The following is a 65081-nucleotide window of genomic DNA, read 5'->3' as shown; positions in this document are numbered from 1 at the left end:
TTCGAGGTGAATTTCAGGGAGGGATTAGGAAGCTGGTAACCGATGCAACTGCTCAATAAAATGGTCCACAATTGTTTGTCTCCTTGTTGCAAACTCAAATTGGCGATGGCTGCCCCGATGACAATACACCACAAAGATTTGGCAGAAAAAGACGATTTGCGTGTTAGGCACACGTTCTCCACACCACACTCACAAGGGTTGTTTTTGTAAATCTTGCACAGAAGAACTGGGCGAAGGAGTGGTCGACGTAGCTGCGTCTGTGTGAAAGGGCATGATGGTCACTTCTTTTTACAGTCGATGACTTGCGAAGCGTTGATCCAAGAATCAAAACTGGGTGGATATCCTTTCCAACGTACTTTGACTTCTTTGACACGTCGTTTGCCCACTTTACGGGTTCTGCGTTCGAGAATGCTTTCGATGTCGTACACATCGTCTTCTTTTTTGGTGACAAGTTGTAACTCGGGCAAATAAAACGTTCCTTTGAGCACTTCTCCGTTCATGTCTTCCAATTTATAGACGGCAGGATGACGGCCATGCACTCGTCCAGTGACACGAAACAATTCGGTCGTCCAGTTAGGTAAGTAACCTTTGTCGAAAGTGCGTTTGGTTTTGCCAATGCGCACCCACTCTCCTACGGTCAACTCTCCACTTTTCTTGGGGACAGCCCTCGTCGGGGACGTACCAAACAGGAGCTCAAACACCAGCACTTCGTTCTCGGGAGTCACTTCTTGCGGGGCACGTCCGATGCTTCCATGGTAAGATTGGTTGTACGCTTGCACCAGGTGCGGTAAGATGTCGATGTACTTCATAGTGTGGTGATGCGTGAAATATTTCCAAATGCGTTCTTTCAAAGTGCATTGAAAACGTTCCACGATGCTGGCTTTGGTTTCGGGATTCTCGGTGGTAAAAAAATGAATGTCACGTTTCTTTAATTCTTTTTGGAAAGCTTGGTTAAAAAATTCGGTACCTTTGTCCGTTTGCCATCGAAGAGGGTGACGACCGCTTTGTTTCAACACCCGTTGCAGGGCTCGCACTAACTCGCTGCTCGATCTGGAAGTCAAGGGCACGACCCATGCAAATTTGGAAAAGACGTCGATGACACAAAACAAATATTTGTAGCCGCGATTGTAGCTGGCCAAATGAGAGACATCGGCTAAATCGGCTTGCCATTGATGATCGATGCCTTCCACTCGGGTGCGACTTCTGGAAAACTTGCGTCGAATGGGTTTGTGTAAAGTGTAGGTAGCTTGTTCTTGTAACCATCGTTGCACTTGAGGGAAACGGAGACTTTTCAGTCGCGTTTTGGCACCACGATACAATTTTTGAACTCCTGCGTAACCTGCAGGATGGGAGGGATCGTAGTAAATGCTGGCTAACACTTTTTCCATTTTTTGTGTTTATTTGTGTGTTAATAAGACACCCACTCTTGGAGGATGCTACTCTTTTTCTCTTGGGGTATTTTCTTGGATTGCAATGCTTTGCGTGTGCGACCGGCAATAGGTGTCGAGGAGGAGGAGGAGGATGTGTGAACAGGGGATATCGGTTCTTGTTTCACTTCTGTCTTCAGTTCTGTCTTCACTTTCTTTTTCTCTTGTGATGAAAAAGGGGCGGCCATCATCTTTTTAATCCATCCAATTCTGGAGGTAGGTGGTGTTGTTAACTTGCGTACTTTTTCTGGTGCGGTTTGAAACCCTTCTTCTTCTTCTTCTCCTTTTTCTGTCTTGGTCACTGGTACTGGTACTGGTACTGGTGATGGTGCTGAACTTTTCATCAAGGTCTTAAAATCTTTCAGAGTGGGTAGAGCTGTTTCGTCTAAAGCTTTCTGGTGAAAGAGTTGCAGTCGTTGCAAGAGTTGACCGTACTTTTGCGATTTTTCTGTTTCGGACAAATCTTGGCGATCCATCAAGGACTGCAATTCGTGTTGTAACTGGGACATCTCGCTCAAATTGGGATTGGGAGGTAAATGCGGGGTGCGTTGTTCTTGCCAACGATGGTATTCCATCCATCGTTTGTAAGGCACTAAAGCTAGTTTTCGTCCTTCCATGGGGTTGTCAGGGGTCGATTCTGAAATCTTGGGACTTCGGAGGGCCTTTTTATCTTGCTCCCGCCAGTCCTCCCAACATGGTTCCCAAGACTCCTTTCAGTAAGGGGCCTAACAAGAGGGGTAAAATACCTCCACGTTGGACCAACATCTTCTTCTTTTGACGAATGGGAATTTTCTTTTGAACCATTTGGCGAAGAACGTGACGATGTTTGCCTAAGCATTGTTTCTGGTGTTTGGACAAAGGGATCGTGCCTTTCAAGACCTTCAAACAGCATTAGCACACGGTATCGATGACCTCTTTGGAGGCTGATTGAATGAGTTTTTTTCGTAGAGGTGGAGAAGCTTTGGACAGGACAGATAACATGTCCCCATGTTTGACTAAACGAGGAGGCAGTCCTTTCCTTTTCTTTCCTTGGGGTTGTTTAGAAGAGGGATGTTTTCTGGAGGGTCCTTGAGTCTTCAGCACCAAAAACACTGATACCCTACTTGGTTACAGGCCTTTTTTATACTGGAACGCGTCGCCACTGATTGTCTTTACGTCGTATCAACTTCAGGACAGGCATGACACGTCGTGCAGGGGTACGCAACGGACTAAATCGAGCCAGTTCTTGCTTGGACAAATCCAGTAAACTTTGTAACATGCACGATCTTTCTTGGACTTTGATTTTGGGAGAAGGTACTTTGTGAGCCGCAGCCACTACCACTAAATTGGAGGGTCCTGCCACTGGGGAAGTTCTTGGGGTCATCAACGGAGAAGTTCTTGGTGTGATCATTGTCTCCAAGTACTCTTCAGTTCTTGGTGTCATCAACGGACAAGTGGATGAACGTGAGGCTGCCGGAGACGCGGTCACCGCCGTTGCAGTTCGTGGTTTGCGAGTGTAAGGTTGCGTCCTGGCCGAGGTGCCTCTCTTGCGACTAGTTTTCTTTTGTGGACTTTTCTTTTTCTGGGGACTTTTTCTCTGTTTCTTTTTCTGGGGACTTCTTTTCTTTTTCCGGGGTGGTGTCTGGTAAGAGGAGGGTCCCGCCACTGGAGAAGGTCTCCTTGGGGACCTGGTCTTTTCTTCTTCTTGGGACTTCGTTGGACTTTTTTCTTGGGGAGAAGTCTGTTGGCATTAGGATCCCATGTTAAGAGAGAGCGAATGATGACCCCTCCTAGAGTACCGCTCCCTCCAGGTTTCAAAATGATTTGTTTTTTGGTTTGAGTGTCGATGCGGAGATCGGCCAGTTGGGTCAAAGCGACTTTGTTTCGATCGAAAAAGCGTTTGGTTTGATGAGGAATCTGAATGATTCCTTGGAGTAATTGACGTGCCGTCACCGTGAACCATCGTAAGACTTCTTTGAGACTAGCTTCTAAGACTCGAGCTCGTATTTGTGGATTTTTTTCTCGACTGATGCCATACAAGGCACGAATCAATTTGACGGGAAGATGCGACTGAAAGGACGTCATGTACACACTGTGTGTGAGACAGACGAAAAGGGTCTGAGGTTTTTATAGATTTTTTTGTGGAGTGAAATTAAGTCGAGGACGGAGACGTGTACAGGACAGGCCCTCTGTCTTGGCACCAGTGGTGAAACAAGTGGGTACGAAATCGCTAATCATCGGGGGTCGTAGGTTTCAAATCGACGAGTAAATAGGCGTGTGGAGTTTGAGTGGCATCGTCGTACGCCTGAGTCAGCCAAGGCGTTCCTAACTGTTTGGCTAAGACTTGCACTTGCGATTTATCTCGAGGGCTTTTAAACAAGACCACGTAATGCGCATTGAGACTGATGGTGCGATGGGCTTTACTTTGTTGAAACAAATTTTGGGTAATGTAAACGACACTGGCATTACGGTGATGCCCTTTGCGCGTGAACCACAGTTTAATTTCTTCTTCGTCTTCTCCTAACATGTCGTCAAAAATGACCAAATGGGTTTGACGGGAGTCAAAGACGATGCCGTCGTCTTCTTTAGGAATGCCTTCCACAAACACGATGGAATCGCCTTGACTTTCTCGCAAGAGGTTGTACGCCGATTGCCACTCTTTGTAACACCACACGATCCGTTGAGGTGGCCGATCGATCAAATGATGTTTATGTTCGATCAAACGTTTGACGAATTCGGTTTTGCCTGAACCGCTAGGTCCAGCAATGAGCATGTTAAAGGGATGACGAAGATACAAAGCCTCCCAACTGGCACGATCTAAGTGTTCGTCGATGACTTTGACAGTAGAGGAGGAGGGAGCAGAGACAGCAGAAGTAGCCATAGTGTCAGGAATATCACTTGTGACACGAAAACAGACAAGACGAGAGTTTATATACTTTTTTTCAGAACACGTTTATTGAATGTTTTAAACATGAATACGAAAGACAAAAATACATAAAAGCCAAAGGCTTAAGTACAAGGATAAAAGGCACATGATAACCATTAACGTGGAATAAAAACAAGTGTCTGTACAACATGTTTTTGGGTAAAGTTCTGACCAGTTCTATAGGGGGTAAGGTCACACAAGTGTCCTCCAGAAAGGGTCTTTGAGGCCTGTCCACGACAGTCCTCTCCTGGGTGACGGGTTCTTCTGGCACCGTCACTAACACAGGTTGAAAAGTAACTTTTTTCCTTGAACAACTCTCGTGCATACTGGGCCACTTCTTGGGTCCAAGCCTCAAAATCCCATTCTTTCCAGGCACGGACATCTGTCCAATAGGGGTGTAAGTCACAAGCTACACACACATCGTCATACACGTCTTGGGTAGCTAAAAGATGACGAATCTTTTTTTCCCGTAGAGGTCGAGAAGTATCCAGATGACACCGCAAGGCTTTGAGCAAAAGGAGTCTTTCGTGACCATTTAAGGCCATGGGGGTGTGGTAAGTACTGATCGTAAAGAGTCCAAAAGGAATCGGCTGGTAAACGAAATCCTAGAAAACAAGTCACTAAGACACACACCACTTGTCGACCCAAATTGAATGGATACAGTTCTTGTAATAATCGATGGTAATGATCCACGGTTTGAATATGGTCATTGAGTTCCTTCCACGGAATCTGTTGGATTACATGCGATAAAAGTCGTGGCATGGCAGCCTGTTTTTATACTCTCTTTGTTTCGGAAACAATACACGTACTTTCTAGCCAGACATCTTCGTTCTCCAGCGGGGAATTTAAATGTTGCATACTGTAACCGAAACGTCAGACTTCGTTTAGAAGTTTCCTCTTCCGCTAAGTAGATTCCACGTAAAATATGTCGGTAATCCTTTACCTTGTCTTTCTCAATGTGTTGTACTAGGTGAATCTCGTTCTAACCAAAATGATCAACACGTGGATCATCGGGGGCTTGGAAGTATTGAACAAGGTCTGACCACTGAAACAATTTCTGACGAATCAGTTCTCTTATACCATTTAGGTACCAGTGGTTAAAGATCTGGTGACGTAACGGATGCAACTGTTCTTTACGTTTCACTTGTATTTTGACCAGCTCTCGGTAAATGCGTTCTCTCAACTCCACAGGCAAAGCACGAATGTTCTCTTGTAAAGTATCCATAAACAGGTCATACTAAATCCTCTTTTGTCTGACAGAAGAAATGTACCGTTTGCACAGACATGGTTTTACTTCAGTGCCAAATTTAAATCGTTTAGTCACTAATTTACACATTACAATTCGTTCAGAAGTTTCCTCTTTCACTAAGTTGACATTGTGTAAAAGATGTCGGTAATTCGTTAACTCTTCCTCTGGAATTCGATGCAGTACGTTTACATTGTAGTAGATACTTGCTATATCTGTCAGAAGAAAGGGCATTGGTCTTCAGAGTGTCCAGACCGTCAAGAAAGAAAAACAGGGGCTAGAAAAGACAAAAGTCAAGATACCTGTTATTATTGTAAAGAAAAAGGACATTGGTCTCCAGATTGCCGAAAAAAAGAAACAAGAGGAGTCAGAAGAAAAGAGGGATTCTTCAGAAGAAGAGAGGGATTCTTCAGAAGAAGAGATGGATTCTTCAGAGGAAGAAAGCAGACAGGTGAAGAAAAAGAAACAGGAGAAGAAAAGAAGAAGGGAAGAAAGTGAGGAGGAAGAAGACGAAAAGACTGTGACGGTGAAGAAATTGAAAAAACAGAGAGAGTAAACAATGAGATAGAAGAAGTCAATGAACTTTTTAAAGTGTTATGTTGCGAATTGGATTGTAGCTATTGAGAAAAGAATACATTAATTATATAAGGTAAGTGTCTTTGAGTTTTGATTTTAAATAAGAAGCTACACTCACGCACTCATATACACGTACTATAGGGGTAAAATGGTTTTCTTTTGAGTTATTGGCAATTGAAAGTGTATCTCTTTTCGAGAGACGTGGGTGGCCCTGAAAAGGGCCTTTTTTTGGTGTAGGGGTGAGTTTAAGCAATCAACTTTAACTGCCTTAAGCCTTTGCCACGGCCAAGGCCTACTTCTGGACTGCGTAATCTTGATGATGATGATGATTTGGTTGAAATCACTAAGGGTGGTACGGTAGGCTTAGTCACAGGGTTAACGTGTTTAGCTCGGGAAGGTCGTATTCTCTTCGGTCGTAATAAAGAACTCCGCTAAAATGTCTAACAGTACCGTGACCGTTTGATTTTCACCCTCTTGTTTCTTTGCTGCTACTTCTTGTTGTTGTTGTTTTTTTCTTACCTCTTCTTCTTGCTGTTGTTGCTGTAGGAGAAAAGCTTGTTCCGCTTCCTTTTGTCGTTGTATAAATTTCTCCAATTCTTCCTTCTGTCTCTGTCTAAAATTCTCCACTTGCGGTAATGAGGAAGGTGACGAAGGTTCCGGAACAAATTCTTGCGAGGTAAGAAAATCCACAAAATCCCAATTTACCTCTTCTGAAAGTAAGTCCGGGTTCCCTTGGGCAGTCTCCACTGCTGGTGCACCCCAATGGATCGTTTTCTGAGTTTCCGTCATGTTGAATCACTGTCGCATAGATTGACTGCACACAGGCGCTAGCAAATCTATATAGACCACGTGACGTCACAGACTGCTCTCTTCGGATTGTATCGGGCTGACTGAATTTTGTAACGCGTGTTTGGATTGGTGAATGAACTCAATCCGTTTCAATCCTTCCTCTACCTATAAATAAGCGCAGTTCACTGCATTGATTCACCTGTTCTCGTCGCCTCAAGATGTGGACCACAGTTGAATCATCCACCCTTGTGTCTTCAATAATGTTTAGGACGGACATGCTAATGTATGTCCGATCCAAGTGGACCGTTGTCCACGGACAGACACCAGTCTGTGGATACGTAGGATCTACGTAGAAAGACAAGGATGCCTCAAAAGAGTGCTGATTTACGGTCCTACAGTGAGGCGCAGCCTAAAGACAAGAAGAAGACCAATGCGGTGCCCCTTATGTTAATGGATACATTAACATAAACCCAAAGGCCCTTTTCAGGGCCACTCATAGGTCTCGAAAAGAGAATGACTTTCCATTGCCTGCCCCTTTTTTTAAAAATTTTTTTAAAAAAAATAAATAAAATCCCATGTTAAATTCCCCTTGTCCCTAAACAAGCCCAAACTCTATTTCCCATGTTAATTCCCCTTGTCCCTAAACAAGCCCAAACTCTATTCTCCATGTTAAATTCCCCTTGTCCCTAGACAAGCCCAAACTCTATTCCCCATGTTCAATTCCCATTGTCCCTAGAGTGGCCCAGCAATTTTCCCCATGTTAAATTTACATAGTCCCCAGAGTGGTCCAGGGGGAGTAGTATAGGGGGCCGCTATAGCCTCAGTGGAAATTAGCATTACAAGACCCCCCTGGGCCACTATAGCCTCAATGGAAATTTAACATGGAGAAAAAGCCTGGGCCACTATAGCCTCAAGGGAAATTTAACATGGAGAAAAGTCTTGGGCCACTCTAGCCTCAAGTGGATTGAACATGGGGAAAAAAGCATGGGCAACTCTAGCGACAAGCGAAATTGAACATGGGGAATTGTAACAGGGTCCAGACCTGATGGGTCTATGGAAAGGGAACAGGGGGAGAGGGACATAACACACACACACACACACACACACACACATAAAATAATAATTCGGGGTTAGGCAATTGAAAGTCAATCTCTTTTCGAGAAATAGGAGTGGCCCTGAAAAGGGCCTTTGGATTTATCTTAATATGCCCTTAACATAAAGGGCATCTGTGGCATCTTCTTGTCCTCAAGCTGCGTCTTACAGCAGGGCCATACATCAGAGTCCTCTTGAGGCAACCTTGTCTCTCTATGTAGACTCTTCGTATCCACAGACTGCTGGTGGTCCTGTGGACAACGGTCCACTTGGATCGGACATACATGAGCATGTCCGTCCTGAACATCATTGAAGACACGAGGGTGGAAGATTCAACGTCAGTCCACATCTTGCGCCTACGAGAATAGGTGAATGAGTGATTGCACTGAACTGCGTTTATTTATAGGGAGAGGAAGGATTGAAACGGATTGAGGTCGTTGACCAATCCAAACACGCGTGACGAAATTCAGTCAGTCCGCATCCAATCGGAAGAGAGCAGTCTGTGACATCACGTGGCCTATATACATTCGCTAGCGCCTGTGCGCTGTCAATCTATGCGACAGTGATTCAACATGACGGAAACTCAGAAAACGATCCATTGGGGTGCACCGACGGTGGATACTACCCAAGGAAACCCGGACTTACTTTCAGAAGCCGTAAACTGGGATTTTGTGGATTTTCTGACCTCGCAAGAATTTGTTCCAGAACCTTCGTTACCATCTTTACCGCACGTGGAGAATTTTCGACAGAGACAGAAAGAAGAATTGGAGAAATTTATACAGAGACAAAAGGAAGCAGAACAAGCTTTTCTGCTACAGCAACAGCAGCAAGAAGAAGAGGTAAGAAGAAAAAAAACAGCAAGAAGAAGAAGAAGCAGCAAAGAAACAAGAGGGTGAAAGTCAAACCGTCACGGTACTGTTGGACATTTTAGCGGAGTTAAGAAGTCTGAAACAAATGTATCAGACTTCTTTATCACGACCGAAGAGAATACGACCTTCCCGAGCTAAACACGCCAACCCTGAGACTAAGCCTACCTTACCACCCTTAGTGATTTCAACCCAATCATCATCATCAAAAGTAGGCCTCGGACGTGGCAAAGGCTTAAGACAGTTAAAGTTAAAACTCACCCCTACACCAAGAAAATAACGGCCCTTTTCAGGGCCACCCACTTCTCTCGAAAAGAGATACCATTTCAATTGCCAATAACTCAAAATAACAACCCATTTTACCCCTATATTACGTGTCTGTGTATGAGTGCGTGAGTGTAGGTTCTTATTTTAAAATCATAACCCAAACTCACTTACCTTTTATCATTAATGTATTCTGTTATCCATAGTTACAATTCAATTCACAACATAAACACTCTTAAAAAAGTTCATTCACTTCTTTTGTGTCATTATTTACTCTCTCTGTTTTTTAGATTTCTTCACAGGCTTTCCCTCTTCTTCCTCCTCACTTTCTTCCCTTCTTCTTTTCTTCTCCTGTTTCTTTTTCTTCACCTGTCTGCTTTCTTCCTCTTCTTCTTCCTCTTCTTTCTCTGAAGAATCCCTCTCTTCTTCTGACTCCTCTTGTTTCTTTTTGGGGCAATCTGGAGACCAATGTCCATTTTCTTTACAATAATAACAGGCATCTTGACTTTTGTCTCTTTTAACCCCTGTTTTTCTTTTTTAACGGTCTGGACACTCTGAAGACCAATGCCCTTTCTTTTGACAGATATAGCAAGCATCTTCACTTTTATCTCGAAAGGAAGGAGAGTAGTCCGAAGGCTGGTCTGAAGAGAATTTTCTAATGACCCCTCGCAACGCTCTGATGAAACGTTCGATTTGGCTAGTCTCTTCCATCGTTGTGATCAGGTAGAGAGTGAAATGAATAGTGAAAGGACAAGACGCGTACACTTTTATATACGCTGGTCTGCCAGGACTATAAAGTAGCTCATGGTGCTTAAACTTGAGTCTTTGACTTTTTGCTTTCAAGATGAAACGATCTAATTCATTTGAGAAGAAAGAAGAAGAAGAAAGTAAGAGGCAGAAACGTGATCTATCGCCTCGTACGAGAGCTGAAGTCTTGGCACAAATTCATGCCAGTGATTTTGAAGACGACATGAGTGAACCAGAATCCAAGCCCTCTCAACCACGTTCACCGCCCTTAGTTAACCCTGACAAATACTATTCCATTCGAGAGACAGAAAAGCACTCCTCTAGAAAATTTAGAACCACGGCTTACACCTACACGGTGAAGTTTAAAGATTTCAAGTCCGAAGTACCCTTAGAGAAAGCAGAAGGGTTCATCACCGAGATGTGGGATTCTTTACTCACCGCACTCAAGCGACAATGTCAACCCAAAGAAGACGATCGCTTCACACTATCCATACAACACAATGGTTTGAAGTCCCCTGTTTGGATCGAGTTTAGCAGACCCACAGAACTGACCCCTTCCAAAGTCATGGACAAGACACAACAGGTGCAACAATCCAATGACCAGTTTGACATCACCGATGGAAAAGCCACACTGAAAATGGCTCACGTCTCTCTTCCTCAAGGGACTGGACGCAAAAAGATGTTATTGGTGAACGATCTTCGCAGCATTAAGCGTAGCCTCGTCCAAATTTACAACCCTCATGACCAGATGTGTTCAGCCCGGGCTATCGTGGTGGGGCGAACCTATGCCAACAAGAACGACACGGCAGAATGGAAAAGAGCCTGGAAAACTATTCGACAATCGGACCGAGCCAAACAACGAAACGAAGCAGAACTCCTGTTACAACAAGCGGACCTGTCCAAAGACACACCCTGTGGCATTCCTGAAATGCAAACATTGCAAGATGCCCTAGCTCCACGCTACACCTTGAAAGTGCACCCTCAAGAAGTGCGCGGACCTCTGTTGTTTCGAGGCCAAGATTTTAAGGATGGAAAATACATTCACCTTTATCATCACGATAACCATTTCGATACCATTACCAATATCACTGGATTCCTGGGATACAGATATTACTTTGAGAAATGTGACCGTGGTTATAATAATCGAGAGCAACACAAACATTGTGGATGGAAATGTTCAGGATGTTTGGCCTCTCCACCCTGTCTGAGCGAAGGACCAGTGCCTTGTTCAACTTGTCCGCGCACGTTTGTCAGCCCTACCTGTTACCAACAACATTTGAAGACGCAAGGTTCACAGCAGAAATGTGCTTGTCAACTGCTGAGATTGTGCCCTACGTGTGGACAAGGCATACGTACCAATAATGCCAAGGCACACGTATGTTCAGGAAAGAAAAAATGTCACATTTGTCACCACATCGTGGATCTGGAACATCAATGCTACGTGCAAAAATACCAACCAGAGAAAGAGGATGGTCACAAAAATGAAAAAGGCAATTTCATCTTTTTCGATTTCGAATGCATGCAAGAGACCGGCATTCACATTCCTAATTTCTGTGTGGCTCATCGAGCGTGCGACAAGTGCATTCAAGAACCTATCTTCAGTCATTGCCCTCACTGCAGCAAGATTCCTGGAGGGCGTGAAAAAATCTTTCGGGGACCGAACACGCTAGCCGATTTCGCCCAATGGGTCTTAGACCCCATCGACAAGGCGTGGAGCCAAGAGGACATCGAACGTTACGGAGATTGTCATCGTCATGCCACGGTGATGGCTCACAATTTCTCCGGATACGATGGACAGTTTCTTTTGAGGTATTATACGGAACAAGGCACCGGAAGACCTAAAGTGACTTTGAAGGGAGCCAAAATCATTTCCATGCAAGTGGGACAAGTACAGTTTAAAGATTCCATGAGGTACTTGGCCATGCCTTTGAGTCGAATGCCCAAAACATTTGGAATGACAGAAATGGCTAAAGGGTATTTTCCACACTTTTTCAATACGGAAGCCAATCAACACGCCGTTCTACCCCATTTGCCTGAGGCTAAAGATTACGACCCCGACAACATGGGTACCAAACAACGAGAAGCTTTCTACGCTTGGTACCAGGCTCACGCCTCGGACCCTTTCGACTTTCAGGAAGAAATGCTAAAGTATTGTCGTTCCGACGTGGACATTTTACGGCGTTGCTGTGGAAAATTTCGAGAACTGTTCATGGAACACGGAGGGGTCGATCCTTTGAAAGAAGCTTGCACCATTGCCAAAGCGTGTTCCTTAGTGTACAAAGACTCATGCTGAAAACACCGTGGCGGTCATCAGTCCTCAAACGACCAACTATGTCAAACGTCAATACTCGGTCAAAGCCCTACGTTGGTTACATTACTTGTGCGACAAGGAAGACAAATGGATTCAGCATGCCCGCAACGGAGGGGGCGAAAAGACCATTGGAACGCATTCGGTAGATGGCTGGGACTTAGAAAACCCCAAGATCGTGTACGAGTTTAACGGCTGCTTATTTCACGGATGTCCCGTCTGTTACCCTGACCGTAAAACTAAAAATCAGTTTCTACAACGAACCATGGAAGATTTGTACCAGGCCACTTGTCAGCGACGCCTAAAGTTAGAAGAGGAAGGATACCAAGTGGTGGAAATGTGGGAACACGAGTACGATCACCGTTTGAAAACCGATCCCGAGTTTAAATGTCTCGTGGAAAGTTACAAGCTGGTGGACCCCCTGAACCCGAGAGATAGTTTGTACGGAGGAAGGACCAATGCCACCTGTTTGCTGTACCAAGCCGACGAAGAGAAAGGAGAAGAAATGAAATACTTGGACGTGTGTTCGCTGTATCCCTACGTGTGCATATATTGTCGCTTTCCTGTAGGGCACCCACAATTGTTCACGGAACACATCGACCTGAAAAACATTCGACAATACGAAGGCTTGATCAAGTGCAAAGTTTTGCCTCCAACGGACTTGTACCATCCCGTCTTACCTCACCATTGTCAAGGCAAACTGATGTTTCCTTTGTGCCGAAACGTGCAACCAAGACCAGCCTTGTCAGCACACCCAGGAAGAACGGACCTTGACGGGGACCTGGGTCAGCGTAGAATTGTTCAAAGCTCTGGACATGGGATATCAACTGTTAGAAGTGTACGAAATTTGTCACTTTCCCAAGACACAACAATAACACAAGGGTGACCCCAGTCAGAAAGGCATTTTCGCAGACTACGTGGATGCTTTTTTGAAACTGAAACAAGAAGCCAGTGGCTATCCGTCCTGGTGTCACATTCCCGAAGACCAAAAGACATTCAAAGAGAAATACTATGCACAAGAAGGCATCTCTTTAGACCACATCGAGAAAAACGAAGGCAGGCGATCGTTTGCCAAAGTGATGTTAAATTGTTTGTGGGGCAAAATGGCACAACGTCCGTGTTTACCCAAGACGGAGTATTTGACTGAACCTTCCCGCTACTTCCAGATGATTCACGACAAAACCAAATACATGAAACACGTGGACGTCGTTCGCGAGGATTTGATCTTGGTCAATTACGAAGAAGATCTGGACTTTGTACAAGACGACCCTTTTGGAAATGTCATCATTGCGGCATACGTGACAGCTCATGCTCGCTTAAAACTGCACGAAGCTTTAGAACTGTTAGGGGAACGCGTCCTGTACTTTGACACGGACAGTTGCATTTACATCCATCACCCGAGTCAACAGCACCCTGACATCGAAGGAGACCGTTTAGGAGCCTGGACAAACGAGCATCCCGACGACAAGATTCTAAGTTTCGCCAGTGGTGGTCCTAAAAATTACGGTTACGAATATCGGGACAAACAAGGAGAAGTGCACACAACGTGCAAAGTGAAAGGATTTACTCTGAATTATCGTACCAGTCGAGTGGTGAACTTTGGGGTATTGAAAGAAGCCTTGCAGTCTTGAGAGGACGAACACTTTAAAGTGACCACCTATCAACCGAACAAGATTGTACGTTTACCCACTCACCACATCGTCATTCGACCCTTGGAAAAAGTCTATCAAATCGTGTACCAGAAGCGAGTGCGACTTCCCAATCATTTCACCTTACCGTATGGACACGTCGGTATTGGTCTGTATATAAAACGGAACCCTAGGCAAGATCGATAGTTCATTGTGACTACCAGGACCAAGTGAACAAGATGAATACTTTCAGAGAAACACAAAACAAGTTTAGAAAGGCACAATTCAAGTGTGGGGTTTCTGAAGTGGAATGCGCTTGTGAGCCTTGCAACTTTTCAACCTGTGTTAGTGACAGTACCAGAAGAACCCGTCACCCAGGACAGGACTGTCGTGGACATTCCTGAAAGGTCATTCCGGGAGGACACTTGTGTGACCGTACCTCATGTAGAGACTGTAAGAACATTACATACTGTCCCTAGGACATCTTGTTTACCCAGAACATGTTGCACAGAGACTTGTTTATATTCCACTTTGATCGTTTTGATGTGTTTTTTTATTCTTGTACATCACTATTTGGCTTTTATGTATTTTTGTCTTTCGTGTTGTTCATATTTGAAACATTCAATAAACGTGCCCTGAAAAAAGTATATAAACTCTCGTCTTGTTTTTTTCGTGTCACAAGTGACATTCCTAACACTATGGCTACTTCTACTGTCTCTGCTCCCTCTTCCTCCACTGTCAAAGTCATCGACGAACACTTAGATCGTACCAGTTGGGAGGCTTTGTATCTTCGTCATCCCTTTAACATGCTCATTGCTGGACCTAGCGGTTCAGGCAAAACCGAATTTGTCAAACGTTTGATCGAACATAAACATCATTTGATCGATCGACCACCTCAGCGCATCGTGTGGTGTTACAAAGAGTGGCAATCGGCGTACAGCCTCTTGCGAGAAAGTCAAGGCGATTCCATCGTGTTTGTGGAAGGCATTCCTAAAGAAGACGACGGCATCGTCTCTGACTCCCGTCAAACCCATTTGGTCATTTTTGACGACATGTTAGGAGAAGACGAAGAAGAAATTAAACTGTGGTTCACGCGCAAAGGGCATCACCGTAATGCCAGTGTCGTTTACATCACTCAAAATTTGTTTCAACAAAGTAAAGCCCATCGCACCATCAGTCTCAATGCGCATTACGTGGTCTTGTTTAAAAGCCCTCGAGATAAATCGCAAGTGCAAGTCTTAGCCAAACAGTTAGGAACGCCTTGGCTGACTCAGGCGTACGACGATGCCACTCAAACTCCACACGCCTATTTACTCGTCGATTTGAAACCTACGACCCCCGATGATTTGCAATTTCGTACCCACTTGTTTCACCACTGGTGCCAAGATGGACGGCCTGTCCTGTACACGTCTCCGTCCTCGACTTAACTTCATTCCACAAAAAATCTATAAAAACCTCAGACCCTTTTCGTCTGTCTCACACACAGTGTGAACATGACGTCCTTTCAGTCGCATCTTCCCGTCAAATTGATTCGTGCCTTGTACGGCATCAGTCGAGAAAAAAATCCACAAATACGAGCTCGTGTCTTAGAAGCTAGTCTCAAAGAAGTCTTACGATGGTTCACGGTGACGGCACGTCAATTACTCCAAGGGATCATTCAGATTCCTCATCAAACCAAACGCTTTTTCGATCGAAACAAAGTCGCTTTAACCCAACTGGCCGATCCCCGCATTGACACTCAAACCAAAAAACAAATCATTTTGAAACCTGGAGGGAGCGGTACTCTAGGAGGGGTCATCATTCGCTCTCTCTTAACATGGGATCCTAATGCTCCCAAAGTTTTCCCCAAGACAAAAAAAGCAATCAAACGAAGCTCCAAGAAGAAAAAGAAAAAGACCAGGTCCCCAAAAGGACCCTTGTCCGCAAGAACTTCTCCAGTGGCGGGACCCTCCTCTTACCAGACACCACCCCGGAAAAAGAAAAGAAGCCCTCAGAAAAAGAAACAGAGAAAAAGTCCCCAGACAAAGAAAAGCCCACAGAAGAAAACTAGTCGCAAGAGAAGCACTTCGGCCAGGACGCAACCTTACACTCGCAAACCACGGCCTGCAACGGCAGTGACTGCCTCTCCGGTAGCCTCAGGTTCCATCACTTCTCCGTTGATGTCACCAAGAACCGAACAGTACTTGGAGACGTTGATCACACCAAGAACTTCTCCGTTGATGACCCCAAGAACTTCCCCAGTGGCAGGACCCTCCAGTTTCGCAACAGTGGCTGCGTCTCACAAAGTACCTGCTTCCAAAGTCAAAGTCCAAGAAAGATCGTGCATGTTACAAAGTTTACTGGATTTGTCCAAGCAAGAACTGGCTCGATTTAGTCCGTTGCGTACCCATACACGACGTGTCATGCCTGTCCTCAAGTTGATACGACGTAAAGACAATCAGTGGCGACACGTTCCAGTATAAAAAAGGTCTGTGACTAAGTAGGGGTATCAGTGTTTTTGGTTCTGAAGACTCAAAGATGTCACCCTCCAGAAAGCATCCCTCTTCTAAACCCCAAGGAAAGAAAAGGAAAGGACTGCCTCCTCGTTTAGTCAAACATGGGGACATGTTATCTGTCCTGTCCAAAGCTTCTCCACCTCTACGACAAAAACTCATTCAATCAGCCTCCAAAGAGGTCATCGATACCGTGTGCGAATGTTGTTTGAACGTCTTGAAAGGCACGATCCCTTTGTCCAAACACCAGAAACAATGCTTAGGTAAACATCGTCACGTTCTTCGCCAAATGGGTCAAAAGAAAATTCCCATTCGTCAAAAGAAGAAGATGTTGGTCCAACGTGGAGGCATTTTACCCCTCTTGTTAGGTCCCTTACTGAAAGGAGTCTTGGGAACCATGTTGGGAGGACTGGTGGGAGCAAGATAAAAAGGCCCTCGGAAGTACTAAGATCTCAGAATTGACCCCTGACAACCCCATGGAAGGACGAAAACTAGCTTTAGTGCCTTACAAACGATGGATGGAATACCATCGTTGGCAAGAACAACGCACTCCACATTTACCTCCCAATCCCCATTTGAGCGAGATGTCCCAGTTGCAACACGAATTGCAGTCCTTGATGGATCACCAAGATTTGTCCGAAACAGAAAAATCGCAAAAGTACGGTCAACTCTTGCAACGACTGCAACTCTTTCACCAGAAAGCTTTAGACGAAACAGCTCTACCCACTCTGAAAGATTTTAAGACCTTGATGAAAAGTCCAGCACCATCACCAGTATCAGTACCAGTACCACCACTACCAGTGACCAAGACAGAAAAAGGAGCAGAAGAAGAAGAAGGGTTTCAAACTCCACCAGAAAAAATACGCAAGTTAACAACACCACCTACCTCCAGAATTGGATGGATTAAAAAGATGATGGGCATCCCTTCTTCATCACAAGAGAAAAAGAAAGTGAAGACAGAACTGAAGACAGAAGTGAAACAAGAACCGATATCCCCCGCTCAGACATCCTCTTCTTCAACACCTATTGCCGGTCGCACACGCAAAGCATTGCAATCCAAGAAAGTACCCCAAGAGAAAAAGAGTAGCATCCTCCAAGAGTGGGTGTCTTATTAACACACAAACACAAAAAAATGGAAAAAGTCTTAGCCAGCATTTACTACGATCCCTCCCATCCTGCAGGTTACGCAGGAGTTCAAAAATTGTATCGTGCTGCCAAAACTCGATTGAAAAGTCTCCGTTTACCTCAAGTGCAACGATGGTTACAAGAACAAGCTACCTACACTTTACACAAACCCATTCGACGCAAGTTTGCCAGAAGTCGCACCCGAGTGGAAGGCATCGATCATCAATGGCAAGCCGATTTAGCCGATGTCTCTCATTTGGCCAGCTACAATCGTGGCTACAAATATTTGTTTTGTGTCATCGACGTCTTTTCCAAATTTGCCTGGGTCGTGCCCTTGACTTCCAAATCCAGCAGCGAGTTAGTGCGAGCCCTGCAACGAGTGTTGAAACAAAGTGGCCGTCACCCTCTTCGATGGCAAACGGACAAAGGTACCGAATTTCTGAACCGAGCTTTCCAAAAAGAATTAAAGAAACGTGACATTCATTTTTTTACCACCGAGAATCCCGAAGCCAAAGCATCCATCGTGGAACGTTTTCAACGCACTTTGAAAGAACGCATGTGGAAATATTTTACGCATCACCACACTCTGAAGTACATCGACATTTACCGCACCTGGTGCAAGCGTACAACCAATCTTACCATCGAAGCATCGGACGTGCCCCGCAAGAAGTGACTCCCGACAACGAAGTGTTGGTGTTTGAGCTCCTGTTTGGTACGTCCCCGACGAGGGCTGTCCCCAAGAAAAGTGGAGAGTTGACCGTAGGAGACTGGGTGCGCATTGGCAAAACCAAACGCACTTTCGACAAAGGTTACTTACCTAACTGGACGACCGAATTGTTTTGTGTCACTGGACGAGTGCATGGCCGTCATCCTGCCGTCTATAAATTGGAAGACATGAACGGAGAAGTGCTCAAAGGAACGTTTTATTTGCCCGAGTTACAACGTGTCACCAAAAAAGAAGACGACGTGCACGACATCGAACGCATTCTCGAACGCAGAACCCGTAAAGTAGGCAAACGACGTGTCAAAGAAGTCAAAGTACGTTGGAAAGGATATCCACCCAGTTTCGATTCTTGGATCGACGCTTCGCAAGTCATCGACTATAAAAAGAAGTGACCATCATGCCCTTTCACACAGACGCAGCTACGTCGACCACTCCTTCACCCAGTTCTTCTCTGCAAGATTTACAAAAACAACCCTTGTGGGTGTGGTGCGGAGAACGAGTGCCTAAAACGCAAATCGTCTTTTTCTGCCAAATCTTCGTGGTGTATTGTGTCATCGGGGAAGCCATTGCCAATTTGAGTTTGCAACAAGGAGACAAACAATTGTGGACCATTTTATTGAGCAGTTGCATCGGTTACCTGCTTCCTAATCCCTCCCTGAAATTCACCTCGAACGGGAACCACGGAAACCTTGCGTCCAGTGCCAATGCCAGCCACTACTCCAACAACAACCCCATTTTGAGCGGAGACGCGCCTCTGACGTCCAGCAACCCCTCGGACAGCCACAGAACTCTGGAATTATGAGTCACCAAAACCAATTTTACTTAACCTTACCCAGTGACAGTTCCATGGAGGTGTTTCCCAAGAACACGTTGTGCTGTTACACGGCCAAATTACCTCAGACCATCCCATTAGATCACGAAGCCCATTGGGAAGTGGCTTTAGTAGAAATCATTCACCCGACCCACGTCCTCAATGTCCTTCCCAATCAAAATCTTTTTGATGTAGAAGTTCATGACGAACAATTGCAACAGTACTTGGATACCTATGGCAAATATGACAAGAAAACCCCTGGCACAAAAAATCAGAAGTACACCACCTATCACTTGTTCATTCCTCCAGGCTATTATTTTAGTGGTCAACATTTGGTGAGCACCATAACCTCCAGATTTAATGTCGTGTTTCTGAAAGCTTTGGAGAGTGTCAAAAAAAGTGTCACCATGGAATACCACAAAGCAGCTCGTCGCTTCTTGATCAAATTTGACGGGAGTAAAATCCTGTCCATTTTATTTTGTCCTGAATTGTTTGACATGTTGGGCGGAGACATAGACATGAGAATGGCCATGTTCAAGAAAAACGAATTTCCAATCGTTTACGACAACGAGTCTTTTAGCAGGTTATTTCGTGCCCCGGTAGAACTGAACCAAGGACTGAATTTGATGTTTGTGTACTCCGATGTGGTGGAGACAACGTGGTGGGACACACCTCCGCACCGTTACTACGTGTCATTCCTTTCAAAGTGGATTCTGCCACGGCCACTGACGAAGAAGGTGGAAACACTTACCACGTCCACCGCGAATTTGTACATCCTCACTATTTGCCTGTCAGCAAGTCTTATTTGGACACGGTCAACATTGCTATAAAAGGAGATTTGGGACAAAATATTCCATTCACCAAAGGAAAAGTCACGGTGAAACTCCATTTTCGAAAACGGTTCTCTCACGACTCGTAAGTCATGTATCCAGTGTACCGAGGGGTTGCTCGACAGCGAGGACACGTTTTATAAGATATGTTGAAATCAGCCTTTCGTTCGTTGGCCCCGGTGTTGAAACCGATAGTGACACGCGGATTGCATGCCTTGAAAGATGCGGCACTGACACAAGGCAAAGAATTTCTCCAAAATGTCATCATCGACAAACAAAACCCTAAAGAAGCTTTCTTGAGGGCAGGCACAAATGTCTTGCTGCAAACGGGCAAAGACCTTTTGGACCGACGAGACACACCTATAAATGCCCTGCACGCTACCGAGTCAGGCATTCAGCAAGGACAAGGCAGAAAGAGACGAAGAAGAAAACACCCTTTCACCAGACTTCAAGCTAGAAAGGCAAAGAAAAGAAGAACCTTTCGAGACTTAGACGTTTTCGATTATTGAGAAACAGACAAAAAATGATGCACCGAGAGTCTTGCGCTTGTTCCAAGTCGGAACTGGATCTCTTTGCCATGATGACGATGCAAGAATCCCAATGGATGGAATTTCATCCCGTCTCCTCTTTGACGGATTCCGCTCCCATCGAGTTTGAAATCAAAGGACAACCCGAAGATTACATCGACCTGAATAGCAGTTACCTGTATTTGAAAGTGAAAGTGATCAAAACGGACAACACCAATCCAGGAGGCGATGCTAGAGTAGCTCCTGTCAACAATTTCATGCATTCCTTGTTCAGCGAAGTGGACTTGTACTTGAATAACAAACTGGTCAGCAGCAGCATGGATACTTACCCATATCGTGCCTACTTGGAAAATCTCTTGACGTACGGAAAAGAAGCCAAGAATACTCATCTGGATGCTTGCGTGGTATGGAAACCTGACACGGCAGGTGTAGGCACGTTTAGCGACACAGTCCTGACAGAAGATGACAATCCTCACAATGTGGGGTTTAACGACCGTCGTAAGAAAATTCTGCAAGGGCGAAGTTTAGAACTGATGGATCGTTTGCATTTGGACATGTGGTTACAAGAAAAGTATTTGCTGAACGGGGTGGATATCCGCTTGAGACTGAATCGCAGCATTGCCGCTTTCCATTTGATGGCTGCTGATGGTTCCACTTACAAAACCATCATCCAAGAAGCCAGACTCTACGTGCGTCGTGTGGAAGTGTTACCTAAAGTGGGAAACGACGTCAGTCAGACGTTGAGCAGAACGACCGCCAAGTATCCGATACGACGAGTAGAAGTGAAAACTTTCACCATTCCCGCTGGACAGCGATCTATGATCGAAGATCATCTGTTCCAAGAACAGTTACCCAAGCGTTTGATTGTTGGTATCGTCAGGAATTCAGCCTTCAACGGAACCCACGATCAAAATCCTTTTGAGTTTCAACATTACAATGTGTCCAAGATCGAAGTCAGTCGCGACGGCAAGACCTTGTGTACGCGACCCTTTGAGCCCAACTTTGGTGTCGCAAAGAATTATTTGAGATCGTACTTGTCCCTGTACGAAGCCACGGGACAGTTAGGAACCAACACCAGTCACGGTATTTCGTACGAAGATTATGCAGGAGGCTATGCTTTGTGGGGTTTTGATTTCACTCCAGACCAAGGCAGCGACGAGGGACATTTCCACCCTATAAAATCGGGCCAGATTCGTGTGGAACTTCAGTTTGCAAATCCACCTCCAGATCACACAGTGAACGTCCTCCTGTATGCAGAATTCGACAATACCATAGAAATCAACAGTTTGAGAGAAGTCATTCTAGACTATTAGAAGCCATCGAAGACTGTTATCCCTCTTTGCCTAGTGGAGAAACTTTAGACATAAAATGTGAGGAGACCGTGGAAGGATAATGCCAAGACAAAGACGAAAAGGACATCATGATCAAGTCGAGATGTCCAGAACAAGAACAACAATTGGTCTCCTACTGTGCTACATACCTGGCAGACACAGTTACGATATGGATGAAGCATGATTACTATGAATGTCAAAACATCAGTCAAGAAGAAAAATTCAAAGAATATCTGGACGAAGCTTGGAGTCTGTTTAAAAAAGACGTGTTACGTTGGTGGTATAAAGACTTGCGTGAACATTTCTGTCCTCTATTAACGACTCAAGAAATCCATTACATCAAAGCCCTCTTTGACAAATTCAAAGAGAAAGTCGAGATCGAAATTGATCACTTATTATCAGCAAAAGAACATTTAGTGACTTATTTTGATCGTGATTTTTCTAGAAACGATGAGAAAGTAAATCGTTGATTTTGTGACTAGTATGCTTATTTTGTTGTCTTCAGCTAGGAAACGTAGTGTCCATCCATGACTCAATGACTTGCAACAGTGGAAATCACAATTTCATTCACAACGTTGCCAACCCTGTTTAAAGTAGAGTGCAAATTGAAAAAAATGTTTGTCATTTGAAAAAAATGTTTGATGTTATATTGTTGGATTATTGTTAAAAAATGTTAGAGTTGTTGGTTAGTGTTAAGTGATTTTGAATAAAAAATGTTGTGTTTTGAAAAAAAAATGCCTTTGTCTTTTGTTTGACTATAAGAATGTTGATTCATGCACTTTGACTTCTCTCTGTCTTTCTCATGACAATCATTAAACGTTGCGGATCGAAAACCGTGGAGGGATGTTTTCCTTCACGTCCGCGCTTTTACTTTAAGAACCGGGGTGGCCTCCAGTCTAACCATCCATTGTTGACTCATCCTCCTACGAAGATGTGCTCCAAACTAGCTAAGCTAAACGAAGCCTACGTGAATTTGCATAGGGTCAGACACAGTCTGATACCGAAGCCAGAAGAAATAGAGAACGTGAGAATGCTAAAAGTCACTGAAGACCTGATCGAAGAGCTCTTCAGAGAAGAAGTGAACAGGGAGAAAGAAGAATGGACAGAGAAGTACAGACTTCAGAGACAGCAGCAACAGCAGCAGCAGCAGCAGCAACCTGAACCTGACAAAGGCTTTGTCGATTGCCGTATCGACACCAAAGAGTTCTTCTTCTCTTTCCGAATAAGCAGACCTATCGCCAGAAAGTCCATCCTGAGAGGACGTCGCATTCTTAGAAACTAAAAGATTGCCATAGCAAACAAAAAAAAAACAGCCATTTTCAGGGCTACCCAATACTCTAGAAAAGAAATAACAATCCAATTGCCAATATGTGTAGGTAGAGTAGTGTGTATATAAACACTGACTCTTTTATAGTGTGAGTGTTTGTGTTTGTGTATATGATTGTGTGCTTGTAAGTGCTCAAGTACGTTGGTGTGGATAGTATATTAAGATCAAGTTTTTTTTTTTGTTTTTTTTTTGCTACTTGACGTGTGGGGAGAGTAGATTTAGGGTTAGATTGCTTTGAGTATGTGGATAGTATATTGAAGTGATTAATGCACATTTTTTAGAATAGTGGTGGGTAGTATAAAAAAGTGAGTGAGTGTTTCTTTTAGGTCCGCGCGTTGTTGGGTTATGATCTAGGTAATATCAATTTTGTATCTTAGGGGATGTTTTCCTTCATGTCCGCGCTTTTAGTATAACTTAAAAACTAATCGTCAGTTGGGCTACCTGACGTCGACCTGTTAACAGCAAGACAATGAATACAAGGACTGTGAAACTGCTAGTACTCCAGATGCACCTGGAATATGCCAGGCGCATAGTAAATGAACTGTCCGCGGAGGCTATCGTAGAAGAAGCAAGAATAAAGAAGGAAGAGGAGGAGAGAAGAGAGAGGGAAGAGGAGGAAAAGAAAATAGGAGAGAGGATGACATACAAGATACCAGAGACAGAGGATTGGGGTGCTGAAGCGAATCATCCCGCCTCTGCACTCTCAAGACAAAAAGTAAAAAGAGGCTGGAGTCGAAGATGTGTGTGTGGTGCCAGACCAGGAAGGTGCCAGCATTAGATAGGTGCATCTGAAGTTCTAAAACAAACAGCCCTTTTCAGGGCTAAACAATACTCTAGAAAAGAAATAACCATCGATTTGCCAATGTGTGTAGGTAGAGTAGTGTGTATATAAACACTGACTCTTTGTGTGTGTGTGTGTGTGTGTGTGTGTGTGTGTGTGTGTGTGTGTGTGTGTGTGTGTTTGTTTGTAAGCGCTCAAGTACGTTTGTGGGGATAGTAAATTTGGGTTTAATTTTATTGCTTTGCGTGTGTGTGTGTGTGTGTGTGTGTGTGTGTGTGGATAGTAGATTTGGGGTTAGTTTATTGCTGATTTAACTTATGTGGATAGTATATTATATGAAATGAGAAAAGTAGGGGGATGTTTTCCTTCACGGCCGCGCGTTTTAAGTGATGATCTAGGTAATATCAATTTTAAGTCTTGGGGGATGTTTTCCATCACGTCCGCGCTTTCAGTATAAGAACCCACAGAGTTTGATGTTCGAACCATTCTACGGAATAATAAAAACGAAGATGGTGGTTGCACGTCAGTTGTTTAACAACTTGGTACATATATACTATTGGATAATGGATGGTATCCATGTAGTGGAGAGACTAGAAAAAGAATGGAAGATAGCAGAATACCTGTACTACGCTAAATGCCTAAACGTAGCAAAAGAAGTGATAGCAGGAATGATAGAAGAGGAGGAAAAGAGATTGAGAGGTATGATAAATCCCACCTATGTCAGAGTGGGAAGCCTAAAGGAAGCACTTGACAATGCAAGCAAAGTCAGGTGCTTTCTTGAAAATATGTCACATGGGACAGAGTGCTCTTTTGTGGAGAGAGGTCTGGACAGACTGAAGAAAGGAGAGGAGTTGATGAGAAAAGTGATGGAGGTAGAGGTCAAGAAGATTAAAGAGAGATGGAATAAAGAAAGAAAAGATCAGGAAAACAAAAAGAAAGAGGCAGAGTTTGAGCGGCTAAACAACAATTGGATCAAAGTCCAGGAAAAGTTCAGAGCCATGGGTCATCCTGACTGGATAACAGAGGAGGAGAAGAAGAAGAAGAAGAAGAAGAAGAAGAAGAAGAAGAAGAAGAAATGAATAATGGAAAAAGTGAGATCTTGGTGGAAGAAGTGGAGGACATAGAAGAAGAAGAAGAAACACAAAGTCCCTTTTCAGGGCCACTCCTATTTCTCAAAAAGAGAATGACTTTCAATTGCCTACCCCCGAATTATTATTTTATGTGTGTGTGTGTGTGAGTGTGTGTGTGTGTGTGTGTGTGTGTGTGTGTGTGTGTCATGTCCCTCTCCCCCTGTTCCCTTTCCATAGACCCATCAGGTCTGGACCCTGTTACAATTCCCCATGTTCAATTTCCCTTGTCGCTAGAGTTGCCCATGCTTTTTTCCCCATGTTCAATCCCCTTGAGGCTAGAGTGGCCCAAGACTTTTCTCCATGTTAAATTTCCCTTGAGGCTATAGTGGCCCAGGGTTTTTCTCCATGTTAAATTTCCATTGAGGCTATAGTGGCCCAGGGGGGTCTTGTAATGCTAATTTCCATTGAGGCTATAGTGGCCCCCTATACTACTAGGGGGGGTCTGTAATGCTAATTCCCATTGTCCCTAGGGTGGCACCATTCACTACTCACATTTATTGGTCAATTACATTTTCATTGTACCACAGTTTCTTTTCTACAGGTTTAGTCACATATATTTCTTGCGTACTGATTTTTTCTATACAATATATTTTCTGGTCAGTACATTTTATCTATACTTTCTAGCACTACATTTACGTGCTCACTCTTCGTATTGCCTCCCTACTACTTTCCGCTATCAAATACATTTTTTTTGTTGTTAACCACAATCATTTTCAATTTGCTATATTTCCTTTTGCAGTAACAACATTTTCGTATCTACAATATGTTATCATTCACAACAATTGTCTTGGCTACTACATTGAAATGTATTGATTCAGTACATTTTCCTTGCCCAAGACATTTTTCTTGCCCACTCCGTTTTCCATGCCCACAACATTTTCCTTGACCATCGTGTGCTCACTCAATATATTTTTAATTCGTTTCATATCTTTTTTCATTTTCAAATCAGTATATTTTTCCACTGGCTTTATTTACTGATCTACTATATTTTCTATGAAGAACATTTTCATTGTTACATTATATCAACATTTTCGTTCTTAAATTATATCAACATTTTCGTTGTTACATTATATCAACATGTTCGTTGTTACATTGTAACATTTTCGTTTTACATTATATCAACATTTTCGTTGTTACATAATATCAACATTTTCATTGTTACATTATAACAACATTTTTGTTGTTACATTATCACAACATTTTTGTTCTTACATTATATCATCCGATGCATTCATAGTCACCTCCTTTGTCTTTTCCACTATATTTACTAATGATTAACATATTTTCAGTTTACTACATTTCTTGTCTTAATATTTTCTAATTGCAACATTTCTAAAATTATTTTGTCCACTATATTTTTTGTTCAACTTATTGTATTTTCTTTTCTGCTACATTTATCGGCCACTACATTTTTCTTGCCCACTCCATTTTCTCATCCACTTCATTTATTTTCTGCTTTATTTCGTGGTCACTATATTTTTCTTCCCCACTACACTTTCTAATAACTACTTGTCTTTGTTCTCTTGACCGCTTCGGTGACCTAGTGGTTAGAACGTCCGCTTTGGATGCGGGAGGTCGCGGGTTCGAATCCCAGTCGAGTCATACCAAAGACTTATCATAACAAAGACTTATATAAATGGTACTAACAGCTGCCTCGCTGCGCGCTCAGCATTAAGAGGATAGTGTTAGGACTGGTCGGTCTGGTGTCAGGATAATTGACTGGACGAGACATCATGCTACGTGTCTGCGGCATGATGCCCCAGTGCTAGACATCACCATAAACTGCCACATTGCAGATATCGTAGCGATATGACTGAAATATTTGTTGTTGCTTTTATTGGGTTTAACGCCATTTTTCAGCACAAGATAGTCTATACTTGGCAGCCAGTACAAATGGTGGAGGAAGAATCCGGGAAAACCAAGCTTTCTCACAAACCTACCTAGGCCGAGCCCGAGACTCGAACCCACGCAGCCAGAGGTGAGAGGGCAATGATCCGTAACGGTGAGCGCTTTAGACCACACGGCCACCTTGGGGCCCCCTGAAAAATTGTTAAAGCTATGTTACCCCCCCCCCCTTAATTATCCAATCACAATATTTTTCTTCTACTACATTTTATTATCTTCGATAATATTTATCAGACATTACATTTTCAAATGGCCGTAATTTTGTTTCTGCTACATTTTCCAGACAGTGCTTGCTCTTTTCTTGCCCACTGCATTCATTCGTCAACTACAATTTCAGATTACTACACAATCTTGTCTGTTTTGATGTCTAATAACTACGAGTGGCCGAGTGGTCTAAAGCGCTGTCCGTTACGGATCACTGCCATCTCACCTCTGTCTGGGTGGGTTTGAGTCTCGGATTCAGCCAATGTGGGTATGTGAGAAAGCTTGCCAGGAGCTTCTCGTGGGTCGGTGGTTCTTTCCGGGGTTTTCCCGGGTTCTTCCTCCACCGTTAATTCTGCAACAACAACAACAACAACAATTTTCTCACGTAATTTTCCAGTCACAATATCTAGTACTTTCACTTAAAATATTATCCAGTCTTCTATATTTTCCAGTCACAACATTTATCTTGCTCTTTTAGGTGCAATATTGGTCTATTAACATTTTCTGCACACTATATTTATAGGTTACTGCTTTTGTATGGGGAAAATATGAACGAGTTTTTCGAATGGAAATACTGCACGACCTTGGGAATAAAGTATATCCATCCGATAAAATGAGTTCATATTTTCCCATACAAATGCATTTAACCTTTATATTATATGCTCATTTTCTATTTTACCTAATGCTTAATTATATTAACAAAATACACTGCAAGAAACAAAGCAACTGAATGTATGCCGTATTCCAAACTAAATACACAAGCGCAGATTCATCATTACACAACATTATTACTGCACACATGACTCCGCCCAGATAAATTTGAACTTAGTCGCGAGCTCGACTTAACTTTCAAAACAAAATGGCGTATCTAGTTAAAATTGAAATTTGGAGTCATATTGTGAATGAATACGCATTGCAACAACTTTAACATTTGATCTGGAATGAATAGATTTTGGTATTCTTTTCGATTCTACAAAATTTCGTGATTATGGGCTGTATTTATATGTGACAATTCCAGATGAAATACATCGGATTGAAGAAGCGAGGGAGAACCGTGTTTACATGTGCAAATGTGTTTCTGGTTCTGTCATTGAATGTTTGAAATCATTATGTGGGAAAAGTATGAAGTCTTTCAGTTGCAATTATCAAAAAGTTCGCTATGAAATTTAATGGTTATTTCATTTTGAGTGCAGTAAGGAGGATGTAATTGCACTTATATTCGAAATTACAGTACGATTTCGAAATGTGTGATCAAGATTGAGAACCTATGACGTGGCTCATGTGATTCGGATCTGCAGAACTAAGAAAGTACATTTTGAGGAAATTCAGGATGTAAAACTGTAAGTATATTTTGTTGCCATTCTTATTACCAACTAAAGAAGACAGTTTATGCCTTGTTACTTGTATGTTATTTGTAAGGACCCATTCTTGTGTCTAGTGTATAGCTAGCCTAAATCTGAAACATTGTATCAAATAAGTTAACGCGGAATTAGCCAAAGCAGCTGGTATGTGGCAGTTCACTAAACATCTGCTTTACTTCATTCAGAAACAAATTTAATCAACCGAAACGTTAAGCCATACTATGCGAGTTTACATGATTTGTTTACAAATCAAAACTGCTGGCGTTTGCATCCATTATTTGTTTATAATAGAAAGTAGTTCCTTTCTGCACGTGAATGAAATATGAAGGTGTGCAATATCGTAAAATACTGAACGATTCTGACAATGAAAGTTAACGGAGAAAAAAAATGAGCATATAAATAACTGGTTGTTATGTTGTAATAAGAGTCGTATTTTAGTCTGAAGTTCCCACATAACTGAGAGCATGTTTTGTTGTGAGTAGAAAACTACGCGTTCGACTTTTCTTCAGATAATTGTCGAAGGGACATAAATATCACTGGATGTATAGAGGACCTTTTACATTGGAGTAATTTCTTTTAGACGTGACAATAAGGGATAATTTAAAACAGATTATATAGTAAACTGGTAGAAAGTAAACGAATAATTTGAAACAGGTTATAAAGTAATTTGACCGAGACAACTATTCAAAAAATGTATTGTTTAATTAAAGAAGAAGTAGGGTACAAATAATTGGTCCGTATCGGAGAGCGCTTTAGACCACTCGGCCACTCGGGGCCCCAGGAGCGTAAGTATCTTGCTGGTGTGTACACATGGGTGAGGTCGGATAGGTATGTTGGACTAGAGTCCGTCATTGAAACGTAGCACAGAGAACAAATTTTGTGTTTGATACTGGATCGAATGGATAGCCACTGTAGGGTACAGAGCAGCGGGGAGGTGTGCTCTAATCGTGGTAATCAAAGTATGATCCGAGCAGCTGTGTTTTGAACTTTTTGAAGTTTCTGGAGTAGATATTGAGATGAGCAAGACAGAATTGAGTTACAATAGTCCAGTCTTGAAAGTACTAATGAACACACGGGTGTTTTAGTGGCATCAACTGAAAGATATTTGCGAATGGAGCTGATGCGGCTCAGCTCAAGATATGCAGCCTTGCATATGTTCATGACATGTTGGTGCAATGTGAGAGTACTGTCAAGAGTAACACCTAGGTTTCGTACTGACTGTGTGAATTTAATGTTGGTGTTGCTGATATGTATTGTTTGAGGTAAAGGATGTGAATGAGAAAGTATTTGTGTTGTGATCAGAATGGCCTCAGTTTTATCATCATTCATCTTCAGCTTGTTACATGTCATCCGTGATTTCACGTCAGAAATGCACCTCTCTACACCTTGGATGATAGCATCAACTTCAGTTGGCAGTTGGGTGGCTATATTTGCATATTTGAGTGTCATCAGCGTACAATTGGTGAGACACTGGTTGATGATCTATGGTACTTGAGAGCGGCTGAGTGTATAGAATGAAGAGAAGAGGTCCAAGAACAGACCCCTGTGGAACACCACAACATAGATTAACTGTGCTGGAGTGTATTCTATTTGCAGACACAATGTGTCCTGTTGACCAAATAGGACTCGAACCACAGTAAGTCTGTATCATGAATGCCAACTACATGCTGGAGACGGTGAAGCAATATATCAGGGTCTATTTTGTCAAATGCTGCAGACAAATCAAGGAGGGTGAGGATTGTAATCTTTCCGCTATCCAAAGCAGAGAGAATGTCATTAACCACTTTTAGAAGAGTAATTTCACTACTGTGGCAAGGACGATATGCAGATTGTACATTGCTAAAAAGACTGTTTGAATTCAGATGAGATACAAGCTGGGACAGAACAACCTTTTCTAAGATGTTTTATATGAATGGGAGATTAGAAATTGGACGGTAGTTCTTTAAATCGTTATGGTCTAGTGTTGGTTTCTTCAGCAGAGGCTTTACAATGGCAGTTTTGAAAAATGATGGAAATTCCCCGGATGAGAGAGAGGTATTAATAACATCAGTTAGTGAAGGCATCACTGGATCTAAGCACTCAAGCAGCAGTGATGTTGGAATTGGATCAAGTTCACATGATTTTGGTGCACTCTTCGTCAGGATTGTACGTACGAAATCCATAGAGACAGGTTCAAATGCTGCTAATGGTTGCCGCTGAATTCTGTACCCAAACTGTATGGTGACGACGAGTCAATTGAATTTGTGGTGTCAAGCTTATCTCTAATCATGGTTTGTACTTTGTCACGGAAGCAATTTGCAAACATGTCCGGAAGGTCGACTGGAGAGAAGGTAGTTTGAAGTGGTGTACATTCCTTGACATTAGCTTGTTAGTAATCTCGAAGAGCTCTTTGCAACTGAAACTTTCCATGATTTTATTACTGTTGTGGGCTGATTTCGCTGCATGGACTATATTTGTGACCTTCTTCTTAGCGGTTTGATAGACTTGCTTATGAATAGTGAGTCTGGTGGAAAGCCAAAGCCTCTCAGTTTTACGGCGGTCTCTTTTAGCAGTGCGAAGCTGGTCCCTAACACTGCTATACCATGGAAAACACTTTTGAATTGATACTCTGCACTTGGTAGCTGGGGCATGTTTGTCGAGCAATGAACGCAGGCAGTTATCGAGTTGTTCTGCTGTAGGAGGTAAGCAAGTCGTTAGGTTTGCTTGGATGTCGTGCATTAGTTTGGTTCTATTTATCACGCGGAGGTTTCTCTTAGTAGCAGGTAAAGGTGGAGGGTTAGGGACTGATACGTCAAGATGCTATATAATGCAGAGGTAATCTGATGCAAGTTCGTGGGATACCAGGGAGAACCGTAGAATTTTATCATCAGGTCTATAAAGAATCCAGTCTAAAATGTGACCATGTTTATGGGTGTGTTGGTTAACTGACTGAGGTTGAAAACATTAATGGAATCTATGAGCTTTGATTACTTTGGGTTTCCGGGACAGTCTAAGTGAAAGTTTAAATCTCCAAGAATAATCAGGTTGCCACCTATGGAATTTCCATATTCCAGGAGATTCGGAAACTGCTCCAAAAAGAGAGATTAAGTCAGCTTGTTTTTTTCTGCTAGGAGGAAGGTGGTATAGGCAGAAACAGTGGACTGAGCTTTGCTCCATTGTGAGTTGCTGTTGTTGTAGAGTTTAACGCCATTTTTCAGCACACGATAGGCTATACATGGCGGCCAGTATTAATGGTGGAGGAAGAACCCGGGAAAACCCCGGAAGGAACCACCGACCCACGAGAAGCTACTGGCAAGCTTTCTCACATACCCACATTGGCTGAATCCGAGACTCGAACCCACGCAGACAGAGGTGAGATGGCAGTGGTCCGTAACGGAGAGCGCTTTAGACCACTCGGCCACTCGGGGCCCCTCCATTGTGAGTGTGGTTTGGACTAGTTCAAACGACGTGTGATCGAAATTGAATGTTTTGGTGAGGTTAGAACGTTTGATCATGGGGTTCTTTGTGATGACAGCTATTCCGCCTCCGCTAGAGTGGCTGGGGAACGACTTGATGGAGTAACCAGTGGGTGTTAGATCTGCGCACTTGGGTTCATCGCCTGATATTATGCCAATATTAAATCGTTAAATTAAATATCTTCAAAACAACAAATTATCGTCAATTCCACCGAGAATACAAATTTTACAGCAATAATTAACAATTTCGCTTGAACGACGTTCGTCACAATTTCCAGCACAAGCGTACCACAAAGATTGTGGTAACACGATACAGCGGGATACTATTGAGTAAGATAGAACCTAAGTCAAATGCCAAGGACAGAGGTGCGCATACGCCATTGTGGATGCCGTCAGAATTACTTTGGTGTTCAAGATTAATGATGATGACACGAAGCAGATATACAGTAGGGCAGTGCCGTTTTAAGGCATGGGCACACCGGGCAGTTGCCCAGGGCCTCGCGCTTCTAGGGGCATCATGCTGCCCATATTGTTCATGAATATTGAAATATCTTTTGGCAATTTAATTTGCTTTAAACGTGCAGTGGGAAACACGTTTCCCAATTTTAAAAAATAGTGACATCTAGCTGAATTCCTGTGGGTGGGTAGAGCCGGTAGGGGGCCCCAGTGCATTGCTTTGCCCAGAGCCTACAATGTTGTTAAGACGGCCCTGCAGTAGGGAATGACTGAACGTTTAATATTACGGTCCAACAGCTAGAAAATGTGAGACCCATGTGTTTTTAGCTATATGAATGACATTATCGTCATGTTGATTCATATACATGTGCTGACCGCTCCGGTGGTCTAGTGGTTAGAGCGTCCGCCTCGGATGCATAGCGATAGAGAAGCTGAAGTTCATCATGGACATCAGTTGACACATCAGAATAACATCAGACAGTACTCTTTTATTTATAACATCAGACAGTATTCATTTACTTATAACATCAAATAGTACTAATATATTTATAACATCGGCTACTACTCATTTACTTGTAACATCAAATAGTACTAATATATTTATGACATCAGCTAGTACTCGTTTACTTGTAGCATCAAATAGTACTAATATGTTTATAACATCAGATAGTACTCATTTACTTGTAACATCAAATAGTACTAATATATTTATGACATCAGCTAGTACTCGTTTACTTGTAGCATCAAATAGTACTAATATGTTTATAACATCAGATAGCACTCATTTACTTGTAACATCAAATAGTACTAATATAATTATAACATCAGCTAGTACTCATTTACTTGTATCATCAAACAGTAGTAATATATTTATAACATCAGACAGTACTCATTTACTTATAACATCAAATAGTACTAATATCATTATAGCATTAGTACTCATTTACTTGTAACATCAAATAGTACAAATATATTTATAGCATCAAAATAGTACCCATTTATTTATAACATCATAGAGTATTCATTTATTTATAGCATTAAATAGTATTCATTTATTTATAAAATAGTACTGATTTAATTATAGCATCAACTAGTACTCATTTATATCAAATGGTACTCATTTATTTTTAGCATCAAATGGTACTCATTTACTTCAAATGGTACTCATTTTTATAGCCTCAAATAGTACTTATTTATATCAAATGGTACTCATTTACTTATAACATCATATAGTACTCATTTATTTATATCATTAGATAGTACTAATATATTTATTTATTTATTTTCTACTTGTATTGTTTAGATACGAATACTAATACCATTCCTCTCTCTAGTCATTATATATTGCATACAGCTTAAAGGTTTTTTGAAGTCATCAAATGATTTGATATTGTTTTGCCTGTTCATGCTCCTGACATAAATAAACTAGCAAGATACCAAACCCTTATTCTGTAGTATTTATAATGTCTTTCCTATGTCCTGTTGTTCCTTGTTTTGACAGGTCTGACAGGAATATCCAATGTTTCCTTTGTTCGTGAAAATGAGAATATGAATATCATCCAAAATTAGGTCGAAATACAAGCAAGCTCCAGCACATTGTTCCAATGAAATAATTTCAACATGGAAAATGTCACAGTATCTCTCCTGAAATATCACTGGTTTGATTTTATTTTGAGGTGGTTCTTTGAATTTTAAAAGTGAACCATTTTCTTGTTTCGTTTATTTTACCGACAAAGCATTCTGGTCTCCACTGTCGTACAGTTGGAGAGAGAGAGAGAGAGAACGGCATAACATATTCCTTTTTGACTTAGGGAGTGCCACTGTGATTTGTAACACCACCTGAAAACGATTCGTCATAAATTGCACTTGCCAGTTATATATGCCCGAGATACATGCATTTTTATCGCCATTTACCTTGCATTTTTAATTTGCAAAGTTCCTTGTATTTGTTTCTTACATAAAGCCATATCTACTGGCGATGTTGGGTATACATTATTACACGGATTCGGCTTTTCTTGCGCTGCTAATGTCTGTACGTAACTCGTAGATGAATCTCCCGCGCTTGCTTTTGCAGTGTCAATTTGTACAGTTGATGGCATGTCTTTCCTTTCATTTATTACAGCAAGCTGTCCCTTTTCATCTAAATTTCCTTGATTTTCTACATTTCGAAATCTTGTTGGTATGGACATTTTGGAGACCCCAGAGTCGTTTTTATACATTTCCCATGGCCAAATACCACGGTAATCGCAGTAGAAAGTAATATACGGTGATTTAATACTGAATACAGGGCACGCGTCATCAGAACCAACAGTCCATGCGGATTTGATTGATTCGGAGGCGGAACTTTGATACTGCACTGTTCCAGATGATGTCAGAAGAATAGCCCCTGAAAACGGCTCATCGTCCCCTTTATCGGTCCTGCTGTAGAATGGTCGACATACCCTGCCACATTTATCAAATGCTGATACGAGAGTCTCTGTGTGTTGGTACAATGGCTTCCGTACGGCTATTGAAATGGAGGACACAGCGATCTCTTGTCTGTTATCTACGATTGCAAACTCCTCGTACTGCCCAATATAGTTTAATCCAATGGAGACAACTTTGATCTTGCCAGCTACAGTGTCTTCTATTTTACAGTCTTTATAAGTAGCTTGATTCGATTCTGGTATGGAAGTCGCGGATTGTTGCCCGCTACTTTTGAGGTAGCTAAATCTTCGAAAAGACGGTGGCCGTTTGGATATAATCCTAACAGGAACATATACCCAGTTATTGACATCAACTACTCCATTGATGGCGAAGTTATTTTGAGCTGGACGGTCAGTTTCTGGTATAGGACACATTTCCCGATCCGGTCGACCCATCCCGCTTAAAATATTGACATAATTTGTGAGTCCAGGAACATCAGATATGGCTCTTGACACGCATCTTGGACGTGTGGCGTTCGTGTCACAGCGCAAGAATCTAGATCCGCACCGAGGTCTCAGCGCTGTGCACGACGGGATAGGATCATATTGGACCAAATTTGAAAACCCCGTACCAAAGCCTTGAATATTTGAAACTCTGACGAAAGAGAAACCCATGTCAGACTCGGGGGCGTGTTCGCTTGGCAAGCGTCCGTTATTCCGATCCCAGGGGTAGTCCCTGGTAGGGTCCAAGCTAGACTGAAACTGGCGTATTCGAAAGCTTTCCCAGATCAAATCGACAAAAGCATGATGTAAAAAGAAAAGTGGATCATGTGGCGCACTGACTAAGTTTCGCATTGAACCTCCAATCCACTGATGAACTGCCCCGTGCTGGTCTTCCAAACTGTCACCAAATGGTGCGGTTGGCTGGAAAATCTGTTCATTTCTCTGTTTAGATAAAACTCTCTGTAAGCCGTCGTACGAGAAAAGTTCACCGCTTGCTCCGATTTGGCGTTCGAAGTATTGAATTGGATTTATCTTAGTCCAGTTTGAGAAAGGTCCTGTGATTGGTTCGCCGAAGCCGTTACCTAGGAACTCATCTGCCCACATGACAGATTGGGTAGGGTCATGCATCTCTCTATCCAAAGCAGATGCCCAGTATGGAAGAGTTACACCTGGCACTTTTGTGCGGAGAAGTGTTTCAAACCTTTAAAATATAAAAAGTATGCTCTTATTTATTTATTATAGGAAAATGTTGGCATGATCCTGAGAGAAACATTATGCAGGCAATATTTAAAGGGAGAAAAGTCCTAATTGCAAATTACTCCGCACACAATTTTGCCACCCACTCCCTATGCCAAACAAAGTTCCACATAACATATTATGCTATTGTAATACATACAACTTACCATTGTATTATACATTTTTGTTGATTTTGTTTTTCTTCAAAATAATTAAATAAATTATTTTGCATATTCTTTGAGACAACAAATACCTCACGCTTAACTTACGGCTTTAGAGCTTTCCCTCCTGAAGTTGTATGATAGATTTTCGTTAATCCATTGCGTATTCTTTGTTTGCAGTTTCTACTTTAGCTATTTCTACATAGTTAACTCTGCAGACGAAAGCAGTAGTGTGTTAATGGGGATTTTATTCAGCATTGATTTCACGAAGAATAGGAAGCGCATCAGAGATGATCATCGTCATATACATCATTGATGTCTTTAGCGAGTTCATACATCAGCGCATGCAACATCTCCGCGTCCAAGATGTTATTGGTGAGCGATCGCTGTCAAATCAATGTGGCCTAATTGATAAATTCTGGCGCGTTGTTGCGTGTGCGAACCGACCCCCAAAAGTGTTCCAGATGATCCACAAGTTCACTGGTTTATTGATGGTCTGCCGTCGCGCAATGAACGATGTCTCTTTGTTCATGTAAACGTTGCGTCAAGCTGATACCCTGATTACTACATGTTTTCAACATGAACAGCTACATTTTTTTTTTTGGCGCACAGGTTTGGCAACAGCTTGTTACATACTCTTTACATGTGCCCGGTAACAGCGACTAATCAGCACTTTTACAGGTATAACCAATATTGTGCAACCAATACTGCCTCCACGGCCAACAATTAATCGTTGTGCGCTTGATGTAGCTCGTTGGGGGTATTTCATTCCAACCTCCAGGAAACAGCCATAGTCGCTGCCTGCTGGTGTTATATTTTTTTCATATATTTCTTTTTCATATCTTTCGGGATCAATCCATTGAAAGCAGCCAACAGGCGTAGGGGTGACTTGCTATCGATATACCGCTATAGATACCACGTTCCAAAAACAGATGTTGGTTTATGTCTATTAAAAGTTCCAGCTCAACGCAGGTTTTCAACATCATTGCATCCCAGGCCATTGCCTGGGACGAGAAGTGGTGCGCGCTGGGTCGAGCTTGTACACGACTATGGCAGTATATAGAAACACCTAAAACACATCCACGAGCAGCAACACATCCGTGCGCAGGTATGGCTCGTGATAGTCACTGTGCTTTTGACAACCGAAGGCGGAACAGAGGTTGTTCGCCTAATCATTAGCAGTTATGTCTTCGCGGGACAGCGACGAATAAAAATCATAAATCAATGGCAACTTAGTTTCATCAAACCTAATCCAGTCACTCGTGTGGGTAAATTTCTTTATGCGTGAGAAAGCCGAATTCTAACTTTCTGTTCCATTACCATCCGGGAAAGTACTATCACTTCAGCGAGTGATTATAAAACGACCGTTGCCGTTTGCCGCAATCTTTCTTACCAGTATATCAAGAATGGAATTAAGGAATTGCAAAAAGTCAATAAATCGTTGATTACCTAACCTAAACTTCAAATATATTTCCACATTATTCGTGATGAAAGATATTGTCGCGTTTGATGCAACTGAGACTGCACGCCAGATCCAGTGGTCATAGTAGCAACACAAGGTGTGAAACATTCGGAGTCTGCTTAAATCACATACGGGACCTTCATCTTCCGTTGCACCGCCGTCAATTTCGGAATAGTCTTGCTTGATCCTGGCATGATTGTACTATTCGGCTTTTCAGCTATTCTGCCACAGTAAAAGTAATGCGTATCAGGTAACTGTTGTGTGTTGAATACACGTAGACAATGTCAACACAGGTATTTTTGGTCTTGTTTTTGCTGTGCAGGTACACCATCCGGGATATACTTTTTATCTGCATGTAATGCCGCGCCATTGGGCCATCCATTTCGGTCATTAACAACAGATCAACTTCGGTTCGCTCGCGTGCACGTGTGGGTCGTCATTTCTGATATAAAGCCTTTGTTCCATGCGAACAGATTAACTGCGATACCAGGATTGAGCTCTTCAGTCTTTTTGTCAGTTATGTATATATAAGAAATTCAGTGTTACCTAACTTGGGTTCCCCTGGATTCTGTTTATATTTTCAAGGCTGATCTGTATGATCGCTCGCAGGATGCAGCGCAGATACGATCGCTTATTCGATACATCAGTTGTCATCGTTTTCCACGTTTATTACTGTGCGCGGTAGAACTGGACAGACGTAAAAACTGGTACGGGAAAATGTGAAAATGAACTTTCAAGCATCTGTAAAGCATCCATCCTGAATCTCCTCTTCAGTATTTTTCAAACCTCTCTAGGATCCTTGCAATACCTTTGTTGATTTCATAATTGATAGTCTCGTTGTATTTACGGTTCAAGATCAGAAGGGCATCACTTCGAAACGAGGTTATAAAAGGGAGAAAAGCCTTTTTTCGTTAAATGAATAGGCATGATAAATTCCATATTCATCGCGTTAGTTGCCTTGATTCCGGACGGCAGCACCGTTTCGCCCACGTGCTGAACATTGTGATGATTCCATGGCGCATCCGTGACAAACTGCTCAGGGTCTATGTTTGCTTTGTATACAGCTGGAACGCTTGCACTGTAATCTTGAAGATCTCGACAGCGCTTGTCCAGCTTGAACTTGGGGACTTGGGCTCGTCTGCGAATACACGCGGCAGCTACAGGGGCGAAAATGGCTGAGATATGAATACTGTTTTGTTTATCAGTGACCACATGTGCGATTTCGGCATATTTAACCCGTGACGCAATTTTGATATGCAACTGCGCTGCTGTTGGCGTGTAGCTGTCTCATGGTCGGCCGCGAGTCTTCTGGAGAAAGTCATAATAACATAAGTAAATCTTCTCTTCGTGTACCTCTCAGTATCTTTATTCAACCGTTTATAACGGTTAGACTAACCTGATTCATAGTTTGTCTTACAACCGTCTGATCTTGCAACTTGACCTATGTCGTAATTAATTTCAGTGCATAAAGAGCCTCAGAGTTTATTATTTAAGAACAAATCCACGCTCCTGACAACTCGTACTCTTTCAGAATACATCTCTTCCTGAAGACAGTTTTGACCCTAGGTTCAGCTATGTTTTAGCACAGTGTCTTTGCGTATGAACGCATCAGTACGCTGCCTGAATCCTATAGTTCATCTGTTATCACAGTTTGAAATCCAATATGAAAAACAAGGAATAAGCAAATAAATTATTTTGGCGGTTGATATGCGTTTTATTGTGACGTTACTGGTATATTGTGACGTCTGCCGCGTACTACCTTTCAAGGTAGCCATCCCTGTGATCCGTCTCTGTAAGTAAAGAATTCATGACACTTTCTTCGTACGTATTAGATATAATCTTCATATTCTGCACGTAAGCCATTGTAGAGAAATATCACATTAAATGCAGTTTTAATTAAGTGTTCTGCAGTTATCGAAGCGTATGTTTTCACAAGTTGGTATTTTATTACCTTACATAGTTGTGACTGTGATCTTAAGTTGCAGTTATCGAAGCGTGCGGTTTTCACCAGTGGGCATTTTACTACCATACGTCGTTGTGGCTGTGATCTTAAGTTGCAGTTATCGAAGCGTGCGGTTTTCACCAGTTGGCATTTTACATCGTTGTGGCTGTAATGTTAAGTTACAGCTATAGAAGCGTACGGTTTTCACCAGTTGGCATTTTACTACCATACATCGTTGTGGCTGTAATGTTAAGTTGCAGCTGTCGAAGCGTACGATTTTCACCAGTTGGCATTTTACTACCATACATCGTTGTGGCTGTGATCTTAAGTTGCAGTTATCGAAGCGTGCGGTTTTCACCAGTTGGCATTTTACATCGTTGTGGCTGTAATGTTAAGTTACAGCTATCGAAGCGTACGGTTTTCACCAGTTGGCATTTTACTACCATACATCGTTGTGGCTGTGACATTATCCTTCCCCAAGAGACGTAACTAGCTATGGGGAGTATGGGACAAAACCCTCAAGCTGAATAGGGGAAATAACTACGAAAATTTCACTGGAAAATGGCGAAACTCAAACTTGATCATTGTCTTCTTGAGATTATCCCCAGACCAAATATGGTTTCACTCCTTAATGTCCTTTAAAATTTATTCAACACGTGTGACGTAAAGACGGATGCACGGGAATATGACGTACTGCAAAATGAGTACGCACTTTTCCTTTTCGCTCAGATTGAATTCGATTAGATCAAAACTGAAACGACTTTCAGAGATATAATAAGGTCTTAAGCGGCTTCATTTAGTTTTCTTCATATTTCAAGAAGCATTTCAAGCAGTTTTATTATTTCACAATGTCATTACCATTCTTTCATCCACTGCTTCCAAACCATTCATACATCAACCCACACCTTCATCCTCTTGCTCTAACCCCTACCACAAGCATTACCATTTACCAGCTCTAATATGCAACGTTACTACACTTATTTCGGATGTTGCTACAATTTGCATACCTAATAAAATCACCACCACCATCGCTACCACTACTACCTATAATCACTGATCACATTGCTTCCAATACTTTTACCAAGTTGTCTACCATCATCATGTTCATCACCCCGACAATAGTTACCGCCACCACCACCAACAACACCACAACAACAACAGCTTAATCTTTTTGTTACTGCTACTACTACTACTAATGTCGCAACCAAAACCACTACCACTACTGCTACTACTTACATGTACAGGTAGACCCTATGCCAGGCTACGAAGGCAGGACCAAAGTGACTGCGGAGTATGTTTATTAAATGAAGGTCAGTGAAGTTGTCGTACACGTTAGGTTCCAGACTCTAAAAGAATCGAAATAATGGAGTCAAATTAAAACATAACAATGTCAACATCTCATCAAAGCCCCCTCCCCCCCCCACACACACACACACGCACACAAGAAAATTAATAAAATCTATGGAGACAAAAAATAAAATCAAACTAAAGCGAACCATTTAAAAAATATATTAGAAAAAAACAAGCGAACAATAAAAAAACATGTCCAATACTTCCTATCCAGTGCAGTTTTTTTATACGATCGGAGTCTCCAAGAACGGTCCAAACTTAAAACACGATTTAAGGATTAAGTTGAAACTCTGCACAATATACGGTGATGCTACTTCTAAACTTCAATTGTAAATTAAACTTCTACTAGAAATTTAGAGAGATCTCATTCTATTCTAGTAAATGGTTATTTTATGTCATGTCCATTTTTTCACCAAAGCTTTATTTCTGTTTTAATCCCAGTTTGTTTTCAAAATCATCAGAAACATGTTTGAAATACAATTTAGGTCATGTTGTGACAAGATTCAGTGTCTTTGTTGTGTGATAAATAGACTGGTTATGAAACTGTTTGTTATATGCATTGTGTCTCTCTGTTTTGTGATAAATAGATTGGTTATGGAACTATTTTTTATATGCATTGTGTCTACTGTTTTATAATAAATAGATTGGTAGTGAAACTTGTCTTTATATATATTGTCACAGATGAAATTATATGTTCGCTGTTTAAAAAAAAATATTTCCACTAGTATATGTTTCTTTGAATAAATTTAATTTTAGGTAGTTTAGGAACACAATTTAGTATAAAAAGCATAAAAAAGGAAACGAAGGTAATAATTACCTTGTCATTTTTAAGCATATTTACGGCCCGGAAGAAGTCGTTTCTCTCGCTATCTGTGAGCATGCGTATTTCTTTCCTGACCCTGGCCCCAGCTTGTCGCTTGACTCTTAATCCTTTGAATAGTAGGTCCAGCTCCGGATCTAGAAGTCCTTTAAAAAATTGTTCCGTGTTGAAATTAATCGTGTGCTGTACGTGGGGAGTTATTTTGTACGTGAAACGTTGCACGCAGCTCCAAAATATTTGTTCCCCTGAAAGATGTTGAAGAAAAAAGAAATACTTGAAACTGTGATGCTTCTAGTTAGCTAAATAAATCAGAATATACTCAACGGGTTTGGTTCTATGTTATAGTGCATTTATAGAGAAAGGACCCTACTGCAGTATAAACTCTTTCCGGTGTAATATTTTATTTGTGAACTCAGCTGAACAGATGGACAAATTTCGTATAGGATTTCGACCAAATCTAGTGTATGCATTTTGTCAACATAAGTAACATTAAACTCAGACGGGAATATTGCTGTTCATTTAGTTGTTCAGAAGCGTACAATGTGTCGCGTCATCTTATAGCTTGTTTTTTCTCTCTTTATTCCCGGAGTAAAAAGAGTCACTTACGGAGATGTGACAGTCGCTATGTACGTTTCTCCCTTTGTCTCCTACGGATTTTACTACCATTGCTAGAAAATAATAATAATAACAATAATAATAATAATAATAATAATAATAATAATAATAATAGTCACTGAGCCACTGTGTTATGTATATGCCTCCCTTTGTCTCCTACGGCTTTTACTACAGTTGCTAGAAATAATAATAATAATATAATAATAATAATAGTCACTGTGCCACCATGTGATGTATACTATTCCAAGGCTCAGATCACATCGATCATGTAATTGCTATAAAAAGCATTACCTATGCACACCTATATATTATAATAAGCATCTTTATAAACATTTGGACATACACTTACATGACACTTGTCTGTTACGCGATCCCTACCGGTTGTGTCAAACTGTGCAGTGAATAAATATGTTCTGCTGCCCGAGGCCAGCATCATTAAAATATGGGAAACACATGTAAAGAAAACAAAGCCCCCGGTCATGTAATAAATTAATATTAAAGATAATTATATCCGAATCAAAGAATAAATGAGTAGTGGATAAACCGTAATCGGTGTACATTTCCTGTACTTTGTTGGTCACGTATACCATAGTCGTTCATATACAAGACAAAGCAGACGAGATCTAAATCTTTAGAGAAGTCGAAAGATTTATTGAATGAGGAGAGAACTTGTAATTTCTTTGGCATTAATTTCTTCTATGCCGTTTATTGTTGCAAGACCAAGGAAGTCGCACATTGACATGATTATGTGACATTTTTGTTGTTGCATTTGTTGGTATAAACGACATTTTTTAACACATTATTGTGTGTCACATGGATGAAAAGAGAACATTTCTCAAAGACACAAAGAGACAGCCGATTCGCGCTGTCCTGGACGGGTGTCGAACCTGCGACTCTTGGATGACGGGTCCGATGCACTACCAACTGTGCCATTGAGGCTCCATATGAGGAGTACATGACAGTTGCATGCTATATAAGAACAAATAAAATAAAGAGGTAACCCAAGTATAAAAATATTTATATTTCACTTATAGATAGCGTACTATTTCAAATAATATATTAAATATAATTTGTTTCTCTGGTCGATTATTGTCTTTCTTGCCTTAACCTATCATTTAACGAATTCAACCTTTAATTTTGAATAATCTGTATTACATGATAATTATTCAGAGCGTCAGTGTCTTGTTAACTTGTTTGTACCACCTAAAAACAATGCAATTATTGTTATTTTTAAAAACCTTCTAAAGATCTGTAAACAACCACTCGGGGATAACTTAATTTGAAATGCGGTTCGTGCATATTTGTAAATTTTATCAATTCGTCACTGTCAAATTCTTTCCGGATGTCATAGCTGATACATGCATTTTTAAATACTAAAGAATAAAATATTTACAATTTTGGTCATGACAATAAATTATATTTCGTGACATCATTCATGACCAGGTGTTAAGCATCTATCAAAATGGCTAATGTTCAACGACCAAAGATGGGACGCCGGATGTAGTGATGCACGCAAGCAAATCATTGAATAATAATGTAAACTGTGGTATCAAAGAGAGGAAAGTTTTTAAAACAGACGCGAAAAGAATAAATATATATATATTTATATATATATATATATATATATATATATATATATATATATATATATATATATATATATATATATATATATAAGTCGGTTTTAAAATATACAAAATAAATCGCGTTATCAAATTTAAGACTTAATAAAATTGATGCAGGCACATAGTTTAGGTGTAGTCATTTGATATTTTATATCACCCAAAATAATATGTTCCGCCTTTCTTTTGAATCCGTATATGCCACTCATAACATTAATCTTCCGCTTTTCCATAAATTGCATGGTGCTTGAAGGTACCTTAGTTATGTGTTTTGGTTTCTTTGTTCAGTTAAAAAGATAACGATGCCTTCGCTAGTCTGAAACCCTAAAGAATTGTTTACTAAAATGCGGACGGTATCGATGCCTTACAAAGGTCTTTTTAAAAACCTTTGTCCAGGATAATGCCAAAGGTCTTTTTAAAACATTTATCCTTTGTTAAGTATATTTGATTTATGTCTGATTTAATTGTTTTTAAGTTTTAAAATCTTTCTAATTTTTTTAAGTTTATTATATGTCATAGTAATATAGTTCTGTTTACTAGGAACTCGTACTTTTTCCAGAAAATAGTTTGACCTTGACAGTTCATTTTTGTAAACATAAGGCTGACCTGGTTCCCGACCTAAATTAAAAAATTTAGTAACAGTCACGTCAACAAGTTCTTTTTTTGTTTGTTTATTTTTAATGTGGGAGTAATAAGAGTGAGATCGAGGCTGTATTGGATACGTGACCTTAGGCTTGTAAATAGTTTTTAGTGAAGTAAAGAACTTTTTTTTATTCTTAGAGTCAAATGATTGGTTTTTATCAAGGTCTTAATTGGGCTACGTGATTTTTTTAATATGTAAACATGATCACGTGATCCTCTATTTCGTAATTTAGGCATTTCCGAAGTTGCGCTTTAGTTAGTGTTAATAAGTGATGCTTAGAGAGAATTTAGTCAGTCTGGGCTTAAAAACGCTTGAAGTCAAGGTGTTTCCTTCTGTTGAAGCCCGTTTTCGGGTTTTATGTTAATTTTTCATCATATTATTTGGATTCAAAAGGCTTAATTCTTTTTTCCTGGAAATATACGTGTGCTCATACAGAACTCTTCAACAAAGACATATCTTAAAAATTTTATTTGGATTTCCAAAACCGGAGGATTATTTATTGTGTTTTACAAGGAACTGTAGACAACCACACTGTACCGGATATAGCATACGTCATCGCCTTCCATCTTGGATTTTTCGTCGAGACTCGAACTTGAAATCATTAGAACATTTCATTATTAGGACTTCTAAAATTTTATTCGTGGATTATTCTTGGATTATTTTTTTATTTGATTCTTAAAATCGTAAGTTCTTATTTTTTACTTTTATAATATTTTTCCAGGGAAATAAATTATTTGTTAAATTTTTCAAAGCTTGTTGTTTTCAGTCTTTCTTGTGTTGCTATTTATTCGAGCCTAAACAGGCAACATAAGACCTTGATAATGTCCAAGGTCATATTTTTGCTTTTTGTTTTAAAATTTTAACAATTCGCTGAATTCCATGCAAAGAATGAAGATTAAAGCAATGTGATTTATTACTGATGGAGAGGTTATATGAAGTTTTATATAATTCTAATATTTATAATTTTTTTAATATTGCGCACTTTAAGCTTGACTAAAACAAAAGTACATTTTAAGTTTGTTATAATCATTGAGTGGCACGTGTCAAAACTATGTGTAATACAGAAGATCCAAGCAGTTGTTGTCGAAGGCACGTGTTTGCTTTTTGTGAAAATTTAAAACTTGTCGGCAGCATATATTCTAGATGCCTCACTGTATATACCCCGATACCTACCCGGCGTCCTAGTTAGATCCGTCCTATTTTTAGCATCTTCGAAGCAAGACTGCAGTTCCGGCGGAAGTCCAGTTTTCTCTAGTTGCATCACAATATGACGTGGTAACATAAGGAACAGAAAGGTTACATAAAATACGACCATCTGAAACATTAGTAGATAGATGGATATAAATACAGGCATTAATGGGTATCTAGTGAAGTACACTGTTAGACTAAGACAGACGGACATACAATAATGCTCTAACACCAGCAGAGATATAAATGTCTAGCTAAACGAAGGTTGGATTTCTGAATTTGATGACTGATATTTTTGTCCCTTCTGAATTATTATATGCTGTATAAGCTGACGGCAATATACTGCCAATAGCCCTGAAAAAATTGATGTGTCGTGAGAGCAGAGACAAATTCTGCTTGTTAGCCTTGAAATTTATGTAAAAGTCCAAGTTTTTATAATGATAAATCTTCCATTGAAGGTAAGATAAATTCCAAATACACACTGAAATGTTCACCAAAATTGATTGACAAAATTTGAAGTTATGACTATTTGAATATCTATGTGCCCCGTGCCTGATTAAGGCCTTTCAGGGCTCTAAGCACTTAAAATATTATGGTGCCCTCTCCAATAAAATGTGAAACTAAAAACCCAACGTCCCAAATCAAAATACTCGTACATGGAGATCGAAATGGTCATATATGATTCATTTAGTTTTATTATCGGGACCCCGAGTGGCCGAGCGGTCTAAAGCGCTGTCCGTTAAGGATCACTGCCATCTCACCTCTGTCTGCGTGGGTTCGAGTCTCGGATTCAGCCAGTGTGGAAAAGCTTGCCAGTAACTTCTCGTGGGTCTTTGGTTCTTTCCGGGGTTTTCCCGGGTTCTTCCTCCACCATTAATACTGGCCGCCATGCATAGTCTATCTTGTGCTGAAAAATGGCGTTAAACCCTAAAACAACAACAGTTTTATTATCGACAATTATTGTGAATTTTTACTGGTGCTTTAAGCACTTGCATAGTCTACTTAATGGGTAATCCGCACTGTATGCGCCGATTTGTGGCTGTCATGATAAGAGATGCGCTAAGAATCCTTGCGGCATGGTTTCAGCCTTGCTGTAAATAGGCTTCATTCACACACACATAACAAGCAATAGTGGTGGCCAGTGGGCAATCGTTAGTTGCAGAGAGTGTTTCAATGACAAGTGGATGTAGTCCTCGAACGATCACAGTTGAAGTGTAGAAAAATTATGGTCCTAATAGAATAGTATAACATCTGCTGCAATCATATTTTCGGTTTCTCGACCAAACCTTCTGAGTCATTTTCCATCTATCTAGGCATGACTGATACCAAAAATGTACTCATTTTAAATTAAATATAAAATTGCTCTTTTAAAATTAAACACTTATTTTCTTTAACCAAAGTATATTCAATCCTAATTATTAAATGCTCTGCACCATAACTGCCATAAAGAAACCTCCACACGAAAATTATCAATCGCTATGGTCTTTCACAATGGTGGTTATGTACTAAACATGGGTAAAAAAAAAGAGCACGTCGAGTGGAATTCTCACAATATAGGGTATTACGAATTTGCTTATTATTATTCGTAGCTTTCATTGTGACATCACAGCGCGCGACTTTCGATCCGGATTGTACTGGATCACACCTTTATATTCATTTCGTCCAATAATGTCGTCATACTTTAACACGGATTTTGCCGTATGCATTTCTTCTGGTATCTAAATAATTACTTTCCAAAGGAATGTGTATGTACAAGAATCCAAAAGATGTGAATACTTACCCCTTAAAGGTGTGTAGAATCAAATTCTAAACACAGTACACCCATTACTTAAACAGTGGGTGCTGAATGCCTACATGACCTGTGTGACTTTTACTATAGACTATTCACATGCGCTGTAACATTTATTTTTAGAATCACTTATCTAGCAATGGTGTGGCTTCGCAGTAGCCAATTGGAAACCTTTTTTTTCTTCAGTTTTGATGATGCTATATATGAAGTGTGTCTAGGGTGCATGCCCTTACAAGGTATGACTGTTATAGCAGACAGGTCGATAACTTAGTTTCATCTTGATCATGATCTTCTTCTTCATCTTCTTTTTCTTTATCATCGTCATCATCATCATCATGTTTTTCTTCTTCTTCTTCAGAACTGCATCATTGATTTTAATATAAACGGTTTAAAGCTTACATGGGGCCATCGATGTCTGTGATCAGACCCAAAGTGATGGCGATAACCGCTTCCAGGACTTATTTCCGCAAAGCTATAGACAAGATGGCATTATCGAAGAAGATAGAATAAAGCTCATAGTTTGATTTTGCACATTTCGCAGTTAGGAGTAAGTCCTTAAACTTCGCTTTTATATTTGTGTACTTCAAAAGTGACGCTTTGGAAGTACAATCCGAAGTTAATAGTATATTTTGAATTTATTTCAAGGTCAGTTTAGAACCAAAACAAACAGTTATGCATCACATTGGCTGATCTTGGTGCACAACGACTTATGAAAAGGAAAACAAAGTTTAAAAAGGTAGATATTAAAGAATAAACGTTCAAGAAATTCACTTACTATCGTGTTATCCTTTGCCATGTTGTATCCTGTATATCAACGTAAGAAAAGGCCAATGCACTTTCTGGGGACTTCCTTATATAAGGCGAAAGCCTTTGCTGACATCGTGACATGCAATCAGTATTTCATGAAATCCTTCAAATAAATTAATAGCTCCGTTTCTAAGTTCACTTGGCGCTGCTATCAACCAAACAATTGCAGCTATCATACGGAGGTCTGTTTCCATTCATATCCTTATGTTTTTCTTTAAGTATGATGTTTAATTTTCATGCGTGTAGGTTCCAATAAATGTTTCATTTGTTGAGAAGTACTTCAATATGGAATTATAAAGGTTTCCTATACTTTTGGCATTATTAAATTACAGGAAATAAAAGAAGACACGATATCATTTAACATGCAGTAAACCACAGACAATAAATCTTTCGAAAAAGTGTTAAATTACAAGAAGGACAGGTAGTGGCAGACATACATTTTTTTTAGACCCAAGGAATATAATTATGTATGCACATGCCTTAACAAGTAATCAATCACCTCAGTTTAATGCCTTATTTTTGTATATCCGCAAGATATCACCGGAAACAATTTCATTGCAGTAACGTTATAATTTATGCATTCGTGATTTTTATGAACCAGGAGGACTAAAGACTTAGACAAATGGTTTTCCTAAGTACTGTGATGTCGCATCGCATCTAATACTAATTTTCTTGGATTTTGTGGTTGCTAAAACCATGAAATTAAAGTCCTCACAAGTGATGATTGTTCTGTGGAAACAATGTGACCACTTTCTCTATACGAAAATACAAATATAATGAAGCCGATATTATAATAATAATAATAATAATAATAATAATAATAATAATAATAATAATAATAATGATAATAATAATAAGTTCCCGAATTGTATGTGGCGTTTCAAAGGCATGTGTTGTAAACACCTGAAAACACTCGGTGCTGTAATTTATTATTATTATTATTATTATTATTATTATTATTATTATTATTATTATTATAATATTTTATTATTATTATTATTATTATTATTATTATTATTATTATTATTATTATATTTTTATTATTATTATTATTATTATTATTATTATTATAAATAACAATGTTCTAACATCTCCATACCTTTATTTCTACTAAAAACCGTAAAGAATATGCTGCTAATTATAGGCTTCTCTCAGAACTCATAACTCTTCGATGGAATTGAATATAATATTTTGGTGATATTGAATCATTCTATGCAGGAAAAGATATTCTTTTGAGTAATATCTTAGACCAACTGTCAAACTAAAATAATAATGCTATTTAATGATGCTATCTGGTAACAAATAAAATAAGCCTGGTACAACGATGAAATTGTCCAAGTCATGCATGACAGAGGTTATGCTCACCAAAAGCTATAATTATAGGTTACTGCATTTGTATGGGAAAAAATGAACGAGTTCTTCGAATGGAAATACTGCTCGACCATGGGAGTGCAGTATATCCATCCGACACAACGAGTTCATATTTTCACATACAAATGCAGTAAACTTTTTATTATATGCTAAAAAAAAATTATCCTACCTAATGCTTAATTATACTAACAAAATACACTACACGAAACAAAATAACTGAATGTATGCCGCAATCCAAACTAAATACACAAACGCATATTCATCATTACACAAGAACAACATTATTACTACGCACATAACTCCGCCCAGATAAATTTGAACTTAGTCGCGCGCTCGACATAACTTTCGAAACAAAATGGCGTGTCTAGTTAAAATTTAAATTTTGGAGTCATATTGTGAATGAATGCGCTTGCAACAACTTTTCAGTTTGATCTGGAATGAATAGATTTTGGTATTTTTTTTTTCGATTCTACGAAATTTCATGATTATAGACTGGATTTATATGTGACAATGTCACATGAAATACATGGGATTGAAGAAGCGAGTGAGAAGCGTGTTGACATTTGCAAATGTGTTTCTGTTTCTGTCATTGAATGTTTGAAATCATAATGTGGGAAAATATGAAGTCTTTCAATTGCAATTATCAAAAAGACGATATGGAATTTAATGCTTATTTCCTTTTGAGCGCAGTAAGGAGGATGTAATTGCACTTATCATCGAAATTACAGTACAAATTCGAAATGTGTATTGAAGATTGAAAATCTATGACATGGCTCATGTAATTCGGTTTTGCAGAACTAAGAAAGTACATTTTGAGTTAATTCAGGATGTAAAACTGTAAGTATATTTTTTTTAATTCTTATCACCAGTTAAAGAAGACAGTATATGACTTGTCACTTGTGTATTATTTGTAAGGATCCTTTCTTGCGTCTGTTGTATACTGAAGCTAGCCTAAATCCGAAACATTGTATCAACGCGGAATGTGCCAAAGCAGCTGGTATGTGGCAGTCCACGAAACATCTGTTTTAGTTCATTTAGAAACAAATTTAAACAACTCATAGGTAAAGATCCTCGTACGCGAGTGTACATTATTTGCTTACAAATCAAAAGTGCTGGCGTCTGCGTCCATTGTTTGTTTACAATAGAAAGTAGTTCCATTATGCACGTGAATGCAGTATGTGTATTTGCACGCGAGTTCAGTATCGAGTAATATTGAACGATTCTGACAATGTAAAGTTAACGGAGAAAAAATGAGCATATAATAAAACAGAATACCCATGGACACTGGCAGATTTGTATAATTACAAAAACAATTAATAAAATCAATCGAAATCAAAACCAACAACTTTTTTAAAACAAGCGAAAACACATTTTTATTAATTCTACCATTAAGTATTATAAAGGTTACTGCAAGTACAGCAAAAACGTACATTATATATAAAACTGTATCTATACCGTATTTGCCGGCCTATGACTCAATGCGGAGTATAAGTCGAATCAGCAAATTTGCAAACTTTCCATCCGTCTTCCTTATATAAGTCGATGCTGAGTTTAAGACGAGGCCAGATCAACACCTTGGACTGTGTTTTTCACTTCGTTCCACACAGCATCGCGAATTTTATCCTACCTGTAACTCGGTAGCCTTTCCAGTCAGGATCATTAAATGTAACTAAAAGTGCCTAATTTGTTTCACAGGAAATATTTTAAATGTAGTATGTACTTTTAGCTACATACAATGACGCTGACCCGAAATTTATTGAGTTTTGGATAGGATAAAACTCGCGATGCCGTGTGGAATTATATTATAATAACTTCCGGTTTCATAAATAATACAAGTTTCACTGTATGCTATTTCAGATTACCAGCAATAGGTAAATTGCATCATTATTACTAAAAGGCATTTTCAGGGGGTGGGGGTGGGGGCGGAGGGGAAGAAAGATACAGAGAGAAGGATATATATATGTATTCCATCGCATTTTTCTTTTTGCACTTTGTGATCAAAATAAAATATGGTCCGATATCTGAGAGAGAGAGAGAGTTCAGCTGTTCGTAGATTTTTTTGCTCCTTTTCTACACTTATTGCCCTCTTGTTGCTTAAAGTTTCGTCGAAGATAGAAAACATCAATAAATGAAGCAGTAAATGTAAACTATGGAAATACATACCATGCTCCTTCAGGGCTTAAATATTCACAGTAAGTTATATCCATATAATCTCCATGAGGCTAAATCCCAAGAATGACTTTTTTGGCATGCTGTCTAATTTTCTTTGCAAGTATAACGACCTCTCCATTCCCATCAATTAAGATTTTGTTTAAAGTACATGTACCCTTCTTGTACTTAGGCGGCACTTGTGTTTTATCTTTGCTAATGCTAGATGTACTTTAAACTGGTCTCGATTCCGTCAGCAAGTTCAAAAATGTCACTGGCTGAGAAATTTAAAATAGTAACCACCTGGCATTTCCTTTAACTATATGGTACGGTATTCATATTACCCCTGAGTAGCTTCATTTCCCATTTGGTAGCCTCGTTAATATGACCTGGTCTGCAGAATCTTCACCTAAAACAGGTGTTATCTTGGAATGACTGAATACAGCCATAGCATATTTAATTAGCATGTAAATACCACTGCGAAGCCATGTGATTCTTTTAAAAATGGAAGTGGAAGCAAACATTAGAAGATATTGCTTAGCTAATGGCATTATTTGATAATGGAATATGGTACTGCACTTGTACACAAGTAAAATCAGTCATCAGGTAAGTGAATAATACAGATTTACAATCGTGAAGACATCTCTGTCTGTCCGTATGCCTGTCTGTCTCACTCAATTAGGCATACGGATTATTTGATCATTAGGTGCAAGAAAAAAATTGTGATGGATTATGTCTTTGTCATGGCTGTTCATCTTCTAACTTGTAAATTCTAACGCACATATAAGTAAATAAATTTAAACAACGTATATTACAAGCAACGTACATTACTGGTGCATGCTGCTGTAGCGCAATTACATGTGATCCATGTTAAGTTTTAATACATGTAATTGTTATATATATATAAATATAAATATAAATATATATATATATATATATATATATATATATATATATATATATATATATATATATATATATATATATATATATATATATATATATATATATATATATATATGTATGTATGTATGTATGTATGTATGTATGTTACAGTTTATTTATTACTCCTGTTATGACCATTTAGTGGTATATTCCGTTCCATTCATTGTTATCAATGTTAATGCATATGTTTAAGTAGTTACGCATTTCACATGTCATAAGTAATCGTGTCGATGAATTGCATATCTGAAATTTCCTTCTCCACTTCATATCCATGTTAGGGATTCTGTTTGCATAATGTTTTGATTTCGTGCCTTATGTAGAATCAGCTGTCATAGCCCAATGGTTTCATTTGTGTGTCGTAGCATAGCACGGATTCCATATTTTATATTTTAAAATATGTGTGTATAGGCGTTTACCTGTATCCCTGTGTCTGCGCCAATAGCTTTCATTTTTACGGACAATTTTGTGTTTATGGCCGAAGTCACGTGCCTGCCTCCGTATTTATGTAAATTCATTCTGATCTACATCTGGAAATGATTCAGCATCCTTTGCAAATATATTAATCTAAGATAAATAAGCAACAAATAAAAACAAAATAGCTTTATGCGATATTTTACAGCGTTTTATACATTGAGCTTTTCGTATTAAATTTGCAACAAGAGTATTTATCAAACAAAGTGTGTCTGTAAATGTATGATAATTATATCTAGGTCATAACTTAAGTATTTTGGATTTCAATTTATCCATTTTATGGCAAACGATAGGTTCGGATCAGGTCAATGTGTTGGGTCAGAGGTCGGGGGTCGAAAATGATAAAAGGGATCTGATTTTCCTAGAAAGGGCACAAAAGCAATGGTCTGTGTGTCTATTTACTCAAAGTGTACATAATATCCAATAAACGTGAGCAAGAATAAAATGATGGTCAAATTTCAACTGACAAGTGACTACGTTTGTATCTGTAGTTTTCTTTTTAGCCTGGAGGTGTTCCGGAATCCCCTTCCTCCTCCCCCCCTCCCCCCGATCCTACCTTGGAGGAAACAAGTCGAACATATTCGATGATAAATAACCGTAAATTTCCATGCCCTTCTACTATTGCCCAATTTTAAAACTTATCATTTTTGACCCAGTCCCTCCACATTCACCACTAATACCCATAAACTCAATCGCATGACCTAACTCAATTTAATCCATAAAACTCATATAAGATGTATTCCCACTTTAACTGCATTTACACGATTGTGTATTAATTTTTTTTAAATGTCGCTAAAACTGGAAGTTTAGTACAGTTGATCGTTTGAGGTCTTCACCCTCGCCAAGATATTTTTATCGTGATTAATACTTTTTAAATTAAATTAAATTATTATTATTATTATTATTATTATTATTATTATTATTATTATTATTATTGTTGTTGTTGTTGTTATTATTATTATTATTATTATTATTATTATTATTATTATTATTATTATTTAACATGTTTGAAAAGGTACATGTATGTTTTTCGGGATTAAGCAAGTTGGCAGCGATAACCACCTTCCAGGTACAATTAATTGTAAGTCACATTAGACCTACACGCAGTAATAGCGTGTCTCCAGTTAAAGCATTAATTTGTAGAAATATGTCGTATGATGACGAAAGATTGTTCGTAGCTGGTGTGTCGTGAAACCATTGGATTGCATTTTAGATTTTGCTCTTTTTTTTCTTCTTGAAACGCCAGTTTTTCGACTGTTTTTTGCAAGAAATTTCAGAAACGTAGTTTCTTCTTAATAATTTCGTTTTCCAAGAAATGTGCAGAAAGTAACTGAATGTGGCTGAAATTAACTCTTGATACAGCAGACCAAGTGTTATCGTTCTTTTTTATATTCATTTCATTAGTCATTGTATTAATTTTGTTATAAAAAGAACACAACTTAAATTGAGGGTGAATCAGAGATCAGTCTTGTTTGAATGTGTGCTGTTTATTAATGACATCTGAGTACCAGTTGGGGATATCACAACTATTAAAGCCACGCTGAAACTCTCCGTAACCAGTCACACATTCACTAAAAGAATAAGTGTGTCTAAAATTAGAATTTATTCCACGCATGTATTTATATGAATTAAACAAAATACTCAAAGCTTAGACTCTAAAAATTGCTCGTTTCAGCATGCCGACTGAGGATAAGAATACTATTATTATTTCCTGGAGTAATTCCAGGTTTTCCACCAAGGCGAACCACCGCGCCTTATCTCACCTATTTCCTTTACCACTAACTTTCAATCAAGGAGTGGTTTCCGTTCTTCCGTTTCATTTGTGTTCTTTACCCTTTCCTTGTCAAAATGCATGGAATCAAAGCCTTTCGGTATATGATTTCATATAAGGAAAATGCCAGTTCCTTAGCATTTCTAACAGATTATATGCAACATACGCTTCATAAGGTGGAAGGTCGTATATGGCTTGGCTCACAAATACTTGATAGATCAATTCACATTAAATTCTCTTGTAATTTCCCCCAGTACTAGATCATTTTCAGAACTTTATGTGTATACTGGTGGTGTTCACAACAATTCTTGTAAGTGGTTGTAGCCCATATTATGGAATGACCTCCAGCTAGATGTATAATCCGCTGCCAGTTTTATATCTTGGAAGCAAAAATGTGTCCAGTATATATAATGCCTAGCTTTTATTATAAATTGTATCCTTCTTTTCTAATTGTTCTTAAAACTCTTATGGTGTTTTACGTTACTTTTATGTCAGTATTGTATATTTTTTCCATTAAGTTGTAGTTATTGTGTTTTAGTTTTGTCATTGGCTGTTTAACTTGTATACGTATCTGGCATTAAGTAATCCAATAAACCGAGTTATAATTTACGTGGTACCCAATGAAATAAACAAATCTCAAATGGACCTGTATGGTCATGATAAAATGGACACATAGGTTAGGTTTTTATACATTACCTTACCTGTGCTGATTTTTTATATTACTCTTTATTATACAGAGTTGACGAGTATTCGAAATATAAATTATGTACAACAGTTTATATGCAAGTAGCTGATTGAACATCAGTGTTTGTTAAATATTTCGTTTGATGTTAAATTTGTCAGAGATTGAGATGAAAAATCATTCTTTCTCGTGTTTAGCTTCTGGACTTTATGTATGTATATATATATATATATATATATATATATATATATATATATATATATATATATATATATATATATATATATATATATATATATATATATATATATATATATATATATATATATATATATATAATGCTTCAAGCAGACTAGGGGCCCCGAGTGGCCGAGTGGTCTAAAGCGCTCTCCGTTACGGATCATTGCCATCTCACCTGTCTGCGTGAGTTCGAGTCTCGGATTCGGCTAATGTGGATATGTGAGAAAGCTTGCCGGTAGCTTCTCGTGGGTCGGTGGTTCTTTCCGGGTTTTTCCGGGTTCTTCCTCCACCATTAATACTGGCCGCCATGTATAGCCTATCATGTGCTGAAAAATGGCGTTAAACCCTACAACAACAACAACAACATCAAGCAGACTACAACAAACTCCGCTGAAAAACATACATTCTGCGACTAGGATGAACTGGATGACAATGTAGGCTGTAATCAGTCATATTGCTAACCATGTTTGATATGTTGCGACATCTTTGTATTACCTTGTCAAGTTTTTTCCTCGTTGACAAGACCTGATTATCTGGACAGTTTTCACTATTTGACACGTGTACATTATATACTACTACTGGTTTGTCATTTATCCCATGCTGAGGCAAAATTTTAATACATAATTGGTTAGTACTGTTAAAGTAAGCGCGCAATACCACCCCCACCCCCCGATTATTAAGACTAATATTGTTTTTTCACAGTATTTATTCGATATGTCATTTCTGCATTTCATTGTAACACGATTTGCCATTTCATCGTAACACGAATTGTACCTACTATATTATGACTGATTCATATCAAATACAAACACGGCATCAGTCGTATCAAACAAGTATTAATGATGCCAGAAAATTTACCTATAGTAATCGGTGTCTAATCAAAATATCTTATACGCGGACGAATTATGGACAAAAATCAGAACGTAACAATTGATTGTCAATTGCTTAGTTGATTGTAGTAAGAGAATACCTTTTTTTAGAAATGTGCATGACTAATAAACACTATTGTACAAAATGACATGGCTTATAAATGATGTATTTTGGTATAAGATGGAGGAGGAAGAAGTATCATAGATCCGTTTGAAAATCTGTAACTAAAGGGTCAAGATTCCCAAGGCCATTCATTATTGTTACAATAAAACTGGATAAATATTTGTTTCCTGTCTAACTCTGGAAGTGTACCCTGTGTATGTTCCTTGTATATATCATTCACGAATTCCTTCACGCTTTCTCGGTACATTTTAGGATAATGGGATGTAATCCGGATTGATCCACTGCAAGGCTGATATTTATAGTCATGGAGGCGAGAAAAACAATATGGCTGACATACTCGGCCGCAGACGTCGTAGGCCACAAGCAATACATCTGTAACATTTCCATGAGGTACTTTAACTCCGATAAATGACGATGTTGAAAACACTGGTGTGTCTTTATTGATTGGTATAACTTCTTTGTATATTCCCATATAATTTAAGCCAATCGACTCGATCGATACATGGGGATTGATGTAGATGCCACGTTTACACTTGGAGTACACTTGGAGATGGCTATGGTAGTTAAATCCCAACCGTTCTGGATCTTTTCTATATATGATTCCAACGGGAATATACACCCATTGTTTTCTATCAGTTAAACCATTGATATTGAAATTATTAACATATTGCTCATTCCAGTCATTCGGTTGACACTGAAGATTTTGATTCTCGCTAACTGAAGAGTTTGAAGTTTCAAAAATTGATGTCAGTTTCGATAAAGCCATACTTTCGGTTCCATTATTTTGCGCAGCTCGCCTACCTCGTCTATTACCACCGAAGACATTCCAAAGAAAATTTGTGTCCCTCGTTATTTCTTGAACATGATCCACGCGCCCGTTTCCGCCATGATTTCGGTTCTCTCGAAGTCTTGAAACGCCGCCATTTGGGGAAAATTCATTCTCCAGCATAAAATCCGCCGGCTGAGTATCAAATATAGTAAGAGAGACGCAGCTGGGTTTTGCAACTGAAGTGTCACACCGTAGATACGGAGATCCGCAATTTGGTCTTTCCCTACTACAACTTGGTGGAAGTTCATATGTATATATATTAGACGTGTAATAGTCACTGAGGGCCTGTTCGTTAGTGAGCCCCTCGAACCCTGAAGGATCATTAAGCCCATGACCCTCTGGGACAGTGTTATTCGGATAATCTTTGGTCGGATCCACCCCCCTCATCCTTTGCAACATCCGGAATATCTCCCACAATAAATCAATAAAAGAGTGATGAAGGAAGAAAATTGGATCGTATCCGGCGAGGGCTTGTGGGGACATGTGTCCTCCAACCCATAAATGAGGCTCCCCATGAATGTCTTCAAAATTGTACTTCGCCTCGGCGTTTGGCATCGTGATTTCCGACAGACGCCTCCTTGTAAATACATCCCGAATGCTAGTCCAGTTCATCAGAACACCATCTTGGCCAAAGTTTCGAATGAGTGGTCCCCATGGAGTCCTCCAGTGTCTAGATGGGCCTGTATTTACAATCCCCTTTCCGGTACCCATAAACTCGGGGCTGAATAATATTGACGCTCTCGGGTCAGGTAGCTTTGCATCCAAGGTGGAGTCCCAGTATGGGATTGTTACCGTTGGTATCTTCTCTCGCATTGCATTTTCCGACCTTACAATAATAATAATAATAATAATAATAAATATTACTGTAAAACGTATGCGAATAGAACAAAACTCTTGATATAATTATTTTGGAATTTATGTTTGTCATGGAATATAAAGCTGTGTTTTCCTTAGAAAAATAGCAATACTGATCTAAACGAAAGTAATTTTTAACATAATATTTATTATTCATTGGAATCATACCATTAAAATCCTCAGAGCTTATCGAAGACATGGAGGATTTAACATGAGCTTCCATTTCAAATGCATTTATTAAAGGAATTATTCAATCTTTAGTCAGCCACTAACAGCAAACGACTGTAATTTCCCAACAATATTTTGAAATAAGCAACACGTGGAAAATTCCATACAGGACAAAATTCAACAGGCACATAAATTAGTAAAGTAAAATTATCGTATTTCGGATACCGTGGACGTTATGCGCGTGTATCATATTATGATTATATAATGATCTTAAATTTTAGTTCATGATTTTAAGTTACCAAGTTAAAAACATCTGACCGAATGCGGTACAATACAGTTACAGTCTTTCATAACTAGAAAAGTTTTGTGTTTCATGAGGAAAGTCATAAACATTTGTGCTCTTTTCATACCGTTTATAAAAAAAAAACAACACGATATCCTCGAGAAATGCAGCTTCAACAGGAGCGGTTGCACCAGAGCAATGGCTGCAATGGCACGCCACATATAAAATGTGTATACACTAAGTGTGATATATTTGGAAGATATTTTGTCTTACATCAACTACATATTTTTTGCATCGTGTCGCACAAGAAATCGTTGTTTTAACAGCGGCAAAACCATGATTTAAAATATATATTTTATTTCATAGCACAGTATGAACTATATCCTGTACTGATGCAGGAAAAGGATTATGTTCATTCTATTATGTATGAAACGTGCGCCTGTATCGAAACAAATATTGCACTCATTTGATGGCACCATTCCTTTCATTATTTCGCCTAATGTCAGTCGTATTCATCGGCTGATCATAACAATTTTAAGTGAATGAAAAGGATGCAATGTTTAAAATGATCTAATATACTGTAATAAATAAATTTTATTTTACATTTTATCAACTGTATTACTCTATCAGACGACCGAGCGATGCAGCACAGCAAATTTGAACGTTATTGATAATGTAATTAAGGGGACATAACTTTGTAGAAAAACCAATATAATTCTTATGCCTGAAAAGCAATGAAGCTTTCATTTATTACTATAGCTCAAACAATGTTGGTTATAACATTCCTGATATTACTGTCATTTAAGAAATAGAAAAATATGGAATAAAGTACGAAACATAACGTTATCGTCTTTAAGTTTACACATAGAAGTTTGTTTGTTTGTTTTATTTTCCTTCAAGGATTTTCAAAATCGAGTTCAGGAGTACCTCCTATATGAGGAAATCATCACATTTTAGTTAGAGATGAACACATATAATTTCATGTTAATATATGACAGTTTAGTCTGATTTATCCATGGATGTCTAACGATTAGAGACAAAGTCAGCAATCTAAACCTAGCTATTGGAAAGATTTGAAGAAAAATAAAAAAAAAAAAATTAAAAAATATAAAAAAATTTAAGGAAAATATTTTGGTACGTTTGGTAAAACCGGATCCAGTTTCTTGATATCCACCCATTGTGATATTATGCCTGCATGCAGCACTATACAAAGTCTTCCGGTCACAACGTTTATGGAATGATTATTGCAGAAACTTCATAAAACCCATGATAATTGATCCCGTTATAATACTGGGTAATATGTGGCAATGTTCTGTAAGCTAGCAGCAGCGGTTAATCTCACTTACAATTTGTCACCTCCTAAATCCTTAGTAACAGAACCGTACAATTTAAAATTCATTGTTTACCAAATGTTAAAACAATTGAATGAGAAGGTTAGATTGCGACTATACGTACATAATTAAGAATAGCCTGTGCCAGCCCAGAAAGTTTGGCCCCTCATGCGATCTGTTCCCGTTCAGCTCGTGCAGGCGTCCCAGTGCGTCAAATCTGTTTGGCTCAACCGACTGGAAAATAAAACAAAAATATATTAAATATTTCTGATTAGGTGTGGAAAAAGCATTGTGACATAAACGCAACAAAATCGACAACAACATACAATCATATCAAAATCTTCTTGATTATTAAATCTCGAATAATTTCTTAAACACTACAGGTGTAGATTTTAAAGGTGGCGTGTATTTGCATCAAGCCCAATGGATACAGCACGTTACTCCTCAAGCTAAATGCTGAAAATGTCTAGCAATTATATATGGAGGCTAGGCGGGTGTGTAGGTTTGAAAAAGAGATTAAACTATGATAATTAGCTCTTTTTAAATAAATGCAAAGTCGTGTAAGTCAAATAGATATGTTATTCCTTAAAAGACTAGCAAAATTTACTAAAAGAAAATTCTAATCAACATTTTTGTATAATTCAAATTTGTATTACTGAAACGGATTTTCTGCAATACGACTGGCTGTAAACGGTCACGTGATACTCATCTGTAATTATTTACTCATTGATAAATTCTGGGGCTACTTTCGGTTTTTGTTGCAATATAAATAAAAATTGCAGACGCGTCATTTGTGAAACGATTGTTTCATTTTTTAAATGTTTTACTCAGCAAATAAATATGAATTATACCCTTTTTTAAATACATTCTTCGGTAAATGAAGGCTAGAAATTTACGTTTCAGTCGTTGATATGCCGATATTTTGATGTTTACGTTTCCGTCAATGATATACGGATAATAATAATTAATATTATTTATACGTTTCTGTTGTTGATATACACATATTAAAGTCAACATATAGTTGATTCACGGATATTGGTTTTTTTTCTCGTTTCGTCGTTGATATACAGCTATTGATATTTACCTTTCCGTCGCTGATATACAGATATTGATATTTACCTATCCGTCATTGATATACAGATATTGATATTTACCTTTCCGTCGCTGATATACAGATATTGATATTTACCTATCCGTCATTGATATACAGATATTGATATTTACCTTTCCGTCGCTGATATACAGATATTGATATTTACCTTTCCGTCGCTGATATACAGATATTGATATTTACCTATCCGTCGCTGATGTTGACATTTGGTATCATTCACGGTCTATTATAATTGTTGTGTTCCTCTCAGTACATCACAATTAATATGCTGACAGTTTTTCGATATGAAATAGTCTTGTTTTATTTATGATTACCATCAAACTTACTTAGAAAAAAGCATCTGGTTTATTGAGATACCCTTCGTTTGTTTGTCTGTCTACCCATCCTTCCATCCATCCGTATGTGCGTTACCTCAAATCCTGCTAAACCGTTTAGTGGAAAATCATGAAACTTAACAGTTATGTTGCCTCGGTGTTTGTCATCTATGAGAAGGAGTTTCATTAATAGCTTTGTTTTATGTGGCCTCGAAGAGTGGACTTAAAAGTCAGTTGTACAACAATTTCAATTACAATGCCATTTTCAGATATTTTCTAACCAAACTTCATGCATGCAGCCAGTGCAGGAAGCTGCATTGCACATGTGACGAATTTTGTAGTATGACCCCTGGGTCGCTGTTCTGGAAGGGGGTGGAACAGGAGGGGTATTTCGAACATACAAAGAAAAGCTTAGTCATTTGTGATGACGTATCATTGCAGTTGTTCTAGTTTGGGTTTCTGAATAAATTCCCAGTTAGTATTACCATCATTATCTTGATGAACAAGAGCTTGCAAAACCATAATATAACCTTGAGAATATTCGAGAATTGGAACCTTCTACCAAAGTTTTTCCCCCACCCACCAGTCATTTATCAGTGGCCAGTGGCTCTCTCTGTAATTCTCTCTTGCCCCCTCTCGTTTTATCTCTCTCTCTCTCTTTCTTTATATATATATATATATATATATATATATATATATATAGAGAGAGAGAGAGAGAGAGAGAGAGAGAGAGAGAGAGAGAGAGATGCAAATAAATACAGATCGAAAGAATCTAAACACCTGATACCGCCTGAAAAGCGCGTCACTTTCTCTAGCCACATACTAACATGAGGCGGTGTATACGCATTTCTTGGTAAATTATATACAGATAAAGGACACTAATGTAAATTAAAGCCGAGAAAAGTCATCAAAATTGTGGTACATTTAAAAATACAAATATGATCAGGGGTGTTACATGTTGCAAGCAAAATCTTGTATGCTCCCCTCGATAATGTGTCATGCACAATGTAAGCGGATAACGATCCTGGTAATAAGGCATTGTACTCCAAATGTCTCAGCCCTTATAGCCTACTTGTGCTGATGTGCGGTATAACACCAAACCAGTCCATAACATTATTATGCTTGGAAACGTTGGAAAACAAATTTTTTTCAGCATCAGAAAAGAAAACTTTTAATTTGATCATTAATTGAAATTGTTTAATTGCTGTTATACCTATAAACAATTATAGACATGAACAAAATAGCGTATGAAACACTAAACACCATAAGGTAATAACAAATATAGACTAAAAAAGAGCCGCGTGGACTGGCATTGTGGTTGTCATTTGTAGTGAGGAAAATCAAGTATATACACATATTATTCGTTTACAATGCTATTCCTTATAGCAAATCAATACAATATTGCAGGGCCTGAAATTGCTGGATCTCTGTAGTAATATCCAAATGATTGATTACGTAAAATCACCCATTGATCGAGTACATAAAATTAATTTCAATTAGGAGTGATCATATTCAGTTCCTGAGGACAAAATATTTCCGTTTCATCAATTTACCACTTCGAATTCGAACAGCCTTTTCTATTGCACCTAAGTATCTCAGCGGGTTTTTTTTTTGTACTACAAATTTAGGTAAACTTCTAAAAGCTTTTTGGAGAAAATTAAATAATTATTTGTGACAATGAAAAGCACTAAAAATTTAAAAACAAGTTGAAGATCTATGAGAGGGAAGTACAGCTTGATAAACCATCATTAGAATGAAATAACGACAAATCCTCAGAAACTCCCCAAATCGATTCCCTGCTACTTAAACACCAGTACAGTGTAATCCATATCATATGCATACATATGATGATATCATTATTTTGGCATTCAAATTTTCACTATGAATATAAGATATATATAATCAAATGATGACATTTAAAAAAAAAAAAAACACCCGGCTTTACAGACTTTAATGTGCCAATGAATAGGCGTGGCTATGTTGATTCTAGTATTTTGCCACTTGGGAAATCAAAACTTTTTTTTAACTTAGGGCAAGAGTACGGTCCAGAATTCACTCTTCATGCAGCACACACACTAAAGAAAAAGAATTGTGACTTGTTTCTCATTTGTTTGTGTCCAAGTGTTCAGTCAAGAAATACAGTGGTCAAAGGAAGAGCTACATAAAGTTGTAGCTTAATAATATTGTAGACTCGCTAAGATCGGCGTCAAGACACGATTGTCTAGAACATAAATGTTTATGTTTTGCACAATAAAATAATTTGCAAAATAAAAACGTGTTGTTTCTCTGTTGTCTTCTTTCTGTGTGTTGTTTTGCTTTGCTTGGCACTGTTGTCTAAATGAACGAACGAAAGCGTAAGAGGGACGTTATTTTGGAGTGGAACAAACCATTTAAACTTTTAAATGCGATGGAAAACATGTTATGCCTACGTACTGTTTTCCAGCTATGCAGTTGTGTTGGGTGTATCATGTTGAAAAAAGACTTATCGTATCTGTGTACAACAACCTCCATTAGTCATTTTGGGGTGGAATCTTTTGTCATCAACACATGACACACGTCATTTACCTCCCGCCATGCATGATATGTTACTGTCAACTGTTAAACCTGCATTCTGAGAACTTGTTTATTGTAACACTAGCAGGCATTCGAATGGCTCTGTTACTTCCTGTTTCCCTCTAGCGTACTGACTCATATCTAAAATATTATATTTTGAATCAGGTTCACGCATCATAGTTTTCATTGCTTTCTTTTTCCAGATACTCGAGAAAGTGCTTGTGTAATCATTGATAGAGAATGAATGGTAACTCAAAAGTGCCTGGGACTGGAATGTACCGAAACCGAAATTCTGCGCAGTAGAATGGGTTGGAGCATACCAAAGCAGGGCCTCCACAGTAGTATGCAACCACAGCTGTCAACAAAATGCACACAAAATGCAGCGAGTGGACGACTAAGGTTTGAAACTTTGATCAGGATTTTCAGCATGTGTCAGTACCTTCATGTCCGCCTCCTTTTGGTCTAACTTAAATATAACAGTTGCGTTAAGCAGACTGCTTCTCTGGGACAAGGATATACTTCTCGCAACAGTGAAATCCACCAGCAATGACAAATTGCTAACGTGGTTGCAAGCTCTCCTCTACAATTTTAACCATCTGGTTATAGATAAGATCTACTTAATTTGTTTTGTTGAAAGGATAACAAAATATATTTATTTCCCTGTAT

The 65081-nt window shown here is 39.3% G+C and overlaps 2 protein-coding genes across 2 annotated transcripts; both read right to left on the bottom strand.

Moving 5' to 3' along the window:
• Positions 1-32780: 32780 nt before the first annotated feature.
• Positions 32781-48614, bottom strand: LOC149780517 (uncharacterized). The gene is made up of 5 exons (XM_089937514.1): positions 48319-48614; positions 45740-45881; positions 41684-41931; positions 40753-40862; positions 32781-35916 (listed from the first exon to the last, which is right to left on the bottom strand). The coding sequence occupies exons 1-5, from the start codon at positions 48337-48339 to the stop codon at positions 34218-34220; spliced, it is 2220 nt and encodes a 739-aa protein (XP_089793640.1). The 5' UTR covers positions 48340-48614; the 3' UTR covers positions 32781-34217.
• Positions 48615-56654: 8040 nt separating this feature from the next.
• LOC149780516 (uncharacterized) lies at positions 56655-62429 on the bottom strand. The gene is made up of 2 exons (XM_089937513.1): positions 60562-62429; positions 56655-58626 (listed from the first exon to the last, which is right to left on the bottom strand). Exons 1-2 carry the CDS (start codon positions 60759-60761, stop codon positions 57081-57083), a joined length of 1746 nt encoding a protein of 581 aa, XP_089793639.1. The 5' UTR covers positions 60762-62429; the 3' UTR covers positions 56655-57080.
• Between the last annotated feature and the right edge of the window lie 2652 nt (positions 62430-65081).

This window comes from Sinohyriopsis cumingii, chromosome 16 (genome assembly GCF_028554795.1).
Source record: "Sinohyriopsis cumingii isolate HCF-2022 chromosome 16, ASM2855479v2, whole genome shotgun sequence".
Taxonomy (NCBI): Eukaryota; Metazoa; Mollusca; class Bivalvia; order Unionida; family Unionidae; genus Sinohyriopsis; species Sinohyriopsis cumingii.
The sequence above is the reverse complement of the archived record's forward strand: the minus strand, read 5'-3'. Positions and strand labels throughout refer to the sequence as shown.

Coding starts and splice junctions, on each gene's coding strand:
- LOC149780517 (XM_089937514.1), bottom strand. CDS start 48,339: ATGGCAAAGGATAACACGATA. Junction 45,882..48,318: donor TGGCAAAGGATAACACGATA/GTAAGTGAATTT, acceptor CTAATGTTTCAG/ATGGTCGTATTTTATGTAAC. Junction 35,917..40,752: donor CATAGGGTCTACCTGTACAT/GTAAGTAGTAGC, acceptor TATATTTTAAAG/GTTTGAAACACTTCTCCGCA.
- LOC149780516 (XM_089937513.1), bottom strand. CDS start 60,761: ATGTTGTTGTCGATTTTGTTGCGTTTATGTCACAATGCTTTTTCCACA. Junction 58,627..60,561: donor CACAGGCTATTCTTAATTAT/GTACGTATAGTC, acceptor TATTATTGTAAG/GTCGGAAAATGCAATGCGAG.